We start from the raw sequence: 60,948 nt of genomic DNA on the forward strand, positions 1-60,948 counted from the left end.
TTTTAAAAGTTCCACAAGATCTTCTAATTTTGGTGCAACAGGCTAACCTTTCTGGAATTTAGTACAATAGCCCTTCTTTTCCTAGGAGCTGGACCAGGTGGGAATCTGGAGTATGAAATCTGGTAAAGAGCCACAGCACCATCTTTAGCATCAGCAAAGTAGATTGCAGCAATTGGGCCTTGCAGAAGTACAGTTGCTAATGTTTAAGCCGAGCCTTAAGACTCACTTCAGTAACAACCACCAACCCCAAAGTCAAGGTCCAGCTGCCATTACAAGCCAGTTATAACAAGGTTATAAAATCACATGTTATAGGCAGATAGTACACAACAAAGGCAATATTCTCTAAATATGTAAGATAAGAAATGTTTAATAAGAACAGCATACCCTCTAATATTTCTCCAATGAAAATAGGGACGTCCCATTCCATAATGATAAATTTACTATTTATACCCCACACATCTTACTAGGTTGCCCCAGCCACTCTGGGCAGCTTCCAACATTTATTTAAAAATAATTAAAAAAAATTAAACATTAAAAAGAACTTCCCTATACAGGATTGCCTTCAGATGGCTCAGGGGGCAGATAACTCCATACCCTCAAACATTTCTCCAATGAAAATAAGGAAAAGTGGGATGTTCTGGGATCAAATCAGAAACCAGGATGGCTTCTCAAAATCAGGGACGTCTCTGGAAAATAAGGACACTTGGAGGGTCTGGAACATGCAAGTTAGCCCCACCCCGTAGATGGCATTGCATGTGCCATTTGTGCCTCTTTCCAATGCATGATCAGTTTGAAGGTGGCATATCAGAGTATGGAAGTATATTCCCAGAACTTCCTTCAAGGAAACAAGAAGTCCTGGTCAATCAGGCTTCCCATTCCTATGAAGGGAACAAAACATGACATGTATATATTGCTTTGTTCAAGCCTTGGCTTCTGTAAGCAGGGCTACCCCAAAACATTTTCAAAAGCCCATGCACACATTCAGTACCCACAGGATGTAAGAATTGTTGTAAGTTGGCCTTGAGACCAAAAGGACATATCCACCTTGACTCTGGCAAGTGTCCTGGACAATTGTGCTAGTCTTTAACTCTGTGTGTATAACTGACTTGCAATACCAAGTTGCAGTTGCAGTTTTATCCTTTCCCCACATCTTAGGAAAGGGCTTTGTTTAGAAAGAGCATCTCACCAATAGTTATCAATACCTAGCCTTTCTTGCTGCCAGAGAGCAGTCAGAAGGGTTGCACAGATATTAAAATATTGGGCTGATGGGTCTGAAAACAAAATCGGCTGCTTTTTGAAGAATACACAATGCAATACAATCAGTGCTTTTTCAGGGGGTACTCAAGGGTATGCAGTACCAGCACCTCTTTTTTGTTGTTAAAAAGTATGGCACTTACTGTAACAATTTCATGGTAAGTATCAGCACTTACTTTTCTAGAAAAAAAAGCACTGAATGCAATGAACAGTTTTCCTGAGAAGATTTAGCTTATGAACAAAACAGCAGGTTCTTACAAATGTTTGCATCTGACAAGGAAATTAATTTCCTAGAGATACCATGTATTGTATTGTCCCACGTCGGTTTTGAAGTTTTTGGCGAATAGTCTTAAAAATAGCCCCAAAACTTCCAAATTTTGCCAACTTTTGTGTCCAGATCTTCACCTTTTGAAATATGGCAACCCTACGTAATGACCTCTGGTATTTGTATTTGTCCCCTGATTGCAACCTAATAGAAGATGGGCAGTCCATGCATGGATGCGTCTATTCCTTTTATCTTCAGTTATTAATTGAGCCAACAGAACTAAGAATGAAATCTATAACTGAACCACATAAAATGTTGAAAATGGATTCCAAAGAAGGTACAATTTCACTGTCGTTTTACAACCTCACTGAACAGGCAGAAGTTCATTTCACACCAAGAAGCACTCTTTTTCTCTGGTAGCAAACAATAACTTAAACTTGGTATCTCTATCAAGAAGACTAATGTACTTTTTGATCTGGCTGTGATAGCAAATATGCCATATAAATTACCTTTTGTGTGCACATGTGACCCTCTATTACTGCTCTGTAGCTCATGGTAGGAACCAAGAATCTGCTTCCTCTTGACTAGTCAGTTTAAAAAAATAAAATATTCTATTATCAATACTTGTGTTCTTACTTTTTGCCTGCTAACAACATTCCAAATAGACAGTGGACTTGCTGATAAAGCCATAACATCTCAAGCACACAGTGACCTGCCATAAAGTTCATGATGACACATGTAGCATCATTTCAAAAGAAGGCATCCATATATAGTCATTTAACATTTGCTTTGTCTATCCTAATCCCTTAGGAATCCAAGTCATGTGAATCTGTGTGCCACCATATTGTGTCTGTTTTATGCGAGTGCCTAGCAAATAACTGGCAACTGCAGTACATTTTATATAAATGAAATTATTGCACTGCAAGTTCTATAACAAAAATTTCCATGTCTGTTTTCACTGCTATCAGTGGAACATCTCTCAGGGACTTGATTACAACGAAGATCAAGCCAAAAATATTCTTGTTAGACCCATGATTTCACAATGACAAGCTGCCAGGCTTGGGCTTCATATATTAGTATTTTCAAAATGACACTAATAAGATTCCCAAAACCAGGCAGCTATGTTCTCCAAAAAAAAGTATGATACTACCCTAATTGTCCCTTAAAATATGAAAATCAAATATGACGGGGTTGTGGGGGGAGAAAGGCTAGAGGAGCCTGAGGCAAGAAAAACTGATGTTCTTTCTTAGCTGTATTGGAAAGTATTTGTGTGTTTACAGGGCGATTCAGAACTTCAGAACTTGTTTTTTGAAACCACAATGTAGCACAATGTAACAGCAATCTTATATTTCAATTACATCAGCATACTACAGTTTGGGTTGTGTATTTTCAATTCACTGGTCACGCCGGTTTATAACTTGAGGCTACTCCAGAAATTGTTCTTTTTCTCTTTCTTTTGCATAGACACACACGCACACACAATTTGATATTCAAGGTGGGCATCATACACAGACAGTGCCCTCTTCTGAATCACATTTTGTGCATAAAAAACGTTCTGTATTTCAGAAGACTTATGCAGCACATGGGATGTCTTCATGGTGCTGGGCCATGTCACATGCTCATGAGCATCATGACACCCATTTGGAGGATATGCTAACATATACCTAAACAAAATCAATGGATGATATCCAATGTTACTCATACTCAGAACAGAACTATTGAAATAAACAGAATTAATTTGTCCATGTGTGTCTGCTGTGACTATCAACGAATGATTGATGCATCTGACATCATTGATGCGTCTGGCATCATTGTTTCAAGAAAGACCATTTACTGTATCCCCAGCAATGACAGTTGCTGCCTGATGCATCTGCGGAGAAGCCTGGGGACAGGAATCGGCTGTTGTATGACCGCCAGTGGTGTCTTCAGCCTCAGCTGGTTGCAGGGTCTTTAGGGACTTCCGACTCAAATTTCGAATTTAAAACAGCCAATCAGAGCCCAGTGAAAGTTCCTCACTTGAGACATTCCTACACCCCTCAAATGTCTTTGTCTGGTGTGATTAAGCCACTTCTGCCTTGAGGAGGAAGTGGGGTTGTGGGCTTCACGGCCCCTCCACGTGCGCAGAGGGTGGGAGGCCAACCCTGTGCAACTGGGGGATTCCCAGCTGCGTCACCCCCCTAGCCAGCCAATCGGGTCAGTCCGGGGGTGTGGCCTGCCCCATAAAGGCAGGACGCAGCCAGGGATCTCCCTCTTTTCTGCCTCCAGCTACTTCAGTTTTCCCATCCTGTCGCCCTTTAAGGTTTTATTTCTTTGACCTTGCTATGGACTTTGGTTGGTCGCCGTTGAGGGGCCTGGTAGGAATTTTTCCACTTGGCAAATTGGCACCAGCCACTTGGTTTTTCGCCTACCTCGTAGCAAATCGTCACAACTTTCTGGGTATTGGTGGTTAGGCATTGGAATAGTTCTGTAGATAGAAAGAGGGGAGGTAGTGCCATCACCTGCCCCGCATATAGGGTAGTCCATTCAAGGATTCCAGGAGGCGTGGCCCTGTCTGAAGCCTAGGGAGGTTAGAGCCTAAGGCACGCCTCCTATCGGTGACCCTGGGGGAGCCCCTAGTTGATGTGCATCAGCAACACTCCCCCTACTGGTGGTTAACCCTTCCCGGCCTTCCAGCGGATGGGCTGGAGTCAAATATAGTTGGTTAGCTCCAATGCCTAAACCAATACCACTCATCACCTGTAACCAATAAAGTTGTGGCCTTTTTTAGCCCATTAACCTTAATAATTGTGTCATATGTCATTATTTCAACCTGGGGGGGGGGTCGGGAACTCGCCACGCAAACAGGGCTTTTTTTCCCCAGCCAGAGTTCACCAGAGCTCAGCTCTGACACCTCTCAGGTGGGTGCCATTGCCATTCTAAGAGAACAAGGAAGAAGTTCATGGTGAGCTCCAGCACCTCTTTTTCTAGAAAAACAGCACTGGTGATTAATGTCACCAGTGAGCCTATGAGGCTGATCCCCAACCTCCCTTAACTCAAAAGGGAGTTGGTAACCAAGATTTATACCCTGATTGCCTTTAATCATTGCATAACTATATCTGCCAATGGGAGAGCCAGCAATCATGACTAGTCCACCATCATTCCTCCCTGGAGGTCCAATAGCATTTTGAATAGCTTTCAAAATGGCATTTACCAAGCAGTATCAGGGGCTGCTGTTTGAGAAACAAAAGTCCAAAGTGTCTCAGGCACATGGAGTTATTTGTGCAATTCTTTCAATCAGATCCACACAAAAATAAGTCTCATACTGAACTGTAAAGCAATAATTCATAGGTTTCCAACCCCAACCAGCAAGGTAGTTTATTTACTGGTGTAACTGGTACAAAGAATACTGCAAATAATTTTGCCAGATTTTTTTCTCTCATTTGAATAACAAGAAAAGCAGCTCTTGGTGTACTGAAACCAGAAATTTCAGTGTTTTGTTATGCTTTAATAACAGCCCAATTAATCATAAGATAAATTTAAACAGAATAGAACATATGCATTTTCTAGTTTTGCTTTTAGCGGCCAAAACAGCATTTGAGGAAAACATTTGTTTGAGCTCAGGAACATTTCCATAATTAATGCCAAAGCACACTATCGCAAAGGGGAAAATATTTAAATTGGCTGTTAAAATATTCTTGATAGCAAATCTTTTCAAGCCAAATACTTGATGCTGTTTTTCACTTTAGTATGTTTTGTTCAGTACTCATTACCACTCTAAGAATAATCATTTTTCTTTTCATAACTGCTGGACTAATTTGGTAGTTTTGTGAACATTTCACTATGTCATACAAATCACTTTGGCAAATTTACTTAAGCATGTTCTTAACTGCGCATCTTAAAGAAAAATAACCAGTGGCATAGGCCCATGACTCATATTCTTGGTAAGCTATTTATTATGTCTATGGCCATGTGCTGGTCTCCTACTCCTGCCCCAACTTCTTAGTTTGCCCCACTGAATGATGGATGGTTAAACAGAGGAAAAACCCAGCCAACTTGAACAAACAGTTCTAGCTTCTTGATATTCCTGGCCTCAATTCCAAAATCAAATAGGTTCCAGTAAGCTAACAGAGAAGGAAACGGGGTTTTTTTCTTACCACACACTAAGGAATCTTGATTATGTAATATCACATTATCTTTCAACCCAGTCTTTCAGCTTGCTGCATTTTTGTGACATTTTGATGATGACATTGCAGGTAACTCTGCTGACACTAATGGTTTAGATTGGTGCACAAGTAAGGCTGTCTCTAAAGTGGGTCTTTAAAGAGCCGTCAAAGTCAGTGCTAATTGAGAGTCAGAAGATCTGGTTTAACTGGTGCAATTGCTAAACTTTTCGGATGCCCCTTAATGTCACCACGTATCCCTAGGGAACTTTGTCAACTGTTGGGCTATGAAGTCCTATTGTGAATGCTTTAATTCTCACTTCCTAAACTTCCTAAACAGAGAATATATCTGAAAATAACCTCAAAAAAGCATGCTTCATTTTTCAACATATGAACTAAAAGGGCAGGTAATATAGTCCATCTACTACACAATCTACTACAAAGTAGCCTTCTCAGAGTGCCTCGCTGGGGGAAGCAGAAACATTTCAGTCAATGTCTTGCTCTTCAAGCCAATGCTGGCTACTAACAGTATTGCAACATCACTTCTGATAACTGATCGTTTTATGCACAGGCATTTACTGAAAATAGAATCATAGAATTGTAGAGTTGGAAGGGACCAAAAGGGTCATTGGCATTCATATTATTGCCATACCAACGCAATGAGAAAAAGGAATTAGACTCCTGGGTCAGGATGTTCCCATGTTTTCCACAATTACTTTAAGTACTCACAAGTGCTAATGAGGTCCAACAAGTATATGCAATAATTAGACATGAACAGAGGAACAGGAAATTTATGGGGACCTATGAGATACTTTTAAAAGCTCAAGAGTCAAAGTCAGAAAATAGGTAAGATTGTTGTACTAAGCAAATGGTGAAGGATATGAGCCAGCCATATGGTATTAGCCACAGTGGAGACCTGCTTGTCTAATAAAAGACACTAGGCTGTGCGTTAGTTTAAAATGAACAGCTAATATTGTGTATGGGCACCAACTGGCCACCAAGCTTAAGCCTTGTGATTTGAATCTTTCCTCTTAATAACTTTCCAGCTTTATTTTGATATTTGCTATAACACATTTCCACAAAAGATCAATGGAATAAAAATAACTAGAAAACAGCATAAATAAATAAACCACTTATGTTCTGCTGTCTTGTCTAAAAGATCATGAAGGCAGTGAAGAACAAATTACAACAGAAAATAATATGCAGAATTTGCACCAAAACAGATTTTAAAACATTGCAATATTACTATGAAGACAAACCATCCATTTTGTTTTTCTGAGCAACTTTCCAAACAACAACAGAGAGGGCTGACTATTTACCACAACCTGAAAATATATGTGCATGTTTATAGGCATTTCCAAGTTTCTGAAAGAGGGAGAAGGGGAAAGGGATTTGAGTTGATTCTTCAAGAACTGCATTTTTAACAGAACAGTTTATTTTGCCATTTAACATGTGCTGAACACATAACACTCAAGGACTCCATTCAGGAGGAGGGGGGTCACATAGCTTTCCAGCACTAGGGGCTTATATAAGCATATAGTTGGAAGCACTCATAGTGGTATCTGCTTTTAATGCCAAGACTGATTTTTATTTGGAAGTGGAAAGAAATGAAACAAGGAAATGAATGGTATACAAAATTTAGTAACACTCTACAAGCCAAATGAAAATGTGTTGACCTCATAGAACAAGACACAGTCACTGATTGAAAATAATGTTTTATAAATGATGGCCTTAGATCTATCCATAGGCCATGACAACTCTATGGAATGATTTCCAAGTTGTTCACAGTAAGTGTTGATGGTGCTATAGTGTAAACTAGCTCCAGACACCAAAGGCTGAGTTTTGAATAGATACCTTTATACTGGGGTGGGGAACCCATGGCCCTTTGGATGTCACTGGACTACAGCTCCCATCATCCTTCACTATTCATCATGCTGGCAGGGGCGGATGGCAGTTGGAGTTCAACAACATGTGGAATTACCCGTTATAACTGATTCTTTGGATTTGGAAGGGCAGACTCGTTCAAATGAGTATTTGAAGCCACAATCATGGCCCTATGTTAAAGATTGTGTTCTGACATTATAATAAGATATCAGGAGGGAGGAGGTCCTACAGCATATAGTTAGAAAACAGTTCAATTGAATTATTTGAAATTTGGTAAGTTTGAGGATAGTCTATGTCAGATTTGGCATAGAAAGGATTAGAAAATGGCAATTTGCAATGAGTTAAATATGTGATGAGCAACTTCAGAAGTCAACAAGTGGTGTGGGTGGGTTTCTTTTCAGACTTTGCTGGAGTGTTTGGGGAAAATATTTCTGCATTTGCACTGCATCTTTTGGGAAACTGCTTGCTGTGTTAGGTCAAGGGGAATGCCTGGTGTGTGCCATCACCCATGAATTGTGTGACCTGTTTGTAGATTTATTTATTTTTAAGGCAATTTTGTAGTCAATGTTACTCAATGAGAGCTCATTAGGGTGTTCTCCACACATGCTAAGTGTGAGCCCGCTGTGAGAGAACGTTAAATGTGAGAAAGGAAGAATGGGAATGAGTGACAGCCAGAGGAATATAAAAAGGTGTATCTATGTGAAGGACAGGAATTTTGTGGGGGCAGGCCAGGCCTCAGCCTTGAAGTGTTTACAGTTTGGGTGGTTCAAGAGGATAAAAGTTAGGTGTGAAGGAAGACAGGGAGAAGAAATCATGGGAGATGAGTAAGAATAGTTTGAAGGGCATGAAGGAAAGGAGGCAATATACCTGAGGTGCAAATTAGCGGGATTCTGGTGAGCAGCTTTTGAAAGTAGAGTAGAGGCTTCAGAAAAAAGGGAGGAAGGAGATTTACGGGGCTTGAGTGTGCTTAATTTGCTTAATTTCCCATTTTTCTATTGCAACTTTTAAGACTTGCCAATTGACCTAAAAAGCCACCTAGGCCCACTCCTGCACCTTTAGCAAACATAAAATGTACAGGAATCCACTGGAGTGATTGTAGAACATGGAAACCAGCATGAACCCTCACTAATTTCACTAATTTCACCCAGTGAACTAGTTGTTATATGAAGAGAAGCAGCAGCAACCAGAGCTCATGGAACGCACCCTATTTCTCATCTCTCCCACTGAGTTTTCCATCGAGGTTCTCATTTCAGTTTGAAGTTTGCCTGATGAGAGAGTTGTTGGCACAGTCTTCTCAAACCATAATTCAATGTGGGTGGCATTGGTTGCCATTTGGGTACTTGTAACATAGAATGGTGGTTTGAATAGCATTCTGGCTTCAGTTGAATGGGTTGAATGGGTTTACTAGTGAAGACACAAAACTGGGACTTGGGTCCACTGCTGTCACTAACAGCACTCTTTTTACAAAGGTAGTGGCCAAACTGGAACTAACCACAAGTTACATTACCATACTATACCAATACTGCCTACATAACATGTCTATTAAAACCTTTGGAAAGCTTTGCTTTGGAAATATGATAGTACAGTGGTACCTCGGGTTACATACGCTTCAGGTTACATACGCTTAAGGTTACAGACTCTGCTAACCCAGAAATAGTACCTTGGGTTAAGAACTTTGCTTCAGGATAAGAACAGAAATCGTGCAGCGGCAGCGGGAGGCCCCATTAGCTAAAGTGGTACCTCAGGTTAAGAACAGTTTCAGGTTAAGAACAGACCTCCAGAACGAATTAAGTACTTAACCCAAGGTACCACTGTAATTGTATGTGGATATTTATTTATTTATTTTTAATTATTTAACTTACTTATCAAATACCTATCTAAGAATAAGGTGCCTCACAAGTGGAGCAGCCTAGGGTCTCTCTTCATCCAAATCCGGCCCTGGGAGAATCTGGAATGTAAGATTTAAGGAACCCATATTTTTAAAATGTGTTCTGAAGGAGTACAAATGAAAATTAACACCATGGAATGAAACAGTGGATTGCCAAAAATATGCCAAAAGCTTGAGAAGTCAGTGTTTCACTTATTTTGTGGATTTTGGTATACAAATCTGTATAATTGTCAAAATGAAAAGATCATGATTAAATGTTATTGTAATGCAGAACCATGATTACGGAAAAAATGTTATTGTCATGATTGTACTGAATGCTTTGTTACTGAAATGTGGTTACTGAAATGTTGATGGGAGTACTGCATTTTTGCGCACAGTGCTGTAAAACTTAAAGTGGAGGGTACTAAATTGGCAATTCAGAATTGTATTCATTCATGTGTATTTTAATTCATGAAAGGAGGCAAATTGTTATAAAGGAACAAACATCAAGAAGAGGTATTCTGTAGGGATGTGCATCAGATTAGGACAAATCCCATATCCTAAAGAAAAGCAAGATGCCGGGGGGGGGTGATATGGGGCTTCTCAGAGGCAAAGCAGGATCCATATGAGGTGACACAAATCAAAGTAGAATTGCTAAAAATAATAGAAAGTAACATCTATAAGCTTACCATACAAGGAATAATCACCATATAGAGTGCAGTGATTGAAAAAGGGAGGAAAAAAAATATGAAGTAGGGAGAGAGAAATTGGAGAGCTCCATTGTGGCTGAGTGACAAAGATTTCATTCAGAAAGTTTAAAATCAACTTTGTTTTATTTTATTCAGAAACTTTAAAATCAATTTTGTGCCTTTCACAAAGACCCCTGGACCTATTAGCATGTCATTTGGCAGGTTTTTTGCCCAGAGACACTTCTCTTGTGCCTTCAATTTTCAGCCCAATTGCCCACAAAACACTAGAGGAGATTACATTTAGAGAGAAGCAGTTTGTAGCAGTTAAAAACTGAAGCTAAATGGTTTACAAAATGCCTAACAGACTAGGATTAAGCTCTAATTGGCAACTATGCAAACTGAAGTGACAACATACTTGCAATTTTATTATATACTAGGGAACCACTTTCAAATAGTGGACTGTCCCCCCTCCCCCAAAAAAATCAACTTAATTTTTCATTATCCAAAATACATTTTCCTCAAAAGAACAAAGCATACCAAACAGACAACCAGTTACAGTGGTACCTCGGGTTAAGTACTTAATTCATTCCGGAGGTCCGTTCTTAACCTGAAACTGTTCTTAACCTGAAGCACCACTTTAGCTAATGGGGCCCCCTGCTGCTGCCGCGCTGCAGGAGCACGATTTCTGTTCTTATCCTGAAGCAAAGTTCTTAACCTGAAGCACTATTTCCGGGTTAGCGGAGTCTGTAACCTGAAGCGTATGTAACCTGAAGCATATGTAACCCGAGGTACCACTGTAATTTGAACCAAGGCACGTCAGAACATGGCAGAACATATTTGCAATGCATGGCAAGAGCCCTTGTGGAATAGTCTCCACTGCATAAGGCAAAAACAGCCAAACATCTTGCAGGGGCGCAATGTTTGTCTACCTAAGAAACACATACAAGAACATAAAACAGAACTTTTTAAAATCTCCTGTGCCGCATGCAGTCTGTCCAAAAGCACAACCTAAATTACTGAAGCGGTGCTCTCAGTTAAACTATTTGAAATACAGATACATGTGCCATTTCCAACAATATGATAATATTCTTTTAAAAATTCCATTTCTGAAACTTAAGCATCCATTAATATTTCATTGGATTTTTAAAAATAGCATCATTTATGCTAAACATATCAAGTGTTTGTCCTTTTGCAACAGTCAATTTTACTTCTCCTTGTTTTTCCTTCAGATCCATCCCAAAAATATGTTCAAAATTTTATTTGCCAGCAGTCTACATTTTTTAAAAAAAATATCCGTATAATTTAAAAATGTTTCAGTTACTGTTGCTCAATAAATTAACTGAGAAAGTTTGACATCTAGAGACGCCCTTGATTTTAATTAGAACTGAGGTTGCCTGATTAAATTAAGAAGTTTGTATAATGTGTTCTCTTATCCTGAAATAGAAGATGCCAGCTAAGTGATTGCATTTCAATTCCAGCTGCCAAATGAGATCATCTCTAGCTTTTTGCTACTACAAGAGCACCTCCTGCTGCTAACATTATTAAATCTGTCTTGCTAGTGTCAACTGTGAGCAATGTTTATATGGCAGTGAAGATGGATGAGCATCTTCACTGAAGATTCTTCCAGGTGTGCCTTCGTGGATGTGTCAGGTTTGAGGCAGCCTTGGACGAGGTGCCCTCTGGCAGACTCTCTCAGAGCCATCTAGGACTGTTATGTCCTCGACTGTTACATCTTAATGTGCCATACATTACTATGCCATATATCTATGGCTAATCATTTTGTACAAACTGCCATTAATGTGCCCCTAATATAGAAACAGGTATGTGGGTGTGCTGTGGTCTAAACCACAAAGCCTAGGGCTTGCCAATCAGAAGGTTGGCGGTTCAAATCCCCGCGACGGGGTAAGCTCCCGTTGTACGGTCCCAGCTCCTGCCCACCTAGCAGTTTGAAAGGCCGTCAAAGTGCAAGTAGATAAATAGGTACCACCCTGGCAGGAAGGTAAACAGCATTTCTGTGCGCTGCTCTGGTTTGCCAGAAGTGGCTTAGTCATGCTGGCCACATAACTTGGAAAGCTGTCTGTGAACCAACGCCGGCTCCCTCAGCCAGTAAAGCGAGATGAGTGCGCAACCCGAGTTGTCCGCGACTGGACCTAACGGTCAGGGGTATCTTTACCTTTTAATATAGGAACACAAGAAGTAACTATAAATTACTTTTGATGACTTAGCACTGCATTGCTGTTTGACATATTTCCCCCCTGTTTGACATATTTTTCCCCTAAGAATGCGCCTGGATCATATAAAATAATTACAACTAAGCCAATTGCACTCATGAGTAATTAATTCAGTTGTGATTTGAAACAAGACCTGGAACCATTTGATGGATTTAGCCACAAGGGACAGGTGAAATAGTAGTAAGTATTGCTCCCTCAATTGGGCTGTAAATCTATTCAAAGGAATCCAAGAAAGTTTGGCAAAATTGTGCTAAAATAAACTGACTTTTATAGAGATTGCGATTTTTATTTAAGCCATATCCTTTAAGTCCTATATATTAAGGCAACTGCAAACAACATGGAGCACTGCTCCATTGGAGCAGCAATTTACTTTAATAACATTGGTTTCCACTGCTGACAAAATGTTTTGTAAGAAACTCCGGATATAACAAGCAATTTATAGTGCTTTGTGGAATTAAAATATATATATATATATGAAAAGTGATTATTTATTTACTTAAAATGAACCACACAATAAAACCAGTTATCATCAACATATATACGTATAAATATTGTATATATGTGTGCTTATGGGCTTAATTGTCAAGTTCCTCTATCAATAGTGCTGTAAAATTTCTGATGGTCACCATCTGGAATATTTCACTCAACCAAGCAAAATTGCTGGATTCTTTTAAGTATATAAACTAACCACTATAATTTTCTGGAAGAAAACCTAATTGTATTATTGCTGCAAAAGCAGAGTTGGTGAAATCTAATACCCCTTGGCTGTGCACTTAACAAAAAAGGCTTTTCTCCTTGTTCAGGGTCCAATTAACCATGAGACATTCCTGAGCAAATGCCTAGCTCCCATCCTCATTTTACCAGGGGCTTCTATCAGAACTGCTGTTTCATTAGTAGTTCCTTATCAAGGACATTCCAAACATCAGACTGAGCTCAAACAGTTCTACCTGCTGACAGTTAACGAAATAGCGACATAATGCATTTGAGTGCATCTCTGTGCTGCTCAGTTGCCATCTTGTGAACTCAGAGTGAAGATATAAAAATCCATACCAGCTACCTTGCAGGACATCATCGGGAGAAGAAAAGGCTACGGAGCAAACCCTACACAAATCTGAATTAGAGTCCCTAAGACAGTTGGATGGCGCCTTTTATGCTTCCTTCTGGCAAATCCCGCAGCCAATCTGGTACCAAATGTCTAGCTCTGCTTTCCTTTGGACCACATCAGCAAGACTTGTTATCTGGGCAGCCCAGGACTTCCATACACACTGCTCAGGCTTGCGTCCCAGGGAGGTCACATTAGTGTTGCTAACACAGCAGTATGCTTTTATCCCTGGGGATGCACTCCATTGTATCTCAAGACAGATGGATGCCAACAACATGAAGTTACTCACAAGCACTGTTTTTGAGCACTATATAAAATGAGAAGGAGAACTGTACAACCCAGAACTCACATTGATTCCACAGCCCTCTTTAGCCAAGAGAAGCTGTTTGTTGCTGACCTTCAGGAGAGGTATGTCCCTTCCACAAGTGCCTATATTTCAGAGAGTTTGACAGTGAACAGCCTAACCTCCACAAATGAGCCAAGTTTCCATCCTTCATCACCCACATATTGACTAATTGAGCTCAGAAAGGGATAGATGGTTTATTTTTCTGATTCATAGGGAAAACACTTGGTTTTTTAAAAATATAGATATAGATAGATGCAGAACATAATAGATTTTCTGTATAATAAAATCTGTTCAGAATGTAAGAGGATAGATCACATTGACAACAGACTCTTCCCTTGTGTGCTTTGGACAACGACATGTCCATGCTTTGCAAAGTGCCAGGTTAAATGGCTCTAAATAAATGTTAACAAATTGTAGCAAGGAACACAGCTGGAAAATAGGTTTATTGGAATTATTTCTTATTAATGAAATCTAACAATCACCAAAGAGTTAAGGACCCGTTCTTCACACTGTAGATAGAGACCATGTTTGCTGAAAAATAATCCCAAAGATGAACACTAACTGGGTGGGCACTTTGCAAAGTTTTTACATTTGGCCAAGAAAAACTTTCTTCAATAACAAACAGCACAGGGAGAGCAGAGTCTTCTTTTTTCTTCCAATTCCCAATCAGTGTTTCTGTACAATAACAATCTTAGTTGCATGTTTGCTGCTTTTGCTTCTCTTGGGGCGACTGTCCCTTCCCTTGCCGGGTCTGCAGATGAAAGGAGCCAAGCCAGGAATTACTCAAGAAGAATGTTGGGTCAAACTACAGCAAGAAGATAGATATTGCTCTATTTTTAGCCATGATGTGTTGCCTAGAGTTTTAAAATTCTACCCTGGGCAGAACTCCTGTTCCTTCAAGTACTTAGAAACAAGGAAACATTTAATGGGGAAATATATATAAACATGATCAAATTCCATCTATTGGCCTGTCTTGTCCAATCTTACTAACAACAATTCTCCTGGATTTCAGCCAATGCCTTTTTAATAAAAGCATTACCACTGCACTATGGTCCTGCCACCAACATTGCCCCATGGCTTCTTTCATCATTAACTCAAGGGGAATTGGCAAAACTCCCATTTGCCACATTTCTCTTGAAATGCAGCTCTCAAGCGAGGGAACAACATTTTGCTTGCCGTCTTATTGAGAGTGAGAATCCTCCAAAAGTGTATGTTATAAACGGCTAGTGTAGAACAGGGCAGTGAGGAAATCATCTTGTAAATCAAAGGTGCCATTAATATATATATATATATATATATATATATATATATATGCTGCAGTTCAATACACAAAACATTTCGTTCCTGTGCAGCTATGGTTTTCAGCAATAATCTCCCCTTCACTTCTTGTTTCATGCTGTGATAATTGAGCAAACAGCATGGGTAACTTCCCTATAGCCCATGGGTAGGCAGACTAAGGCCCGGGGGCGAGATCCGACCCAATCGCCTTCTAAATCCGGCCTGCAGACGGTCCGGGATAAAATGCATCTCTAGGTTATTTGTGGGGCATAGGAATTCATTCTTTCCACACACACCCCAAAAAATATAGTCCGGCCCCCCACAAGGTCTGAGGGACAGTGGACTGGCCCCCTGCTGACAAAGTTTGCTGACCCCTGCTGTAGCCAGTAGCAGCCAGTGTTTGGAGCTGCCCTCCTGACACCAGTATCACTGCCGTTTATGTAGACAGGGCAGAGTGGTGGTGAGTTCAGGGCTGTGAGGACACACTGGCAAAGCCAATTTGGCTCTGGTAAGTTGACACAGCAACTGCCATGCCCGCCTCATTCCTATCCAGGTATGCTGGCATCACCGCAGGGTCATCAGGGCAGTTTGGCAGCTCCCCAACATGCTCGCTGCTACTGGGTCGGTGTAGTTTAATCACTCCAACAGCAAATCCACATCAGATCCCCAATTAGTTCTTATGTCACTGTAGCCAAATTACTTGTGATTTCCCTAATAAAAATGTGCTTAGTAACTTGCCCGATGGACCATTAGTAGTAGCATTGGCAGTAGGAGCATTTAACACTTGCAGCATCTAAAAAATGCTGATATTGTTATGATTTACTGCATTTTATGTGAAAAAAAGTTTTGAATCAACTTAACAACGGGGGGGGGGGGAATCAGTTAAAAGCCAAGTTTAAAAATGGAATATAAAATTCCTTTGACAATACAATAAGAAAGGCAAGTCCTATCCCCATCACTCTAAAAGGGGAGCACCACAGTAGAGGCTAACGTAACCTCCAAAAGAATGAACTTCCATAGATAAAAAGTAAGACCCAGTCATCAAGCCCATATAATATTCTCACAGATATCATTTGTATTCCCATTGTAACTTAAATCTATGTTTGTATTAAACACCTAGAAATAGATTCTAGAAAGTGCAGTTTGATGGAGCTCCTTTAATTAAATCAATTCTATACCCTGTTTTTCCAGTGTTGATTGTCAGATCCCCAAGCTATCTTCAAATTCTAATCATTATTTTTTTTAACAGTTCTGTGAAAGGCATCCATCCATTCAAAACAGTGAAATTCAAGCCGTTACCATATCACACTTAATTGTATTTTGACAGCTGCAAAACCCAGTTAACTCCTCCTAGAAGTTTGTCTACAAAATGATTAATTAGACTATGGTTATTTGAGAGAACAGATTTTACTCAGACATATGAACTGACAATAAAACATACTGATGATAAACACCTTAATCCTTAGAGAGCAATTTGGCAAAGAAGTTGAGGACAATTCATCTTAAAAACACTGCTCTTTTGGTTATTAACTTTTCCATCAATGCTTAAAAAACAAACACCCCACAAAGTTGAGGGTCTATGCCTCAGTCTGCAAAAACTTTTCCAGGAAACATTTCACTGAAATTTAAATGTGGGTAGGGAACTTTTCAATTATTTAGTTTATCCCTTTTGAAAGGCTATTAAAAAGCACACTGTATATTTTAAGTCAATCTCTGGAGGTTGGATAAAAGTCATTGATTTTATTTTGTCTTAAGACCTACAAAATACCTTAAGACCAATTGATTTCATTGGGAGCTAAAGTCAGTCATGACTAACTCATCTTAGTGATTTCAATACGGCCTAAGTTCAATCGACATATGTTAGGAAGGATTCAACACAATATGAGATTAGTAACATCACAAACTTCTGATCATTCTGTCAGTGCAAACATTTCTTCTTGCTAGAACGAATGATTTCCCACACACACACACACAACTTTTATTGCAGATTCTCCTGACCCTCTGGAGTGGATTTGGAGGACATGGGGGGGCACACAGGAGAAAGAGAGTAGGGATGGCCCCATTGCACTAGCAGGAGCCCTTGTGCTGCCTCCCACTGGGTTAATTCTGGTTAATTCCTATGTGTTTTTATTCCATCTTGTTGTAAGCCACTCTAGGGATGATAGTTGAAGAACAGAGACTGCTGTAATTTGCAGAGTCCAAAACTTATGAAAAGCCCATTTCTGAATAGAAAGGAAAATTTAGCATTATGGTAGTTGAAGAGCTAAGGGACACAGGAATTTAGCAGCTTGCTGCCCAACAGTCAGGTGAAACCTGTTGCCATGATAGCAATCCTCCATTGCTCCTTGTTTAATATTACTACTCCATTCATGTGCAGTACAAACCTAGCCTAGAAATAAAACTGTTGTCCTGTCAGTACGTGGCCAACATCACCAAAGCTACGACTTCATCACCCCCAGCTATGCACAAAATAATGTTCGATCGTATAAAAAATGTTTCTCCTTTTTCTTTACAGTATTTTATTTTTTACTGCTGCTCTTTGAGAGCTGTGCACTTTGCCTCTGGTATCCTGGAACACACCTATTTGGCCTCATTGCAGCAATTCTGTCCTCTTCATGTCCATTATGTGATAAAAAGTTCCTGTCCTGGTTGCACTAAAAAGAAGCTAAAGTTTTTTTGTGGAAAAGCTCCAAGTATGGCTGGGTTACATGTCCCTCAGCTAAACAATGTCTCCAAATGCTAAAGGCAATTAAGCTATGTATTTTGCAGGTGATGATATCCATCAAGAAGAAAATGTTTAACTGCTGTAATATAGACTTTAATTACATGACAGAGATACCGTCAAAACAAAAATATTATTAACTTGCAAGTAGTTTTTTTAAAAAAATTAAACAGATCTGTCTCTCTTTTTGGCAACAACAGCCTGTCTTCTCTGAAGGAAAATAATCATATTTAGTTATGTAAAGGCTAAAAATAGATGGTGAACAAAATTTACCAAGAAAGCTTTAAAAGTGTGTAAAAAACCCACTACTTCTGCTGCTACTAACAACAGCGACAACAACAGACTTCACAAGCATTTAGGCAGCCAAAGCCAACATTTACCGCAGCTGAATACAATGTTGGTTCTTGTATTAAACTTCAAAATCTAGTCCTCTATAAAGATCTTTTAAAATCTACAACGTGGATTAGCTTAATATTGGTAAATCAAAATTATCAGATCTAATACAACTCTAGATTATTGGAATAGTAAGATTTAATGTGTTGCTTACTTATTTTATACAGTAGTGGTCTAGTTTTGATGACAGGTGAAGCCTTGAAGAGTGAAGTAGAGAAATCTAATTCATTCTAATTTCATCATGGCTGGTGAAATCAAACTCAGGGAGGGTGTGAAAGACTACCGGCTGGTTGAAAGTGGTTGCTTCACAGTGTGAGGGGATGGCGTCTGCCACCTTAGACGAGGCGGTTGAACAGCTACTACCGAAAAAGCGAGGCTTTGATCCAATCAATTCTCACAACTATCACCCAGTTGCAAATGCCCTGTTTTTAGGGAAGGTGGCGGAGAGGTTTGTGATGGAGCAACTGGACGTTCCTGGATGAGAATGATTATCTGAATCCATGCCAGCCTGGGTTTGGTTGCCCTTTGTAGAGAGGACAGGAGGAGTGCAACCCTGCTCCTTCTTCTCAAGCTTTCAGAGGCTTATGATACCATTGGCCATTGTATACTTCTGCGGCAAAACTGCAGGCTGGGCACCAATGGCATCGTTAGTGGTGGCATTGTGCTGCAGTGGCTCCATTCCTACCTATAGGGCCATGTCCAGAGAGTAACTCTGGGAGAGTGCTCCTCAGCCCTCTGGTGTTTACACTATGGAGTGCCAGAGGGCACTGTTGGGAACAATCATTAGGAATTTTGGAATGAAGAACCATCAATATTCTGATGATACCCAGCTGTAATTCTCCATTACATCTGAGTTAGGAAAAGCTGTGGAAGCCCTGGACCAGTGTCTGAATGCAGTGGTGGACTGGATGTGAGCCAGTAAGCTGGGCTGATATCCTAGAAAGGCAGAGGCCTCATGGGTAGATGGTTCCATATCTGGGAGATAGATTAGTTGCCTGTTTGGGATGGGGCTGCACTCCTTCTGAAGGAGCAGGTTTATAGATATTCTTTGATCAATCTTTATCATTAGAGGCTCCAGGAGACTTGTGGCCTTCTAGCAACTTTGGCTGGTACGCCAGCTGCAACTATTCCTGGTTTAGGGTGGCATGGTCCATACATGCATTGGTAGCCTCAAAACACAATTATGGTAACACACTTTATGTGGGACTGCGATTGTGTCTGGTCTAAAAGATGCCGCTGGTGCAGAATGCAGCAGCTACTCTCTCACAGTAGCAGACTGCTGGCAATATGTATTGGTTATCAAATCGCTACCAGGCTAGGTTCAAAGTCTGTGTGTTAATTTGCAAAACCCTAAACAACTTGGGCTGAAAGTACCTTAAGGTTCCATCAGATCCCAGAATCCACTTCAAAAGAAACCAAGTATATGCACCTGTCACAGAAGATATGCACTACTTTATGCACAAGTACTATAAAGAACATGTGTTTGACGCTGCACACTTATTGGGGGAATGCACATTAAACACGGTACTTCTGAGTAGACAAGCATAGGAATACGTTGTACAACTGTTATTCCATCTACCCAGCACAGCTTGACATTGTACTATTGAAAGAGCTAAATATTGCTGTATATTACTTTGTCTCGTGCAAGCAGAACTATCCTATTCTATTAGTCATAATCTGCTAATTGAGTATTTTTAGTGCCTAGCACAAGACCTCAGGCTTCATGCAAAATCACAAGCCTATAAAACTTCACAAATACAAGTCTGTTCTTGGCCGCTGCAATTTTCCAATGTTCTTTGTAGCAGACCTGGATTCATTTTAAATCAGCATGCATGAGCCTTTGCTGAAACTAATTTTTCCTGGCCACCCAAAAGCAAACTGAAGAATTGGACTTGATCTTCAGCCTTGGCAACAACATTATATTGGCCCACCAAGTTATTCGGCAGCATTGGTTGTTATGGTGTTACAAGAAACAGTCTGTTCTGTGTACATTCTGAAAGTGTATCTTGTGGATGTTGCATAATCTATTCATTTATTTGTTGTTATGTACATAGCACCATCAGCAGCAATTTTATTAGGCTGAAGCAGAGGGGGTGATAGGAAACAGGACCACACTATCAGGTTCCTCCTCCCTCCATTAAGTGTCACCTGGCTGAGGGAAAGGTGGAAAGCAGGGCCACTTTATCTGGCTCTACCTCCCTCCAAAGGCTATCACATGGCTGCAACAGAAAGCAAGGTGATAAGCAGGGGCATTCGATCATCTCTTTTTATCAACACCCTTTGGCTCATCTTCCTGAACTGTTTTCCTTCCATCTGCTCATTAGAAGACCTACTATGTAACTTGAAGAGTTTGTGCCAGAGTTTGCAATCTCCCTTCTTCATACCTTTTGTTTTCTTTCAAATTGCAAGCTGTGGGCCAGGGATTTACTTGTTTTAATTGACCTTATATAAGTTGCTCTATAAGTCTTATAGCTGAAGCTGGGGTAACATGCTTTAAAATCAATTATGTATTTTGAAAAATTGTTCATTATGCATGTGGATACCTCTTAAGATACAGAAACCAAATTTTGCATTATGGTTCCCGAGATCAAGGGGTAGGGTTTTATTTATGTTTGGATGCAAATGGCTGCCATTTTGAATCAAGATGGCAGACTGTACCTTTGAAAACTGCACTGATTTTATTTGTTAGAATTCCCAAACTATGGAGCATGAGGTTGCTTGTAAATACATAAATGTGCATAGTGCTTTACAGAGTACAATAGGACAGGTCCCTATCCGAAGGATCTGCTATCAATAATCAGATACAGGGAGACAATAGAGGAGGGTGATGGAAATGGAAACAGGGATAATAATGAAAAGAATGTGTAATTATGCTTAGCTACAATAGGACCTAGGACCATGTCAAAGGCTTCACACAAAAAGGGTTTTGAAGAGGGATTGGAAGAAACTCCCATTCATTACCATGCTTTGAAATAACTGTACACTTCTCAAAAAAGTGAGAGAATGAAAAATGGAAAGGCAAAAGCAGAAAATGGCTGCTGTACATTTCTTTGTAAGAGCTGCTGCTTCTAATGCCAGAAAAAACAGGCTTGCCTGTTTCAGTGTATTCAGTGGTGGGACACTTGCAGCCCTCCAGATGTTGCTGGACCACAATTTACATAATATTTGAATATTGGCTATGCCTACTACAGCTGATGGATGTGGGGAGTCCAAAATCTGGAGGACAACACGTTCCCCAGCCTGTGTAGGCAAAAAACCACACAACTACATAGGCATTATCTGTGTGTAGGGCAGATCCCATGAGGTACAACTCAAATAAAGGAAGGCATAGTTCAACATGTAGAACTCTGGGTTAAATGTGGGCAGTGCTTTTTCGGTTCCTCTCAGGTGGACGCCATTGCCATTATAAAAGAACAAAGGAGGAGTTTGTGCCAAGTTCTGGCACCACTTTTTCTAGAAAAATAACACTGAATGTGGGTAGGCTCACATAGACCATCTGGGCTACACCAGCAAAATTGGTTGAAGTGTGTACAACTGAGTTGCAACCTGTGTTGACACCTGAATAGTTTGACCTGGAAAAATCACCTAGTAGGTTACAGGCAGAAATGTACTTTCCTCCTCTACCTCTTCCCCACAAAGAGAGTGGTATGGTAGTCCACGGGCTGGATTTAACTAACTAGTTCCGCTCACAGAAGCACACATCCATGCAGCTCCCACCTGTTCCTCCTGAATGCCCCCACTCTACTACTGCACTTTGTCGTAGGGCAGAGTTATGTGTGCCTTGTGATCTGTCCTATACTCTCTAAACTAGCTTGTTGCCCTAGGTGCTGCTGAAGAGGTACCCTGTGCTTGTACTGAAGAATCAACTGCTACTCCACCCACAAGAATGGGATTGCCCAGCACCAACTTGTCTTTTGGCTCAGATAGCAAAATGTCTTAGGATGGCCTGGAGTGAGGGGATGCTAACGAAGGGGGCACAGGGCAGGCAGAAGGGAATGAAGGCAATCAGTGTGTTGCATACAGACGCACTGCACTTTTACAGAAAAATCAGTCTTGTGGTACCTTATTTTATTTATTTATTGCATTCATATGCATATTTTATCCAAGAAGTTCAATATAGCATACATTGTTCTCCCCCTCCCCAGTTAATCCCCACAACAACTCTGAGGTAGTTTAGATTGAGAGTCACCTGGTGAGCTTCACATACAAGTGGAAAATTGAACCCAGGGATCCTAGGTCCTAGTTGAACACCCTAACCACTATCAAAACTGAAAGAGTAAAATTTATTATAAGCTTCTGTAGATTTAAGCCCACTTTATCAGACGCATGAAGTGAAATCTTAGCTGGAAGGTGTTGGAAAAAAATGAATGATTTCGTCGGCTATCTCCCTATAGTTAGATGCCGAAACATAAATACAACACCCTCTCTAAAATTAAAAGATCGTGACCGCCTGCCTCTGCTGCTGCCTTGTTTGGGAGAGTATGGCACGCCGCTGGCCAAAGCCACGCTAACAATCTGGAATTCTCTGCTGATTCCCGCTCCGAGCAGTCTTCACTTCAGCCCTGGAACGTTCACACTGAACCCGGAATTTGGGCTCAGTGCGAGTTGTTTATAATCCGGACCACAGACTTCCTTCCCAGAGGGTCCCTTCCCAGCAAGCAACGCACCGGAAGTTCCTGCTCAGCAAAGCAGCCCTTCTACGGCAGGAAGTCTATGCTCATCGGGCAGCCGACAGCTTTTTCTTTGGTGTTTCTGTGCCTCTCTACAAGACTGTAAATATCCACCACCTCAGACGAAGGGATGTGTCGTGAACCGTATACATCCGGGACTTTTTTTTGCGGCTGCGCAGTTCTCCCCCCCGCCTCACCGGCCGTTCCTCTTATCTTCTTAGGCGGGACGCCGTTTGTTTAACACGATGATTCCCACTCCGTGGCACCGGCACGTGGGGCCGCAGGGCCCCTTCAGCGAGGTCTACGAACCCGCCGAAGACACTTTCCTGCTGCTGGACGCTCTGGAGAGGGACGCGGAGGAGCTGAGGAGCGGCAGGTGAGGGAGCCAATGGCAGGAGGGAGGCGGGGGAAGGACGTGCGAGGCCTCGGGGGGGGGGATGCGCGCGCACGCAAACGGCGGAGGTGCCGGTCATTTGCACGGCGGCCCCAAGTTCCTGTTAGGAGCCTCCACCTCGCGTGCTGGTGGCGCGGCTCAGGTCTCTCAGCTCTGGCCTCTTGGCAAAAACTGAACTCGTTGACTTCGCGTGAATTTATATTCAAGGTGCTGCAGGGGGGTTACGTTCCGAGGACGTTTTAAGACAGCGGCGTGGACCTACGGCGAAAGTGCAGACCACTATAGCAGAGCTAAGCATCAAACCGAACCCACTCAAACCTCAAATTGCGCGCAGTTAAACTAAAAGTGTATATCCATGCATTTGGAGTTCTTTGAAGTCTGAAAACAAAGAAAAGAAATGTGTGCGCGCGCGCCTAATGTAAGGTTACCAGATTTTTTTCAATGAATCCGGGGACACTTTTCAACTTCCTGCTAAATAGATGGATTTTGTCAGGGGACTGATTTGTAAATCTGGGAACTGTCCCCAGGAAACGGGGACGTCTGGTAAACTTGGCCTAATGATGGTAAGGAGGGCATTGAACCCAGATCACAATACCCATTCCTCCACCATGGCATGAAAAAAAAGCAGATCCCTTAAAAGCACTCAACACGCTTTTTTAAGGTTCATGTGTAAAATAATGTGCACACAACAAATGTATATGGAACCACAAGCATCATCCAGGTGCATGCAGTGGCAGATGAGTTGGTTTTTTAAAAAGATTTATGCCCCACCCTTGGATCACACATTCTCAAGGCAAGGAACAGGACAACATTCACCCTTTCTTTATTTCTCACACAGCTGGCACAATCTTGAAGCTGGACAAATAGGATCAGGATGTGCTTCCCACCACGAGAAGCAAGGCAGTTGCGATCTCATCTTTGGGAACCTGCACATGTTTATTAGTAAGATTTGCAAACTTCAGCTAATTTTTTCTCTCTGAGTTGTGAGAATAGTACAACCTGAGCTCCTTGGAGGAAGGGTTGAAAGAAATGTAGCAAAAAAAACCAAACCAGGGCTCTGGCCTGTTTTGGTGCCTGAAGCAGAAAGTTTAAATGGCAGCCCTCCCAATAATCAACATGCCACAATGCACCAGAAAGTCCCACTGGAAATTTTTTTTATTATTATTTATTAAATTTGTATAGCATTCTTCATCTGAGGTCCACAAGGTGGTTTGGAATATTAAAATACAAAAATGCATAACATAGTAACAAACAAAAACAATAACTTCCCCACACAGTTTAAAAGATCTTAGGCAGTTTAATTAGCCAAAGAATTGGCAGTAGATAAATGTTTTGCCTGGTGCCTAAAGATATGCAATGAAGGTGCCAGGGGAGGCTCTCAGGATAGCATTCCATAAATGGGAAGCCATTGCAGAAAAGGCTCATTCTCGTATTGCTACCCTCTGGACCTCTTGTGGAGGAAGAAGGGCCTCAGATGGTGATTGCAGGGTCTGGGGGGATTCATAATGGGGAAATGTGGTCCCACAGGTATTGCGATCCTGAGCCATTTAAGGCTTTATAGGTCAATACCAGCACTTTGAACTGGGCCTGGAAACTAGTGCAGTCAGGCCAGAATTGGCATCATATGCTCAAACCCAGCATTCAAAACTCCCATTGTTCTAGGCACGTTTTGCGACAAGGAATTTCATTTGCACGAGTAGTTTCTGAGCTCTGGGCACAGTACTGCGCCTAAGATTTCAGATTAAAACTGCAGAGTGGAAGAAAAGGAAGATCACTTTGTGCCTCCCCACTTCCAGCCACTTTCTGAATACTGGAGAAGAGACCCTCTTAAGAATATTAGGGGAGTGGGCAGGGGAAGCATGCCGTTGTTTTTTGCAGTCTTCAGAAGAGGAGTAGACCATATGAAAAATGAATATAAGATTTTATCTGCAGTTCTTATTTTCAGCTTTGCATTCTTGTTATAAAAAGTGCACCTGGACATTCCGTTGTTGCGCCCACAACCTAAGTTTACGGTGCCATTTAGCCCCTAACTTTCATATCTCAGTTTCTAACACTGCTCAAACTGTTTTGCCCTTGTGAGCAACCTGGCCGCTGAATTCTGCACCAGCTGAAGTTTCCAAACACTCTTCGGAGGCAGCCCCACATATAACACATTACAGTAATCTAACCTAGAAGTTACCAGAGGATAGATGGTAGAAGTTAGGCTATATGTGTCCAGATAGGGGAGAAGCTGGATCACCAGCTGAAGCTGATGGAAGGCACTCCATGCCACCAAGGACCCCTGAGCCTCAAGAGCATTGCTGCTGTTTCAAGGAGCCTTGAAAGTAGAATTTCCTGATGACTTGTGCCCCGTGGATCAGATGTGCCTGTCTCTCACACTGCCGCTTCTAATAGCACCCAAAAACATACCACCTTACTTTATTTCCTTGTAGGGCCTTGCCAAAGCTGGTTGTGTCATACTCTATAGTGTTTTGTTTCAACGTATTGGCTTTAGTTGCAGTAAGGATTGTGAACAGTTTCTGCTGAAAGGAGTTCAACCAGCCTTGTGGCAAGATCTTTCTCAGTAGTAGTACTTGAGATTCCCCTTTTAAAGTAGTGTTGCCAAGGGATGAATCAGAAACCTTATATACACAAAATATGCTCTGTTAGAACTATGGCTGTAGTCCAGCTTGATCTCTAGGATACACTTGTCCTATAGTTATGACAGTTAACTGTGCTTAAGTGTGTCTAGAGCAAACATTCATCTGCAGGATGACCCACTGGTTTTGAGGCAAAACTAGAATACGTACTGGCATTTACAGATGGAAAATATATAAAGAACTTAGGCTTACAGATTGTTTTGAAAGGCCATCATTAGACTGGATAAGTGCATTTCAAATAGGATTTACTAGTATAAAAAAATCAGAAGTTGAAAACTACATGGAAAATGAATTTAATCTCTTTAAAAATCAAGCTTATTAATTTATAAAAATAGAACTTAAGCTTCTTAGTGGGTATAGTCATTCCATTTAAAGTAAAGCTTACAATGGATAATATTAATCTCTATTTTTTTCTGCAGAAAAATACATTGTATCCAGATATTTTTAAGATATGTAGTCACTGTCTGAATAGTTTATAGCGGCACAGCCCTCGTTAATCTCATTGCACCCTTATTTTTATGTCTAAAATGTTTAGCATTGAGATCTGCCTTGAAGTAGGATCTGGATCTGGAGTAGTTTCAACATTTTTGGCTTCAATTGCTGGACCCAAAGCGTTATACTTGTAAGTATTTATATGTTATTTTAAATTGTATTGTAGGATAAGTAAAGGCAGGGTGCATATGATTATTTAAATGTACCCCACACCCCTAGATCACAAAAATATTACCATGAATTGCACTTCAGTGGCCTTTTAATTAGGTTGTATACTATAGTGGTTTTTTTAAAAAAAACACCTTTGGGCATAAATATGTGAAGTGTAATTAAAGTCATGGGAATGTATATTTGATGCCAGTGGATCCTTCCTACAGTAGACCAGTTGGGTGAAAGATGCACAGGTTGAAGCTAATACTATACATCTCCCAACTCTATGCAGCTAATTACTTGGTTCAGATATCACTCCAAATCAGGGTTCATTTTAGCAGTATTTTAGAACCTAAACCATTGAGTTTCCAAATGCATTTGAAGCAAACGATGCTTTAGACCTCTTTATCTGCTTTAGTATTCCATCCTTCCAGGACTTGGCTTCAAAGACTTATTTCTGTATTTCTGGTGCAGCCATGCCTGGAGATGTTTACATGCTGTGCCAAATCATAAACTTCATTCACCATAGTTTTTATGGTCTCTGAACTGAGCCAGTATGTTGCATTGAAGTCCATGGTTAATCTTGGTTTAATAAAAGTTACCAGTATTCTTTCTTTCAAAGCTTGGATGGCACAAAAATCCCTGCAGTCAGAGCAGATAGGGATATTTGAATTGTTATGCCTAACATGGTATCTTAATTGTTGCCAACTACAAGAGAATACTCTTATAAGGAACTGCAACCTGTGGGTATTTATTTGTATCACATTGTGACAGTTTTAATATCACCTTATCTAAATGATATTTAATGTCCAGTTACCTTGGTTGACAAAACATTGCTTGTTTTAACTGAAATACTGCTCATTTGCTTATAGGTGTACCGATATCAACCCTCTGGCAGGTCTGTGCACTGTGGAAACAGCCATACATAATAATGTTGACATTCAGCCCATAATTACTGATCTGGTGAGATTCAAATTATAACTCATCCTTTTGATAGATAATACTGCATACTTTCATAATACCAAACACTTCACTGTGATGTGCTGATATAGCACTTTGAGTATATAGTGTTCAATAAATTAGCTTTTTTGCAGTATTTATATGTTATTGTTTTTTTACTAGTGACTGATGTTTGTAAATTTTAATGGTACTGTTATTATTGTGAGCTACTTCCATCTCAACATTGTTGCTTGAAAAGCAGAACACAAATATTAAATCAGATCAAGTTATAAAATGTTAATCCTTTTAATACAGAGGTACCTTTTTTCACTTCCTTTGGAAAATAATTGTAGCAGTAATTTGGTGAGTTAATTGAAAACAACATTGTTTTTTGGTTTTGACCTTTTCTTGGAGCATAAAGGCAAAGAGACAGCTTTTAGATTGATAACCAGTCTTTTAATAAAATGTTAGTCCTGTGTGACCTAACTGAAGGTCATGTGCTAAAGTTGAAGCAAACTGGAATAGCTGTAACTTTGCCCCTGCCCCAAATTCTTTACTAAATTGTATTTTACACAAGCCGGCTTGGAGAAGTTTGTTGGAGAATAAAAGTTGTGTTAATTTATTTTACGGCAATTTATGTCTAGGTAACAGCATTGTTGCCACGATTGCATGGGAAAGTGGATGTACTGCTATTTAACCCACCTTATGTAGTAACCCCTTCTGCTGAGGTACGTATGCATTTGAGAAAATAGTTTATCAACCTGTTGCAGTTGGGTAGCAGTTGTTACCCACTGAATATGTTAAATTTCACTTGTCTGAAAATTTTAATTCAACTGCAGCATTTCCTAAATCTGTTTTCAATATTAACTAGCTAATCTTGTCAAGTATTTCTGTCTTCTATTATTACTACTGTTAAGAAATTTGCACATGCATTTTCTGGATACTTGCAGCCTGATCTTATCTCAGTCACCCTTGTGTTGAATGGAGCTCTGCTTAGGTTTGCAGACTTTATATCCAGATGATTCTGCAGTAATAATAGACAGTAAGGCCATCTTGCTTTAAAAAACCGATTAAAAAGCTAAACAAGTATGTGTGACTTAGATAACTGATTGAATTCAAATGTGTTTGACTTCACTCATTGCAAAGGTCATCTTGTTTTTATTTTGTCTAAAATGCTGCATGGTATATCAAAGTGCAATTTCCCTTTTTCATTTATTCTAGATTCACAGTCATGGAATAGAGGCAGCATGGGCTGGAGGTAAAAATGGCAGAGAAGTTATGGACAGGCTCTTTCCACTGGTGTCAGACTTGCTTTCAGCTAGAGGATTATTTTACTTAGTTGCAATTAAAGAAAATGACCCAGGTTAGTAATACTTCTGTTCTTTCCCCCACCTCTTAAACTTAAGGAGTTTACACTGAAACACTTGGCAAATATTCTAAAAACAGTTTGGCTAGTCTTTACTTTTTGCATTAAATCTTTTCAGAGAGAGGCATGCTTTAGAATAATTTTGTAATTAATTTGAATGAGTATTGGAGACAATTTTATGCCAAACTGGATTCAGCCACTCCTATGATGGCTTATATGAGCTGTATATATCTTGTATGGTCTGTCTAGTATTCAGCTACTGCTAGTGAAAGCCCTTGTGGAGAACACAGAATCCCCCTTCATACCATATTCACATGAATGAATTCCATATGATGAAGGGAAAATGGGACCCCATCCCAGGTGTTCTGTGGTGGGCCAGCCTCACCCCCTGATGCTTATGTATGTAATGTAGATCACTGCAAATGTATATCTCATGCATAGATCCACACTCAATGTGTGGATTCTGAGGCTGGCCCAGCACAGAACATTGAGGATACAACTTCCCTTTCATCACATGAACTTTCTTCACCTGCAGGGGGCTAGAATGACAATCTTATTTCCTCTAAAAGCCATTTAGCCTCAGGCTTGGATGCTAAATGGGACTACCCAAAAATAAGGTAGACACTTTTACATATTAAGGGGGGGCTTCTTTGGTATGCAGAAATATGTAAATTAAAACTAAAAAAATTAAGTCCCAAATATGTCTAAAGAATGTTGAGGGCAACAGTGGGGGAAGGAAAGAAAAAAAACCTACTTGGGGCTTTAACATAGGCAAGGCGGACCTGTGGCTCTTTAGTTGTTGTCAGTCTTCCAGCTCCTAGAATTCCTGACCATTGACCATCCTAGCTGGGACTGTTGGAGACCAAGAACAACTGGAAGGCCACATGCCTCCCCCAACATCTTGCAGTAGGTATTCTGGAGGATTTGGGTCACCAGAGGGACCTGTGCCATGAGGTTACGCTTCCTTTTTTGCACTTTACCAAGATTTTTCAGGAAGAGAAATAAAAAGGTCACACGTACTCTTTCCCATTCTTCCAAAACCTCCCTTGCTTCCATCAGTGCATAGGACACTTGAGTTTAGGGCTAGCTAGCCCCCAACCTAAATCCTTTAACATCATATAGTAAAGTCGACACAGGGTGACAGGAAGATAGGGAAGAAAAAAGGGTCATACAATTTCCATTTCTGATTCCAAAAAGTCACCCACCCCAGTTGCACTCTGAGCTCCAAATAGAGATTAATCTGTTTCAAGCTGTAGCTGTAAACAGCAATATTTCTGTTAAGGCAGGCATCCCCAATCTCAGCCCTCCAGCTTTCTTGGGACTGCAATTCCCACCATCCCTGACCACTGGTCCTGTTAGCTAGGGATGATGGGAGTTGTAGTCCCAAAACATCTGGAGGGTCAAGTTTGGGGATGCCTATGTTAGGGGCTGCAACACTTCCTTGTGACTCATCACACGCCTATTACTGCTTAGTCATGTAATGCTTGCTGTAGAATGGATTAGTGATCCATTTTTGCCCAGAGTTTCTACATCTATTTACAGGTGGCATACAGGCAAGTTAGAGGCTGCTATAATTGAATGTTAAGTAAATGTGAATCATGGAGTAGCAAAGGAACAGATTTTTCAGTTGAGAGCCAAACTGAGACTAGGTTGGCAGTGAATAATTATTATTCATTTTTTTAATAGCCTTACACTGGTCAGGAATAAGGAGTCAAGAACCTTGCTTAGTTTTGTTCTATATCTGTTCTCACGGCAGTGCTAGTATCAGCTTTCTACAGGTTTTTCTCTTTGCCAATAGGCAGGAAATCTAGCTGGGTGGATTGTGTTTGTGTATGGGTTTTTTTGCAAAATTAATGATGAAAGAAATTTGAAGATGATTTTGGCTGATAGTTGTTTAAGAAGGCTAGGACCCATCTGTTGCTTTAAACTGAGCTGTGATTTCTCATTTGTAATTGCAGATGAAATTATCAAAATATTGCAAAAATGTGGCTTAAAAGGTACCAGAGTACTTTCCAGACAAGCAGGAAGAGAAAATCTCTCGGTACTTAAATTTTGCAAGTCCTGAAGACTACCTGTTAAACAAAATCTACTCTGGAATAAAGGTTGCACAAAAGACAATAATACTTGATCCTGTATTATTATTTTTCTCACAACGAAGACAGAAGTTCTTTTGATCAGGACCGAATTTCTTGAACAGAAATATTGGAGGGTATGGTGTGCATGTCCACAGTGCACGTACGCCATGGAAGGCGAGGGGGCTCCATGTCCTCTTTTTTTGCTCTTCAAAATATCGCACCCCTAGTATACACAGCATTGCACTGGTGGTGTTCTAGTCTCTGGAAATTGAATTAACCAAAGCACAGAAGCTGAGGCTTTACATACCATCAGTTTTTGCCTGAGATGTCAGAATGCCTTGCTTTAATATATATAGTAATAATAAATAATTATTAATATAAAAGCCATATACAATTTGTATGATACCCTGATCAAACAACTTAAGATTTTTATTTGTAAATAAAGCTAAAATTAGCATTTCACAGCTAAATCCAACTGTGTCTGTTGATTTTCTTTGAGAAGTTAATTGAAGCAGAGAAGTCATTTCAGAAGAAGGTCTCCCGACAAAGCGGACAGGTGGATTTGTTACTAGATGTAAACCATTTGTACTGAAAGAATTAAAAAAAAGAGTATTAAAAGCAGATTTGACATACATTTTACGTTAAATGTAAGGTTGCTAGATGAACAGGTTTTATTTATGTCTTAAATAGTTGAGTAACTATCACATGTGTGACTTCTGTGAAAATTAAAATGAAAGCCATTTCTGAAGCCTATTATTCAACGAAGTTTTCTGCCCATTTGGCTGCTTAAGGACTTAATTGTCATAGTTTAAGGCTTACTACCATGGGCAGATAGCTTTCCTATATGAGCATACTACACTAATATGTCCTAGTCTTTCAGTTTTCAAGAATGTCGGCTGCATAATTTCCCAAGAGTGATAATTAGTTTACAATGCAGTATGGAAGTAAACTCTGTTTTCTTAAGGGAAAGACTTGCTACTCATTACAGGAGGATTTATCCTCTCAATTTTACTGAAACTCAACTAGTTTTGTGGATTTGACTACTCCTAAAGCCACTGAAGCTTTCTGTGTCTTCTTTTATTTAAAACTTGGTTCAGAATTTGTCTATTCCATGTACTTACCAGACAGGCTGAATGGAACTTTTTCTTGCATGTTCTGCAACCTTTTTTTGGGAGAGAGTAATTAGAGCCATGTATGACCGAGAAACAGATCATACAGTCTTCAACACCCTCAAAGCGTTTATCCACATTGTTTTTCCATAATGCTAAGCCTTCCATTATACTTCCATTCTAAAAGAAAATAAGTTGTCTCAGGAATCAATAATTCATTATTTCAAGTTTGTCTTTAGAGTATTTCACTTCTCATACTGGTTCACAGTCCTTTCAACTATTTTACAAGGAAGTTATACCATATCTTGAAAGTTTTTTTAAAGCATGGTGTCCCACCATTAATGCTGTCTACTACATAATAAAGTACTCCACTGTATCTGGTGACCATTTAGTTCTGTTGCTATAGTTTTAGCAAGAGTTGTTTTCCATAGATCAGAATCTGCCAAGCATACATTTTACTTAATAGCTATACTACACAACTCTCTTTCTTCTAAAAAAGAACAGGAATTTTGACTGAAGCAGCTGCCATTTCAATGGCAAGAGCTTTTGGGAGTGCAGATCTGACTGGATCCATGCTTGGAAAGTACTTCTCTCTCCCTGCTCAGTTAGGGACTGGACATTTTTGGCAAGTGCAAATTCAGGAGGGGGCAATTTCGGTACCCATGCAGATGGCTTTCAGACTAAAGGTTATATTGAGCTAGACAGCTGTCCAATGGTGAGCAGCTGCCCTGCTATTCTGCACCCACCTGCTGTTCAGAGCAGACCTAACCTATGGATAATAATACATGGCAAGGACTGAACCATCATGGTACTTTTAAGTGACACATACCTGATGAGTGAGATATGTGCTCAACTGTAGCATCCAATTGCGCCATTGCTGCACTGCTACACCAACTCTCTTTCCACTCTCAACAGTTATGGAACCCAGGGGGTAATTTGGAGGAAGCTGTATTATCAGTTCAATGAATATATCATCAACTGAGTAGGTAGCAATGACTTCTCGCGTAGCAGATCGAGCTTTTACCTGTGGAAAAACAAATCCATAGCAGGCAGAATACTTGTCAAAAAGGCATATAGCAGATAATTAGGAATGCACCTAAAATATATACACTTGTAAAGTGTACTTGCAATATACTTCTATTCCTCCACTTACTAAAATATGTGCAACGTTTTTAACTGTGACCAGAACAGAGACACTGAAAATGGCTGCTTATAGAAGAGATCTGCCCTGGAAATGACAGCACAATATCTGCAACATTTATGAACGCAAATATCTTTTTCTATTTATGAGCGCAAATATTCTTTTTCTATTTAATAAGCAGAAGTAACAATCCTGGAATAGTTCTGTATGCTCCTACGAATATCACAAGGCATTTCCAGACATTAATTTGTTGAGGGATTGATATAAACGAGTATCTCATACAATCTCTAAATTACAGAATAATACATAGACTGCAGATGATCACTGCCCTAATTGAGAGCACTATATATGCACAAACCTGTTTTCCAGAAACAACGTTAGATAAAGTGTGTGCTTCTGATTGAACACTCGATGGTAATTTACTTTCTACAGTATCAAACTTGCCAAACAATGAAATAAATTTATGTAGATAAGATCATACTAACCATCATTCCATTAAACAACTGTGTACTGGTCTGCACTGAAGATATTTCTTGTAAAGAAAGTACACTGCTGACGTATTTGCTTGTAAATTTATCTACAGTGTTGAAGACTCGTTTCTCGCAGCTATTCCACCAAAGACGAACCATGGCTGGCAAATCTTTTAATGTCATACAGTAAACAGAACATGCCAAATGAGGGATGTGGGAAGACAGCGATGAGGTGTCTGGATAACAAATGGGGGAAGTGGTTTGTAAATAAGAACAGTTAAATTACATCTCCACAGTTGTTTCGCACAATGAAAGAAATTCAATGTCAATTAAAGCTAAAACTATTTGGACTGACCTTTGACGTCTAAGTCAAGCTCCTCAGTAAAGTACGTTTTTACATCCTTACTTGGGAGTTCAGCTGTTGATCCTGGAAAGGCTGGATTTTCTGGCATAAGCCTGAACAGGTGATACAATAGTTTATTCAAACTCTTAGTTCTTCGGAGATATTGTGAATAAAGAGCTCGCAGCTGGTGGTGAAAGCATACAAAAATTATTCCCAATAAAATCTGTTCTCAGAAGCATTAAAACTGAAGGAATGTATACAATGAGAGTATGAAAAGGCTTTGTGGGATTCACAGCAGATTAGACAAGACTGTTTTTATACAAAGTCTTAATACGCACTTGCAAGGAAATTAATGGTAATGCATTGGTCAAACTATTTAAAAAAATAAGTTACAACATCACAAATACATATTTCTATGGAGCAATTTAGCAATGTCAATATGACGTATGCTGGTAAGATTGCCTTGGGTTTCATGTTGCCAGGTTTCCTTCTTACAGCCAGATGCTACAAGACAATATCATTTATCCAAACTGGCATGAAAACAACCATAACCCTTGTTCAGATATATGAAAGTACTTTTTCCTCACTGACAAAAATGACTTGGGAATACTAGTAAAATGGATAGTGGAACACCATCTGCTATTTTGAAGCTCCAAGTTCTGGGCAAAAGGATTTGAAATGCTTTTATTTGTTCCAATGGTTTTCAAGCAAAAGGCTTGATTATTTCCTACTGCTGTGGATTAGGGATAACTGAACACAGCTGAATTCATTTGTCAGTAATAATAATAATAATAATAATAATAATAATAATAATAATAATAATAAATTTTATTTATATCCCGCCCTCCCCAGCCGAAGCCGGGCTCAGGGCAGCTAACAACAATAAAACAGTACAAAAGTACAACACAACACTCTAAAATCATTCATTATAAAATTAATTCAAATCAAGTAGAAGGATGTGGAGAAGTACACGTGTATATGTGTGTCACAGGGTGAGGAGATAAAGATAAACCCTTTAATTCACCTGAGAAGATGCTGCCTTGAAAAAAGTTAGTATTAATTTCCAGGTGAGGAGGTATCCCAAAACAAGGCAAAACTCATCACTTAGTGGTTGAATAACTGCAAACTCTCCAACTGGAATGCCTTCTAGGATGTTTTCCAGTAACTCCTCCTGAGTGGCAAGCACAGTCATAAGAGCTGCTGGTGGGGACCTAAAGTCAGGGCAGCAAAGGTGTTATTTATTACACTCAGACCAGTTTCCATTGTACCAAACATGTAAGCACATTAATCAATGCCATGTTATCTCAAGCACCTCAATGGAGGACTTTTTCTCCAGGAGAATTTCATTTTATTTTCATTTCCTTGATGCCAACACCTAGAATGTGCTACCAGGTGCTACCAAGGTGACAAAGAACTTCTTCCAGATCTAAATATATGACTTGGGAGTTAAACCAGCCCTACTGAACAAGCCCACAGCAAGGAGCAAAAAGATCTAGACAGAAATCAAACAACTGGCTACTCCCAAGGCAGAATCGCTGCTTAAAATTGTGAATGAGTTACCCACTTTAAAGGCTAGCTTGCCCTACTTAGAATGCCATGATAGCTATATACCACCCCCAGGAGTGGAGGTCTGTGAGTCCTCAACACAGAGGTTCAATGGCAGGAGACAGTTATCGCCCTCACATTGTGTTTGTAGGCTTCCCATAGGCATCTGGTTGGCTATGAGAGATGGGATGCTGGACCAGATGAGACTGGTCTGATCCAACAAGGTTCTTATGTCCCTAACTGTGAAGACATCAGGAAGAAGAGAACATGGAACATTACTCTTTCCCAGTTCTTTGGGGGTGTACCTTCTGCAACTATGTGACAGCTCCTGAGGCACGTGTATACACACAAACACAATATTGAGGATCACAGGTGTATCTTCCCACTTAAGCCTTGAAAGTCCAAGTCTGGCAAGTGGTTGGAACATTTTAACATTCTACTATGATAGGCAATTGCTTCGTTCATTATATAAATAAAATGAAACGTACAATGATAGCTCCTCCTCTTCATCACCATAGGATTTGAGATCCTCGTTGTCAAATTTAGGCAAGTCAGACATTAACCTGGGATTTAGAAAAATTAAAAAACAGTGTTTTTATCCATATTTTTAAGGCCCAACATTATCTGTTCTGAAAAGGATTTCAACATCAGATATTACTAGCAAGTAAGCACACTATTAGGGACGTGGGTGGTGCTGTGGGTTAAACCACAGAGCCTAGGACTTGCCGATCAGAAGGTTGGTGGTTCGAATCCCCGCCACGGGGTGAGCTCCCGTTGCTCGGTCCCTGCTTCTGCCAACCTAGCAGTTCGAAAGCATGTCAAAGTGCAAGTAGATAAATAGGTACCACTCCGGCGGGAAGGTAAATGGCGTTTCCGTGCGCTGCTCTGGTTCGCCAGAAGCGGCTTAGTCATGCTGGCCACAGGACCCGGAAGCTGTACGCCGGATCCCTCGGCCAATAAAGCGAGATGAGCGCCGCAACCCCAGAGTCAGCTATGACTGGACCTAATGGTCCTTTACCTTTACTATTGCACACTATTATGTATTGGAATCATCCGTTTACAGAGGTGCTACCAAGAAATAGCTTGCATCGTTGCCCTCATCCTCAGTATTAACCCTTATTATATTTAGTGCCTGAAAATATATATATAAGGGACACAATAGTTCAAAACTGGAGAAGATGGAAGGGCAGAGGGGTGAAAGAGACTCTGCATTCATCCCTTTGCTCTCCCTCTATGCCCCTGTGGTAAGTCTCCTTATTCGGAATCAGTAGAGCGATCGAGCAGATGCCTACAGGACAATAGTGGTCACCAATCCCTCTGAGAGGAGGCCAATACCATTTAGTGTAGGAGCTCCCTGGTGGACTTGATGTGGAAACAGTAGTTAGTCAGTGTGCCTTTCATCTTCAAGGCAGACCTAGAGATCAAGAAGCCCTACATAGGCTCTGGTTTGGAAAGACTGCACCTTTCAAACTAATGTGAGCACCTTGAACTAAGCCCAGTAATGAACGGGCAATTGGTTATGTTAATTTGTTCCCTGGTCTATTTCTAAATACATATTCTATGCTATAACAAGATCAAAGTGTATGTGTGGAGGGGATAACTTACTTATTTAACATGTGGTAGACTGTGATTTGAACAGGTCTAGCTCTGAAGAGCAGCATTGGAGAAAAAGTATTTAACAAGGTTTGTAGTTTATCAGGGAGATTTGTCTTCTGACCAGCAACAAATTTGGCAGGAAGTTTGTGGTTCAATAACTGATCCTTTGAAATGTACATTAAAGCTTTCCCCAAAGATTTCAACATGAAATTCTGAAATGATGTTTCCAATGCATCTTTTTCTTTTCCTGTTCAGAAAAGAGAATTCACAATTTTAATTCATCTTAGCAAGTTTACATTATAGAATTATTAGTTCTCCTGGAAAACGATTCAAAAATGTAACATACAAATGTGATATTGTACTCTTAAAGGACTCCTCCGATTTATTGACAACTCATCTTGATTTGCACACATAAAGCTTATGTGGTAGTTAGACTACGTTTGGTCTTAACTGAGCATTCATCCTGATTTCCTTGCTAACATCTTTCCATTAAGAATTTGTTCATCCCATAATGTTCAGTATTTTTCCCATTCAATTTCCTAACCAAAATATATATATTAAAAAATTGATTCCTTGTGGCAGAATGTTTTAATCTACTTTAACTGTATAAACCTAAATTTCCAGTATGCCCTTGAATCCCTCCAGAAAAACAGTGCCAGTCTGGAAGCACCCAGCACACTAAATTTACATGCTTTCCTGAATGGATTGGAAAAAGTGAAGTATTTCCAGAGCATTGCTGAAAGTCTCATTTTTTATCAATGAGCTTAACAGCCTAACCAGGTGAACAGACCACCATAGTACACAAACAGAACAGTGTTGGACACTGAAAAGTTCTGTATTTCTAAGACTGTTAGATAAAACTGCAATCTTAAGATGCAGTAAAGCAGAGTGTCCAAAATATTAGTTACTTTTCCATATTATATTGTATACTTATTATTTGCCAGACTTACTTGTAATTTTTACCAGCAAAGATAAAAGTAAACTATGAATGCCTTCAGAAAAGAATTCCTGCCATTCAGCCATGAGGTTTGGTGGAAGTTTTTCAGTGATTTCAGGAGTTGCTGCCTGGAAAAAAGCACTCGAGGCAGCACTCAAGTCGCAGCTGACACAGGCAAACACTTGCACAAGGGCAACAGGAAAGACTGCCTGGCTGTCACTTGTTGTCTGGAAAAGAAAGAAGAACATCAGGATGGGCTTTATTTTTCCTTTTTTAAAAAAAAAACACCTGAGGAATTTCATTAACACCCATTCAAAGAATAATTTTAATCTAAAAGTTACACATTTTCTTAAAAGTTCAATGACAACAAACCCTTCTATAACAAATCAAAGCAATTTCTTTAAGTATGAAAATAGATTACAATAGTCTTTTCTCTCTCTAATGATAAAGAGAATGGCAGGATCTATCTGTTGGTAAGAGTATGGTAAGAGATTGTAGGGGTTTGGAGCCTCGTGGTCCCTTCTTCCAACTCTACAATTCTACGATTCTATGTTCTATATTTCTTTTAGCCTCATTTTGACATGATTCTTGTTCCACATTTCTATCCATACCTCTTTATTTATCAGTTAAGCATATTTTAGCAAAATAAACTACAAGTTATGTTTTGTTGAACATGTTGTGGAACTGGTGCATGGGAATAGATTGAGCTCAGATGTGTTCTGAAAATTTTGCTTCATAAAAGTTCAAAACATTTACTGTAGCCAATTTTACAGTAAAACCATACAATAATATTTCTTAAGTTTACATCACAGGCTGTTGCCGCATATTTTAGATTTCTCAAAGGCAAGAACTGCCACCCAGTGGATTCACAAAGAAAAATATCTGCACTCTCAAGACTTCATGCAGAGGCCTTAATATCATTCCCTACATTTAAGTTTGCTTCTTACCTCTAACCAGGCCAGCATGGAACACATGACAAAATCCCACTCACTCTCCAGTAAAGAGGAAGGATCATTCAGCAACAAAGAAATAAATCGGATCATCTCTATGTTCAAGCCAAGCACCTGTGGGCTTCCTTCCCGTAGATTGCTGGGGGGCAGGGAGGAAAATTACAAAAAAGAAAATTAACAGGCAGCAGATTTTGTAAAGTATTTTTTTTTCAATATTTGTGAACACTGCAGAAACCAAAGAGGAATTTCCCCTTCTCTCACACACAGGAGGAATACCTCTGCTAAGATAATGTCTATTAAGACAAAGGGGGATCCTCTAAAAAGAAAAATATGCTTCTTGCTACAGAAATATTGTTTACACTTACACAAATTTCAAACAGTTATTTAATTGAATTGCAGCCCTATTATAAATATAACCATTTCAACCGTGCAACAAAGACCAGTCATAATAAAACTGTAATAAAGCTACCCACCAGCTAAAAAGAAAGCTGTCCTCATAGTCATTTCGCCAGGCTATGATGATTTTTAATATTCCAGGCATTAGATCTCCATAATCAATGCTTCCACAATTCAAGCAGGAATTTAAAATAGCAAGATATCCAAAAGCTCCTAAAACAGAGTCAAATGCTAGATTTAAAATATCACATTAAATGTTATTGAAAACAAGAAAAGCAGTAAATTAGAAGCAGAACAAGATGTGGACACTGGTGGTTGGATGCAAGATCAGAAAAAGGTAGGTTAAATAATTCCTAACGTTCAGCATCCATATTTCATTTTCTTCAATCTGTAATAAATCAGAACTTGTCTAAAAGAAACTTAGATTTACCATTTATCTAATGAGTACGCTTAATAATATGCACCTTGGAAAAAGCACTTAACAATACACTGATTCATCAAGAGCCTTTTCCTCTCTCTTGAAGAACAGAAGCAATTCTCAAAGGCAAGCAAACATCTAATTAAATTAGTGCATTAAAAATCTGACTCCTACAAGCTAATGAAACATTGGAGATAATATCTAAAGCACTGACCATCAGTACTGTAAAGTCCACTTTCATTGCAGGTCATTAGTTTAGCAGTGCACTGAATAACAAGCTCTTCCTTGTCTTCCTGAAGTAAAAATGGAGACAGATTCTGAAGTGTGTGCAAGTTGCCTTCTGTTAATGGAAAAAACCTGTCCAAGAAAATGACACATCAGCAGACAATCTGGAAATCAGTATGATGTCCACAGATAAAATGCAAAGTAATTCAGAAAGGCCATGAAACAGGAAATGTTTTGTTGCAGAATTTTATGAAGAAATAGGATTTGCACAACCACAAACCAGGACCCCCAGAGCATTTATTTGAAACAGACAGGACTCTCCACCAAAGCGAAGTAAAGCATATAAGAACAGAGGGGGTCGGGGAATCAGGAATGCTAAGGATGTTCCATTTCTGTTTCTCATGCTATTTAACATCTATATGAAGTAACCAAGATTATCAGGCTAAAGTGTCTTTAACAGCTCTGCCACTCATCATTTACACCTACTAGGCTTAGGGAAGCTGTAGAAATAGTGGACAGATGTCAGGAGAGAGCATGTAACTCCAACTCTGTACCAGCTGAACTGATGGACTTGGGCCCAGAAGAGCCATGGCAAAGTGCTGGTTACCTTTAAATCTCTAAATGACTTGGGCTATCTGATAGATCGCCTGCTCCCATATGACTGTGCCTTAAGATCAGCTATAAAAGCTCTGCTTGCAGAACCGCGAGCAACATCAATAAGGCTGGTGGTTACAGAAGACATGGCATTTCCAGTGCTATCCCCATCGTTATGGAACTCCTTCACATGGAAAGAGCAGTTGGCTCTCCTGTTGATTGTTTAAAGGCTCGGCTCTAAATACCTAGCTTTTAACCACACTTTTAAATGATAGATTTGAGGCTGGTCTGGGTTTATGTAATATAATTTGTCAGCATTTTACTATTATATTTTCTATTTTATCACTATACAGGGGCAGGAGGGTATATGGCACTGTTGTTGGGGATGGGGGGAAAGAAAAAATATGGATTTTAAATGTTTTATTATGTGAGCCACCTTAAGGTGTTATGGCCTGAAAGACCTTACAGACAACTTCCCACTTGCACGAGGGTTGCGTTCCTGGCCGCCGCGCATGTCAGCGGGATGTGCATCAGTCTGTTCCGCCCCATTCCACCCCCTTTTGACGCAAACCAAATATCTAAGTGCGCCACCAAATATCTAAGTACGTATCAAAAATATAGAATATTTTTACTGTTTTGCGCTACTTGTAGCCAACAAATTATGACCCAACAACCATATTTCATCCTAGTCATGATGCATGATATATGTTATAGGTGAATTAATTCCATCCAAATTCAGAGCTATTGTTGTTTATTGTCTATGTTGTTTAGGGACCAGGTGCAGTGAAACATCATTTCCACTCATACTCATGTGACACATGTGCTTCTCTTGAAGAGGGGGAAGGACTTTATCATAGAGTGGCTCCAATTTGGAGCAAAGCTTGAAAATCCAAACAGCCAGTTATATGATCACTAATATGCACTTTTATCACTGCCATCTGATTTTGGACCAGAGCATTGCTGGACATATCCTCTCTCTTTATAATGTGAGACACAATGTGGGCCTTTCCTCCCATTTCCTACTTTAATCAATGGGGTAGCAGTAGATGTGATCACAGTCTAAGAAAAACTACAAGCCTACTATCATACCTTTCTGATGTACTGAATAGTCCTTTTATCTCACAGGATGCAATATTCTCAGTTTTTATCAATTTAGCCATGGTTAAGGCCCAAAGTCGTCCACAGTCTTTTGATCTATGGAATAATAAAGTTTCTGTGATAAATCTGGTTTTTTTAAAGACAAGATAAATGTTCATTATTATTTATTCTTGATGTGAACAATTCACAAGGAGACAAGCTTCAGATTAGATAACAAAAGTGATACCTGAACAGGAAGAACTGGGATATTTGTTGCTTTCTAATGAAAGCTGTTTGAGAAACAATTGTTTATTTTTTGAGAAACAATGATTTCAAAAATAAAAAATACCTACCTATTGAATAATATTCTTAATAGGCCATTTGTATTAGTGAGTATGCATAATTTTTCACATGAAATATCCATTACTTGCAGGTGGTGAAGGAATTCAGTAAGAATGCTGGGTGGGTTTGCTAATTCTTCAATCCACTGTAAGGCATATAGCTGTTCTGCGACTAGAATAACAACAACAGAACAATATCTGAATAGTATAATCCAGCAAATGAATTTGTTGCTAACCTTGTAATAGTTATTAAACATATAATTGAACATGGTAAAATTTATACTGCCACAATCACCAGAGGAAGCTGTTTATATAATGTCCTTTTAATATACATGTTTCAAACTATAATCTCCTTTTACAGATAGGTAAATTGAAGCTCAGAGATGGGGATATATGCGTTTGTCACCCAATTCTAAATCCAACACTCCACTTATTAGGCTACACAATAGACTGTGCAGGGCAGGAGTTCCTTGTTCATATCAGAACTTTTATGACACTGAAAGCTTTCACACACAAGGTATTTCCTATTCATTTCAAAAGAGGAGGTGTCTCCATGTACACAAAAGAGCTTTCTGCCCTACAATTAAAATAAATAGGGATGCCTGTGCACGTGGGAGTTCTGTGCAATAAACCACAGTAGCCTGTTTCACGTGCCACTGTAAACCATAGTTAAGTTTAACTATGGTTTAAAGCAGGGGTGGAGAACCATTGGCTCTCCAAATGTTGCTGAACAACCCCTTCCAGCAGCCCCAGCAAGCATGACCAATGACCAGGGATGATGGGTGTTTTGCTTTAGCAAGATCTTAAAGAGCCAAATGTTCCCCAAATCTAGTTTAAAGGCAAACACACAGCATGCACAGAGCAAAAATTATGGCTGCTTCACTCCTCCTCTGCTCCTACTGTGGACACTGCTGCCAGCAGCTAAGGCATGGTTTGGTTTAAGTTGCATTTGAACCTGGGCTCGTTTGCCTTTTTCCATACAAACCTCAAGTTGTAATCAAGCTTTGTTCTGGCATTACCACTTGTGGCTTGTTTGAGGGAGACAAACATTGAGTCTGGGAAACAATGAACATAATGCTAAGACAAACCACCACTTAGCTCCTGGCAGCAGCAAGAGGGAGGGAGGAGCTATGGTGCTGTGATTTTCAACCCATACACCAGCACACAGCACATTCACTTTTAACCAACTGTGATTTCAAGTTATGTACACACAAGCCTAGTGTAAATCATAATACAGAAAGCATGAAAAATGCCACTCAATTGTAATCCTAGCATATCTTTATCAATTCACAGTTTTTAAATATCAGTTGTCCCTTAAAAATATTTTACATAAATAAATGTATGTCACACTTCTGTTTGACAACAGGACCCTACAGAGACTGGTAAGAAAATAAATTATAAATCGCAAACAATAAGATTTTTTAAAGTTTGATTTCTTTCTTTTTTGTCACTTACTGATATTTTCAATTTTGCTTCTTTCCACTTCATGGTTTTCAACCCCTTTTCCCAGTATTAATAGTGTCATTCTGCTTAACAGAGCTGCAGTACATAGGTGGCTTGGAAGTTTTCCCATGAAACAAAGCTTCTGATCTTTCACCATTTCAGGTATTTCACAATTCAGACTCAGTCTTCCTTCCAAAAGTGGTTTCTTTAACCACTACAGCAACACATAGGAAGTAAAAAAGTTGAATTTCAATTTTCCCCGGAGTCATACAAGATTGTAATTTTTTCATTACTATTCACATAATAGGAATGTTGCATTAATATTATACATTTTAATAAAAGGAACAATTGACTATAGTTAAAAGTTAACACATAAAACTAATTATCAAGAGACATATTTACGGCACATAGATAACATGCACTCTTCATGCAGAATCTGGTGGCCTGCTCGTTCATGTTGCTTTAGCCGCATGTTTGTGATTGCAACAAAAAATTGGTCCCAAAAAGTTAACTGCAAATGCTGTCAGTAACTATTCACTATGCAATGACACTGTGGAAACTTATATACCTCATTGGATAGAGATCCCCGCATCTTTTCCCATTCAGACTCACTTGGAGTGAGCCATTCAAAATAATCCTTCAGAGTATAAGTAGGAACTTTATCAGCTTCCAAAAGTTTAGTCAACAAGTCATGAACTGCTGTGATCAAAACCTGCAAACTGTGAAGAAACCAGGTAATTAAAAAATAATGTATTCCACGTCTTTCCATACAATGACATACCTTGAATGTTAAGACTCACATTGCCATTATTACGGCACCACTGAATTTCATAACAATTTCATTTTAACTAAGTTTTGAAACCACTTTCAAATCTTGATTTACGAAGCCTTGTTAAAATTGTGGTAGCCCCAGCAAAGAAATTAAGCAGCGCACTGCTTACCTTTTAACATCCAGCGTTGAGGACTGAAGTTGGTTCTTGACCCAAAATGCAGATCTCTGCAGGAAGGTGCTGTCTTTATGCATATCGCTAAGATGTTGCACAAGTGAAGTTAAGCCACACAACCATGTGTGCTTCAGCTTATTCACAAGGAAATCTACATCAATAAAAAAAATGGCTGAACATTTTAACTTCTGAGCATAATGGGGAAGCATTAGTCATACTGCTAAATCCATTAGCATAAGAGCAGAATCCTATCCTTGAGCATGGGATCACCCCCTCACATACTCATGGAAGCTACACACATGCAATCTGCGACACACACACACGCACACCATATTTCTCACAAAGGCTTTGGGAAGTGCCACCTCAAGGCAGTCCTGGCACCTTGAGGCCGCAGCTCCCAACTGAGCTAGCTCCCTTGCTCCATGCCTTAAGTCAATGTACTTGTCAGCAGTGACAACTTTCAGAGGCTAGAATCTTTCCTCTGTCTTCCCTCACCTCATGCCAGCTTCTCTTCACTTGAATGTTGGAACTGCCACTTCCAGAGCATTCAGCGATGATCACCAGAACTTAGGCATTACTGGAAGCAATATTTTGCTTCAGCTGAATGCACCAGAAGAGGAACATAGCAACACAGGAAGTTGCCTTATACTCAATCAGACTACTGGTCCATCTAACTTAGTATTGTCTACACCAGGGGTGGGAAACCTCCAGTGTACGGGCTAAATTTGGCCTGCCAGGCCTCCCCATTTGACTTGGGAGACCATTTTCCCCAAACCACAGTCTATTTGGAGATGCTAGGAATTCAGCCAGGGACCTTCTGCTAGTAAAAGCAAATGCTCTACCACTGAGCTATAGCCCTTCCCCCATGGGAGTTCTATTGTGCAAATGGAAAGAAGCTGGAAGATACTGTTTGGACTCCAACTCCCATCAGTCTTAGTAGCATAGTCAATGGTCAGGGAAGACGAGAGTCATAGTCCAGCATATGGTATCATCAACATATATTTATTGTGCAATACCTGACAAATGTGTTGTATCCTGGCTTTGTGCACACAACTGGAAAATGGTGAGCAACAAATCTTCTGATGATGGCATCAACAAGCATCCTTTAACTGAGCTGAAAAAGTTAGAGGCTATGTCACAGATGAAAGACACCGATGGTTCTGTATTTCCAGCTTCTGAAAGATCCTTTGCTTTAGACAGAGCTGCTTGAAGTTTATCAATAATCCTTTTAACATAAACTTCACCAATCAAGGACTCTATTGATTAAAAAAAGAGGCACATTTTAAGTTACTCCATGATCAATGTGTGCATGCTGAAATTACAGTGCTTACAGCCTGAGGAAACTGGGCCAGCAGCTCTGAGATTCTTCCTTTGGCAGATAGGTAGGTAATACTGCACTGTATTTGTTTAGCTATAATCCATAAAAAATAGAAAACAAAAAACACATGTAGCATTGAGTATAAATTTAGCTCTCAATTTCCTGGTCCCCAACACAAATAATGAAAATTATGTTACTTTGTGTGTTCCTTTATCAAACAGCAAAAAGCAAACAAATTTACTAGGTGAAACCAAGTTCTCCATGAAACTAAACTCCAACAAATATTTTTCATGGGGATCTTTATAAAATGGGCACTGAATAATATAATGAACAATATCTGTGACAGTTTTACAAAATATGCTGTCTGAAGCATAATTTCTTACAATGACCATCCAAAAAAGCAGAGGGCATCATATTAAATCTAATTTCTGCAAAAGTGTTCCTATGTGGAGCTAAGTTTATCAGATCCAGATAGTTAGTCTTCAGACTTAATGCATTTTGGATGGTCATTGTAAGAAATTATGGAATAGTGAGCATATGAGTCAAATAGTCTTTCCCATGTACAAAAATCCTTAGCTACGGTTCAGACATAGACTTGATCTTGGTCAACTAGCTAGCAAGATCTCTGCCAAGTGTATGTTAATCAGCTACTTGCTTTTGGCATTCTGTATCTCTGAAGCCCTGAACCTTGGCTTCTTACTGGGATATTATAAAGAATAAATACAACATTACAGTATATTATTCACCTTAACACCACCATTGTCTTCCCACCTGTGAGAAGCCTGTCTGCCAGTTCTTGCAGATCATTTTATTATTTTCTCAAGTAAACTGAAGCCACCTACCACTTTTAATAAGCTGAGATAACACCAAGCTTAGTAGAGTCCATCTTTCTGAATGAAAAGATTCTGCTGAAGCTACTGTCGTTTTCAAACTTGTGTTGCACAAGTCATCAGCCAGAGTTACAAGCTTTTCTCCTAACACATCTCCTTTCAGCCAAGCAGAACTCAATGAATGTTTCTCTGAGTTTGAACATGCCTAAAACATTAAAAATACCAATGTATATTTTAGTAGTGGTTTAATTATTTAATGTCCAAATATACTGTACTACTTATTATAAATTATATAGACATGTGTCTATAGTTAATTACCAATTGTGCAAGTGATTCAGCACAGAAAGGGCTTTTTCATCTTAAGCACACACAGAACAGATATTTACATAAAGTGCAATAAAACTGTCTGTTTAAATAATCTTAAATTTATGCTTCTCTGGATACAAAACCAGTATGTGTAAAAAAACCAACAAAAATCTTGAATATACCTTTTGAATTATTTGAAGAAGAATATTCCATTTCAGATCCATCTGAAACAAAAACAGAAAAAGAGAGAACATCAACAATGTGACAAGCAGAAACTTATAACAATTTGTGTGAAAAGTTTAACATTTATAGCCAATGCAGCATAATGGTTAGAGTACTGGACTAAGGAACCTGGGTTCAAATCTTCCCTAAGTTGAGCTCCTTGCAGGATACAAATATTTTTACAAATGTACACATAAATCTGCTGCAAGATAACTCCCTCCTCCCCTTTGCTTAGTATAACTGGACTGTTTCTTCAGAAGATCTGTTCTCATGAGTGCCAAACTGAGAGGCTTCCTTGCGAGTGGTTCTGCCTGTGGGGAAGTAACATTTCCCCCCTTAAAGTAGCCATGTCACACTGTCATCAGAAGCATGGCAGGTGGAAATGTGGGACAGAGCCTTCTCAGCTGCAGCACCCAGACAGTGGAACCCTCTGCCCCAGGTGACTGATTATGCTACAGATTTTGCTTGTGTGCTCCTCTCAATTTCTAAAAGTTTGTTAATTTTTTTAATTGAACTTTTTGAGGATCCTTTGGGCGGAAAAGCAGAGTTGTATCCCACACTGCTGTTCTGCTTGTGCAGCAGACTCCCACTTGCGTCACTAAATATCCCCCTCCTTTTCTTTTTTGTGCAACTCCTAACTCATCCTCAAAATCTGCTCCAGGGGGTTGAGAGAGAACAAACTGGGCAATTTGGGGGTGCATGGAAAAAGGAGAGGAAGGGGAAGCCCTGTTGTATTAGTGGATCTCCACTCGTGCTGTGTTGGATACAACCCTAACTTTCTAAATTTCAATATGAAATGACTAAATTAGCATAGGTTAGTATTAGACATGTTTTTCTTAAAAAACTGATCAGCACCTGCTTATGAAACTATATTATGGCTACCCAATTATTCTATTCCAATCCTAAATATCCAAAATGTTTCATTCCAAATCTCAAATTACATAAGAGAAAATTGATCCAAACTGTTAAACTCACCACCAGTCTACCAAATCATAGCAAATCAAATACAGCGGAACCTCGGTTTGCGAACGTGATCCGTGCGGGAGGCACGTTCGCAACCCGTGTCTGCGCACGTGCATGATGTGATTTGGTGCTTCTGCGCATGCGCCGAAAACCGGAAGTAACCCGTTCCGGTAATTCTGAGTCTCGGCGTGTCCGTAACCCGAAAATGTGCAACCCGCAGCTATCGCAACCCAAGGTATGACTGTAGTTCAGTCGGTAGGTAAAGCGTGAGACTTTTAATCTCAGGGCTGTGGGTCTGAGCCCCTCACTGGGTGAAGGATTCCTGCATTGCAGAGGGCTGGACTAGAATATCCTTGTGGTCCCTTCCAACTCTACACTTCTATGAAACTTATTTTTAAGAAAGTGTACCTTTGTTAAGTCATTTAGAATGTTTTCTCTCTCTGGGGCACTGCTGCAGCAATGGAGGACACTATACAAAATATCAACCAAGAAATCTGTCTCTTTTCTCCAGTCTTCTTTCAGCCAACCCATTAGATTTTCATAGAGAAATTGGATAGAAGGATTTTCATACTGAAGCTTTGCAACTTCCTGAATACTGGTCCTATTCTCCAAAAGCACCTGGAAAACTCTACTGGAGGCAAAGTTACTGAGGAGAGCAGAGAGGAACTTTAAGTGCCGGTCAGACCTTTGTTCATTGGTATACACAATACTCAGTTCTGCAAGTTTACAAACTAAATCTTCTAAAGGCTCTTTCTGTAGAGGGGAAAGATGTTGTGCATGAATAAGAGTCCCAGGATCATTGCTGCTTCTCATATCAACTAAATGTTCATGTTCAGTGTTGCTTTCAGCTTCATCATCTTCTGCAAACCTGATCTTCACAGCTTTTCTTCTGCTTGGTTTTATCTTATTTTCTGGGTTCTGAAGGATTTGTAGCAAAGAGGACACAGCAGCCAAAGATTTCTCATCTGCATCTATTACATCAATGTGCCCCACACATATAGTTGAAAGGCCATCCCAAAAGTCCGACAATATTCTCCGGAAAGTGGGAGCAGCTCTATCACCACTTGAAATTTCTGCTCGCATGTTCCAAAAGCGCAAGGCGTCTGCTACCTCAAAAAACAAAGGTCCATTTTGTAACCTGGGCTCTTTAATCACTGTGTCAATGAGGGGAACTAGCTGTAAAGAGAAAATACATTCATTTTAGTGCAGAGATTAAACTAGGGCATGATGTAGAAAATGTTGGTCACTACAAAAAGTGACCCTTCCTTTTGGTGATTTCCACCCACACACCCAAGTATAGTGCAAAGCAGGGTGGGAGAGGGAGAAGTAGGATGTGTCCAGGCTGCTACTGTACCTACCGTATTTTTCGCTCTATGGGATGCACTTTTTCCCTCCTAAAAAGCAAGGGAAAATGTGTGTGCGTCCTATGGAGCGAATGCAGGGGGGAAGCAGGCGGGAAAAGCCCCCAAGAGCCGCACACAAGCTCTGTGCGCTCTTGCGGGCTTTTCCCCAGGAGGGAGAAGGGACTGACTGGCCGCATCAGTCCCTTCTCCCACCTCGTAGAAAAGCCCACAGGAGCCACGCACCCTTTAAAGAGCGTGCGGCTTCTGCGGGATTCTGCAGGAGGTGAAGGAATCCCCCCACCTCCCAGAAAAGCCAGGAGAAGCCGCACAGCCCTTTTAAAGAGCGTGCGGCTTCTGCCGGTTTTGCGGGAGGTGGGGGAATTTCCCCACCTCCTAGAAAAGCCAGCAGAAGCCACACAGCCCCTTTAAAGAGCGCACGGCTTCTGCGGGCTTCTGCAGGTGGTGGGGGGATTCCTTCACCTCCCGCAAAAACAGGGAGAAGGTCTGGGAGAAGCGCACAGGCTGCATGCTTCTGTCCCCTTCTCCCCAAACTGTGGGCTTTTGCAGGATGTGGGGGAATTCCCCCACCTCCCGTAAAAGCAGGAAGGTCTGGGAGAAGCGCACAGGATGCCTGCAGCCTGTCCGCTGCTCCCAGAGCTGGGGGGGGTTCATATTTTTTTCCTTGATTCCCCCCCCTGAAAATTAGGTGCGCCCTATGGAGCGAAAAATACGGTAATTTGCTGTGCTGTTGCCATAGGTAATGAAAACCGTCACAGCAAACAGAAAACTTAACAAAATGGGGGTTGTGAGACGGAGAAGAGAATGGTATAGCTAGGTCTGCCATACATCTGGGATTTCTGGAAGGTGTCTAGTAGATGTCGCGTTTTGGGGGTGTTTTCGTAAACACCCAAAGCTTTGGCGTTTATCTAAAAAGAGCTCAACAGTTGTGGGGTCTTCCTAAGAAAAGCTCATCAACTTCCGACATGTCCTGGATTTTACTTTTTGAAATATGGCAACCCTAGGCATAGCTATAGCAGCAGCAGTGAAAAGGCACAGATAAATATAAATATTCTGAAAGGTATTTACCACAGACCTAGTTCACTTAGCTGTTAGCACAATCCTTAGCATCAATGAGCTGGAGGCGATGCACATGAGGAGCTGCCTTCCCCAGTTGATTGACAGGGTGAGGGGAGTGTACTTGCCAGCACCAAACAGCTGTTTAGCAGACTGAGGGAAGCACAACTGTCGGTCTAAACTGGGCTCCCCACAGTCTGCCAAACAACTGGTTGGGGAGCCCAGGTGAGAACTGTGGGTGGGTGTGAATTTGCCTGTAACTTGAGTAACTCAAGGCAGGCTGTAAGGAATGCTTGGTGAGCTAACAGGGGAGTGGGGTGGAGGGAATTTAAGTTGCTGGGTAGCTGGTAGTGAACTTGGAGCCTGTGGGTTGCCCACCTGTGATCTAACATATTTATTTGTTTTACCCTAGGAAGTTTTGCAGTCATAAAGGTGGTGAAGAGGGCCACTTGTGGCTATCTCCTATTCAAAATCCTTGCATCAGAGAGTATTTCAGCCATTTCATTACAGATATTTAGGCAACTGACTAAAACTCAAATTGCTAAAAATTATCAGAAGTAAATGATATATTCCCATGAAAAAATACCTGATCATTTATAAGCATTTCTTGAATTTTAATTTCTTCTTCTTCTTCACCTATATTCTGTAGCACTGTAAATCGTAAACATTCCATGAAAGCCGAAAGGATTGCTGAACATTCTGAACGGCTAGCCATAGCCCTTTCAGTCAACAACCTAGACAAACACAAAATTGAGAAACATAATAAATTTCGTTTATAGTTTTGAATTCAAATGTAATCAAATAGCCTGATTTAACTAACAGTTCCCACTAGTAGATGCCTGCAAGCTTGTGCTGTTAGAACGGTCTCCTTAGCGCTTTGTTGAATTCTTCCCAATGAATGCTATAGCTTTACACTGTGCTGAAAGTACACTGATTGGAAAATCAGAAGCACAGAACTAGATTAGAAGAACAAAGAACAATATTTTAAAAACAGTAATCAATGTATTACTATGATGGGTGCATTGAAGTATACAGAGCACTGTTGTTCAGCATCTACAATTGTAAAATGTGTTTAAATTATGGGATGCATTTGATGGTGTCACACAGCAGGTGAAGTAGATCTGGGGAGCGAAGGTGAAAATGGTCTCCCTTCCTGCAACACCACTGGATACGACCCATTTGGATATTACCCACTATACATTCCCCTTCATTTCCAAACACGCATAAGGTGATCTTTAATCAAAAAAGAACTAGTTGTTCATACCCTTGAATTATGGCGGTGAAAAATGTTCTACAATAGTCCAGCTTCGGTTCTGTAAGACCATGAGGTATCTTGCTAATGAAAGGCAAGAGATTAGGATATATAATTGTAGCAAGACCACGTCCTCCTTCTCGAAGGACTGCCCATATTTTTGGCAGGACTCCCTTTTTTGCATTCACATGACTCCAACAATCCTACAGAACAACACAAGGTTCAGAAGTAAATTAAAGACTACTCAGCTAGCTTGGAAAGAGCAACCTAACAAATGCACAATCTATTTCATGGAGTAGCCTAGCCCTCTGGGCCACACTGCAAAAGAAGCATGCTAATTTGACATACTCACAAATTTGAAAGTTAATGAACGTTCTAAGAGACAGCAGGAAAATAAATGTTAAGTGCAGTGATATTTAAGCAGAACTTAAACTAGACCTCTTTTCAGGAAGTCGGGACCTATAACATATTTGCTTCTACATCAAAGTAATGACATAGTTTTATGGACTCAATTTTCCACGTTTTTGAAAATAATATTCAGCCAAGTGATCAAACTTTTGCAGAACTACTCAGCCTACATTTCACATATTGCAAGTTGTAATAATTGTGGGTTCTGGGTCTACATAAACAGATCTACTGAAACTGATCTGTGAATTATCAGTCTAATGAAAGAGTCAAAATGTCAAGAGGTTTTTGAGTGTGCTAGCTGAACTAAAGAGAAGCATGCAGTGGGACTAAGCTTGTGCCTACGCATTGAATAATATCAATTATTTTTAAAGAAGCATGGTCTGCATACATGGGTAGGCAAACTAAGGCCCCGGGGCCGGATCCGGCCCGCAGACAGTTCAGGAATCAGTATGTTTTTACACGAATAGAATGTGTCCTTTTATTTAAAATGCATCTCTGGGTTATTTGTGGGGCATAGGAATTTGTTCATATTTTTCTTCAAAATATAGTCCGGCCCCCCCACAAGGTCTGAGGGACAGTGGACCGGCCCCCTGCTGAAAAAGTTTGCTGACCCCTGGAAACAAGTCCCTGAGAATTGTGAGAAATAATGCTTCCATTTAGCCCACTGTATTACCTCAATAGCAGTAAGGACATGAAGTGCAGCTTCCCAAAGAGCAGGGCAAACAATGGCATCACTGTCATCAATGCTGAGAAGAACTGCTGGGCAAACTCTTGAAGCTTCGGCTTTCATTGACTCAGGAACGTACTGACAAAAAGCAGAAATCAGCTCAAAAAAAGCTGAACGAACCTGAAGGAGAGGAAGGAGAGGGAAATTTAAACATTTTCAAGCAGACACTAGGTTTATGACCTCCATATCTAGAGCAATCCATGTAAAAATTCAGCAATGTATATGAAAGGCAAAAAAAAAGTGAATGAAAGCAAAGAGTTCAGAACAGATAATCATGACTGACGCCATTTTTTAAGATCCGTTTTAGAAAGTGGACAAAAAGATAAACATACCGGTGGTGAGTTGTGCTTCCCGTATTTCCAAAATTTGTTTTGAGTCAGCAGAGGTTTAAGTTTCTCCTCCAATGAACTATTCTCATTACTGGGTAACATACAAATCAATTTCTTTAAAGCTAACAAAGAACATGTTAGAATTCGGAAGAATTTGGCCTCCCTTTCTTCCTCTGGCACAGTTCTATTAAAACAAAAGAATTGAATATATAAGCTATATAGTTTTACAGTTCAGTCATGAACATAATTTTCATATTTGATTTTAAATCATTTGCTAAAAAGGATAGCACAGCCTCACTCTGAAAGCTAGTCCTTCTCTGAATATCCCACATTGTACATATACATAAAAATATCAGAGAGGTCTGAGAAACAGCATTAGTCTTAGAAATAATGAAAAGTTTTTTACTAAGCATCACTACCAATATTGCACTACCAAGTTAAATCCATCTTCTAATTCACTCTAGACATCATATGTCCTTTGTCAGGAAGCAAAATTATAACAATTTTTTTCAAGCATAAGTTCTCACAAGCAAACTAAACTACTAGACCAATCTGCATTGACTGTGAAATATTAAAGAGAAGGCAGTGTTCTAAACATACTATTGCTTTAATCCAGCAGTGCTCTGAAAGCAAGATAGATATATGGTACACACAAAACTCCCACATATGCAAGGGCTTCTGAATGAGGAAGTCTCCTTTATATATATGCACACAAAATTCTGGACAGGGAGAAATGCTTCCCATAATTTGATATAATGGATCTGAAACATGCTTCTAAGTTTTACATATTTATTGTGTATTAATATAAAACAAACATATTTATACAGAGGTACGTACAATGGATCACTTAGTGTATCAGGTGTTTCTTTCAAAAGGTGATCTTGGAGTACCTAGAGAAGAATCAACTAGATGTCCTTAAATGGAAAATAAAATTATGCAGTTCTCATAGAAAAATTAATATTAAGTTTTATAAACCAAAACAATTACAACATTTTGTTTCTTTCATCTTAGAATTTCTAACTGCAAATCACTTCGAAATTAATGAGGAACAAATGTGTGACTTTGTGTATTTTTTCCTTCTTAATTAAACAAGCTCAACTATGCATCACAGCTTCTATTTTGATAATATCAGCAGCTACAAGTAAAAATGACCAACAAGTAAAAATGAATTTGCATTTGTAACACCCTTTCTCTCTCACTAATATTCACTGCCTAAATTGGAGCGTCACAATGCATTATGAAGTATTATGATGGGTATGAGCTGCATCAAGTCTTGGATTCACACATTCCTGCCTCCCGCTCCTGTGTGGTCAAGAAAATACGTAAAAGCTTTTCTTTTGTTTTTAGTAAAATAACAGCCTTCCTTTCCATCTGAACTGGGGATTGTAGTTTAATACTAAGTCTCAAAACAAGTCCACTTCAAACCATGGGTTATGAAATTGGCTTGTCTTGAAACTAATTATAGTGTAAACGATGATCCTGGTTTTAGACAAAACTTTCTCTTTCCATACTACATCTGAAATAATTAAGAAAAGAACAGAATATATATTTGATGTAATTAAGAATCAAACTCAAAACTAGATGTATATCTAATGTGACAACAGCAACAACAACAAAATTTATTATTTATACCCCGCCCATCTGGCTGGGTTTCCCCAGCCACTCTAGGCGGCTTCCAACAAAATATTAAAAATACATTAAAACACCAGTCATTAAAAGCTTCCCTAAACAGGGCTGCCTTCAGATGTCTTCTGAACATCAGATAGTTGTTTATTTCTTTGACATCTGATGGGAGGGTGTTCCACAGGACGGGCACCACTACAGAGAAGACCCTCTGCCTGGTTCTTTTCACTCTTTTAGAAAGCCAAAACACAACTAACATAAAGCTTTAACATAGTCATACAGATTGGAAAACTCACATTCAGAATTTCATCTTTACAAAATACTAAGGCTTCAGGCTGTTTGCTTGGTGGAAAGGCTTTTTCAAATGCAACTTTAGCTGCTGACGCTGCAGGAGAGTAAGTATCACACTGAGCTATTAGCCAGTGTCCCATAAGACTTCTTAAATGAGGAGCCAAATGTTTCTTAACTTTCAAAATAAGCTGCTCAAAAGCTTGCTGTGTTGCTTCTCTGACCCGACGATCATGATCCTACAATAAATATTGGGGGGGAAACTATAGGTAACTATATATATAAATAAACAGGCATACTATACAGGTGTAGCACTTAAGAGCTCAGTATTTATATTAGTCTCTCAGTTTCTGGGGCAAAAAATTAAAAGCTACTTGGCATCAATCCTGACATTTAAAAACCAAGGTAAAGGTAAAGGGACCCCTGACCGTTAGGTCCAGTCGCGGACAACTCTGGGGTTACGGCACTCATCCCGCTTTATTGGCCGAGGGAGCCAGCGTACAGCTTCCAGGTCATGTGGCCAGCATGACTAAGCCGCTTATGGTGAACCAGAGCAGCGCACGGAAATGCCATTTACCTTCCCGCTGGAGCGGTACCTATTTATCTACTTGCACTTTGACGTGCTTTCAAACTGCTAGGTTGGCAGGAGCAGGGACCGAGCAACGGGAGCTCACCTCGTTCAAACTGCCGACCTTTTGATCGGCAAGCCCTAGGCTCTGTGGCTTAGACCACAGCACCAGCCATGTCCCTAAACCAAGGTATACAATATTATTTCAAGCTTTCCCATACTCCTTTGTAAATATGAGTCGTTCATAAGGCACAAAGTAGTTCTATACCAAGTCACAAACTTTCTTCAAAACTAATCATACCCACCCCCAGTACAACAGAACCATGCACTGATTTCTTTGACAATTGTCAGAGATATAACCCTGTCCATATTTGCCATAATCCAAGAGTTTAATACTTACAACAGATATTTTACAATAAATTCTAGGCCAATAAGGTAGGACTCCTTTAACAATCTCTGTTTCTCTCTCCTTACACATTGTTCCAAATTCTTGCATAGCCTGAAATTAAAAAAGAGAAAATGAGCATGATTTCCAAAGACTGATAATCTATTATCCTCCCCTTTATGACTGCACTTGTCTCTACAGATGCAACTTTAAAGACTGGGGTAACCTTTTCCACATCACTTTCCATCAGCTCTGGATAACTATTTTACAGAACATGCTAAAACCATGTAAAGCCTAAACAACATATAAAAGGAAGGATATCAAGTATTTGTTGAAATCCTCCATTCCTACCCTTCAACTACTATCAGTGCAAGCATATATGCATTTCTCTGTGAGTAAGTCCCACTCAACTCAGTGGGACTTACTTCTGAATATACACATGTATAGGATATACAGCCTGGAACCTTGTGAATCACTTGGTAACCCAAAGACTAAGGGTGAATTCTATCCACAATTATTTGAGGGTAAGTTCAACTGAGTTACAATGGGATTTATATACAAGTAAACAAGCTACATCTCTTGTTGATATACATGGGACTCGCATCATATTATACTTAGTTTACATAAGAAAGCCCCATCAAGTTTAAAAGTTCTTAATTCCAAATAAAGTTGCAATCCTAGGCTTGCCTAACCATTAAAATATGCAGCTAAACAAATCACACAACACCCCATAGTGCAACAAACCATTTGTTAGAAATAAACGGAAAGTAACTGTTTCATTCACCGGTGTATTTCTATCCTCATGTTATTTGTCTAAACTTGCTTTAAGTAGCATATCAATAATTACCGTATTTTTCGCCCTATAGGACGCACTTTTTCCCCTCCAAAAATGAAGGGGAAATGTGTGTGCGTCCTATGGGGCGAATGCAGGCTTTCGCTGAAGCCTGGAGAGCGAGAGGGGTCGGTGCACACTGACCCCTCTCGCTCTCCAGGCTTCAGGAAGCTATCCCCCCAGCCCCGCAAGCTCCCAGAGCAATGCCAAAGCTGCGCTCTGGGACCCGTTCTGGGGGCTGGGGAAGCTTGGGCTTCCCCCGCCCCAGCCCCGCGCCTGAGGGGGGGGGATAAAAAAATTTCCTTTATTTCTCCCCCCCAAAAAAATCTAGGTACGTCCTATGGGCCGGTGCGTCCTGTAGGGTGAAAAATACGGTACTAGGCATTTAAGAGCAGTACAACAAACCTACTTTTAATTTGGTTGTAACATCTCTCTTGGAAAGTTTTCTCAGCACCATTCGAAAGTCAGCATCCACAAGGCTATCTATTTCTTCAGCGCCTTGAATCGCAGGGACATAGCCTAGGTCACTTGAAGATGTGCCGAAGCCAACAAACCCAGGAACACTTCCTCGTTCTTTGGCAAGAAGTTCTGCTGCTCTACCACTGCTAGAGGGCTATTTTTTTTAAAGAAAGGGAGAGAGAGAGAAACAGAGAGCTTACTTTTACAGAACAATTCTAAAATTTCTGTTTACTGACAACCATTTTGGGGCATATTTTTGTGCCCCAACAGCTGCAATTCTTTATCTTATGACTGAAAGAACTAATCCAACTGGCCCAATACCATTATTCTCATTAGTTGCACTGCTGCTTGTTCAAGTCTTAACCCAACACTTTTTTCTGTGCTCACAACTCTATTCCCTCTAGAAGTCTACATTTTAAATAAATTCCAAAAGAATAGCTATGCAAGTCTGTTATAGCAAAAATGACAAGTCCTGGAATCTTAAAATTATCACAATAATTATATTTGTCCTTAAGCTACTACAGGATTCTTGTTATGTTTACATTTAGAACAGTTTGGACTGCATTGTTGGGGAACTCTCATGTCCATCCCTCTCCTGCCAGATACACACAGTGACCCCGTTAGCACATAACAACAAGCCAAACCAGGGCTTAACAAGAACATGTGAGTGTGAAGGTTCCCAGAGAACAGATCACAGTGATTTTAACAATAGGGAAAACAAGAAATGGAGAGCAGGAAGAGGCAAATATAACAAAGCTACAGAAGCCTTGTTCAAACACTGATCATAGGTAGGAATGAACACACGGGAACAAGAATTGGGAACACACCAGCAAGTCCCATCCCCGATTTCCACACATTCAGCAGATTATGCACAGTGTCTGCACATTCTATTTTTCAAGGATATTCATAAGGGACTGTACAGATGTGGACTTTTTGCACTAGTTCCAAAAAATGTGGAGTTCAAATGTGGGAGGAGTGTCAGTAAGAAGCCAACCCCCTACTTCCTGCTTGGAATAAACACTTGAACATTGTTGGGGAGGGGGGAATGGGAAACAGGAAGATAATACAGGATGATATTAAAGCAAAAAATCTATGCAGTTAATTATATTTAAGCCTGTTAAAAATCAAGGCTCTGCAGAGCTTCTGGCTACCTTATCCTCACAAGAAACCTGCAAATTGGTTGGGCTGAAGGATTATGTGAATACAGATAACCATTTAATTGCAGCAACATACTATAAGGTACATGTAATTGCTTGGAAAACTGTCAATCTGTATTGTTGTACAAAGTGATAAGGATAATTTTACCACATTTCAACACCTAACTTAGAAACTTGGGGAGCAGGAGAGTGCTAAAATTCTCCTTAACACTTGACAGGGCAATACCAGTTTGATAATTTACAACTTGGTATACAGCTGCCCGTGTTTATGTGTAGTGATCTGAGCTTCACTGCTAAGCACAGATTGGAACACAAGTCACGTCCAGTACTCTTATCCACCATACCAGGAACACATTACACATGAACAGATTAGCTGTACTCACAGTAATAGCAGGGAAAGAGGCTGAAGTAGAAAGGCATGGAGCTATTCTTTACATTACATGTTTATGGCAAAGTGGGGAGGGAAACCGATTCCTTTAAGTTCAAAAACGGAGCCAAGGACAGCGGTTCTTCCTCACTAATTGTCAAATACAAAGTCAAGATCATATGGACGTGGCGTGACCAAAGAAAATCAAGAAGCCCTAGCAAAAAAAAACTTGTCCTCTGAGAATTGTCGTGCTTTCAACTCTCCTTAGTGTCCAGATCACACTCGAATCAATATTTACAAACTTGCAACCGCTAAAAGGCCCCGGACAGGAAGAGTTCATCCTCCCTTTGGAGAGGGTTTTATGATGCTTGTGTTGGCATAGGCCGCCTCTTTCCCCCGCTCCTCCCTGCCCCGACAGACGTTGAATCACGCAGCCCTTGAGAGAGAAGGCTGTGGGAACAGGCTCTCCTACACGTGTACGCCAAGGGTAGAAAGCAGGCCCGTGCTGGATGGGGAAAGCTGTTGCCGTTTTGATACAGTTCCCTCCGGGGGCGAACACATAACATACCCACGTACACACGCGCCCCTCACTCACCCGCACGTTGCCCTTCGTTCGCTGCTTGTTCTTGCCTCCCATGGCGGCGGCGAAGTCGGAAGCAAGCAGGCAGCCCGGCCCAAAGCAGCTGGTCCCGGGCAACAGACGTGGGGAAAGGAGGGAGGGCGCTTCCGGGCTCGATGGCGGAGAGGCCGCCCCCGGAGACCGGAGTCTCCTCCCCTCTCGCGCCTCCCTCGCTTATTTTTGCTCTTCTGCCGAATCACGCCTTTTTCATAACCGCTTTCGGAGCCTTCCGAGGGAGCTCGAGACGCGGCTCGTGGGGGTTGAGTTCAGCCCCGTTTGCCTTCTAGGTCCCAACCACTTTTATGAGCCTAAATACGGGGCTATTCTTCCACTTTCCTCTGTTCTTCCCGCGTGTCGATATTATTAGACTGCAAGCTTCTTCGAGAACATGCAATCGCCTGATTTACGCATAAGCTTAAACAAGCCATAGCTTAGGGCCCCACTCTCTTGGCCCCCCCCCCCAAAAAAAATAAAGGGAAAAAAACCTGGATGTACATTTCCAAAATATAAGATAAAAAACAAATAAAATAAAACCTACATATAGCAACAGTGCTAAATGGCTTTAGATAGCTATTAGGTCCATAAATTACCATATAGCATATTCAACACAAAAAACAATGACAATTTGTTGTTGACATAGGACAGATGGACATATAAAATGCCCCATTACCTTCAGTAGCTTAGGGCCTCATCAGACCTAAATCCGGCCTTACCTGTACCTTTGGGCTCTGCAGCAGAATCAAGACTGGGGTTTATACTTTTTGGTCTGCAATCTGCTCACCAAGAATAATTGTGCTTTTGTTTTGTTTTGTTAAAAAAAGTCATCTTCACAGCCACAGGCAGCAGGGTTCAGTCTCATGTAGGTTCCTCTGATACCCCACTCAGACCATAGATGTCAACTCCTAGGGGCCAAGGTTCCTTCAGTTCCCCTCCCCAAACCCATGTTGATGGGACATTGCCATTCAAACTGCGTGTCCCATGTCTAGCGATTGTGAAGGTTGGGGCTTACCTCCCCGCCCAGCCCCCACATTTCATTCAAGTTGGCACCCCTGCCTCAGACACTTGATGGGAGGCTAATGTGTGCCCTGATAAATAGGGCTTTTAAAAAACAAGTGATCTTAGTAGCATACATGGAATCTGACAGGAGGATTTTTTTCCAGTTTAGGATTAGAATAGTGTTCATTTTATGTACTGGAGAACTCTGGGGCTCATTAGGGTTAGTTCAATGGAGGATCTGTAAGGTGGATCTTTTCCTGAAAGCCTGTTCATCGCTACAGTAGTTATTTTCCCTGTAACATGCCGCTATAGGATACTGGATGCTTAAAAGTTGAACTATAGGTTCACACATGACAACAGTGAGGCCTTAGACTCCTGACCTACAGATGTTTTACATATAAGCATATGCTCAGGAACTTCCAAGTTTCACAGAACATGGAAATATAAAGCATAATGGC

At 40.2% G+C, this 60,948-nt stretch overlaps 2 protein-coding genes and 1 long non-coding RNA gene across 5 annotated transcripts; 1 reads left to right on the top strand and 2 right to left on the bottom strand.

The window, feature by feature from the left end:
- Positions 1-14,203: 14,203 nt before the first annotated feature.
- Positions 14,204-23,076, bottom strand: LOC128412949 (uncharacterized). Its single transcript, XR_008330201.1, has 2 exons — positions 22,838-23,076; positions 14,204-14,528 (listed from the first exon to the last, which is right to left on the bottom strand). It is a non-coding gene; the product is annotated as an uncharacterized LOC128412949 (long non-coding RNA).
- Positions 23,077-23,085: 9 nt separating this feature from the next.
- N6AMT1 (N-6 adenine-specific DNA methyltransferase 1) lies at positions 23,086-31,643 on the top strand. Of its 2 annotated transcripts, XM_053386549.1 has the most exons (7): positions 23,109-23,216; positions 24,073-24,176; positions 26,409-26,495; positions 27,388-27,478; positions 28,099-28,182; positions 28,676-28,817; positions 30,779-31,643. In XM_053386549.1, exons 2-7 carry the CDS (start codon positions 24,109-24,111, stop codon positions 30,883-30,885), a joined length of 579 nt encoding a protein of 192 aa, XP_053242524.1. In that variant the 5' UTR covers positions 23,109-23,216; positions 24,073-24,108; the 3' UTR covers positions 30,886-31,643. The 2 variants fall into 2 exon arrangements, with proteins under 2 accessions (XP_053242523.1, XP_053242524.1); XM_053386548.1 differs by lacking the exon at positions 24,073-24,176 and having other exon boundaries at positions 23,086-23,216.
- On the bottom strand, positions 31,307-59,659 carry LTN1 (listerin E3 ubiquitin protein ligase 1). Of its 2 annotated transcripts, XM_053386546.1 has the most exons (30): positions 59,471-59,658; positions 57,302-57,505; positions 56,076-56,174; positions 55,116-55,346; positions 54,034-54,086; positions 53,200-53,380; positions 52,814-52,987; positions 51,745-51,935; positions 51,067-51,214; positions 48,472-49,239; positions 47,061-47,102; positions 46,585-46,777; positions 45,441-45,680; positions 44,422-44,575; positions 44,049-44,199; positions 43,493-43,694; positions 42,050-42,209; positions 41,709-41,813; positions 40,015-40,157; positions 39,460-39,595; positions 38,984-39,125; positions 38,050-38,263; positions 37,109-37,346; positions 35,992-36,066; positions 34,983-35,169; positions 33,971-34,142; positions 33,631-33,851; positions 32,834-33,028; positions 32,017-32,184; positions 31,307-31,483 (listed from the first exon to the last, which is right to left on the bottom strand). In XM_053386546.1, the coding sequence occupies exons 1-30, from the start codon at positions 59,510-59,512 to the stop codon at positions 31,421-31,423; spliced, it is 5,292 nt and encodes a 1,763-aa protein (XP_053242521.1). In that variant the 5' UTR covers positions 59,513-59,658; the 3' UTR covers positions 31,307-31,420. The 2 variants fall into 2 exon arrangements, with proteins under 2 accessions (XP_053242521.1, XP_053242522.1); XM_053386547.1 differs by lacking the exon at positions 55,116-55,346 and having other exon boundaries at positions 59,471-59,659.
- Between the last annotated feature and the right edge of the window lie 1,289 nt (positions 59,660-60,948).

This window comes from Podarcis raffonei, chromosome 4 (assembly GCF_027172205.1).
Source record: "Podarcis raffonei isolate rPodRaf1 chromosome 4, rPodRaf1.pri, whole genome shotgun sequence".
NCBI lineage: Eukaryota > Metazoa > Chordata > Lepidosauria > Squamata > Lacertidae > Podarcis > Podarcis raffonei.

What these genes read in the sequence shown, in the direction of transcription:
- N6AMT1 (XM_053386548.1), top strand. Translation starts at nt 23,086, where the DNA reads ATGATTCCCACTCCGTGGCACCGGCACGTGGGGCCGCAGGGCCCCTTC. An exon ending in GAGGAGCTGAGGAGCGGCAG is followed by an intron (nt 23,217 to 26,408) that starts GTGAGGGAGCCA and finishes TAAAATGTTTAG; the next exon opens with CATTGAGATCTGCCTTGAAG. An exon ending in AGCCCATAATTACTGATCTG is followed by an intron (nt 27,479 to 28,098) that starts GTGAGATTCAAA and finishes ATTTATGTCTAG; the next exon opens with GTAACAGCATTGTTGCCACG.
- LTN1 (XM_053386546.1), bottom strand. Translation starts at nt 59,512, where the DNA reads ATGGGAGGCAAGAACAAGCAGCGAACGAAGGGCAACGTGCGG. An exon ending in TTAAGAATATTATTCAATAG is followed by an intron (nt 41,814 to 42,049) that starts GTAGGTATTTTT and finishes ATTATTCCATAG; the next exon opens with ATCAAAAGACTGTGGACGAC. An exon ending in GCTTGACTTAGACGTCAAAG is followed by an intron (nt 33,852 to 33,970) that starts GTCAGTCCAAAT and finishes TTTGTTATCCAG; the next exon opens with ACACCTCATCGCTGTCTTCC.